At 30.0% G+C, this 54,438-nt stretch overlaps 5 protein-coding genes and 1 pseudogene across 5 annotated transcripts; 1 reads left to right on the forward strand and 5 right to left on the reverse strand.

The window, feature by feature from the left end:
- Positions 1–18,176: 18,176 nt before the first annotated feature.
- LOC114370655 (serine/threonine-protein kinase D6PK-like) lies at positions 18,177–21,377 on the forward strand. Its single transcript, XM_028328045.1, has 2 exons — positions 18,177–18,779; positions 20,232–21,377. The coding sequence occupies exons 1-2, from the start codon at positions 18,319–18,321 to the stop codon at positions 21,013–21,015; spliced, it is 1,245 nt and encodes a 414-aa protein (XP_028183846.1). The 5' UTR covers positions 18,177–18,318; the 3' UTR covers positions 21,016–21,377.
- Positions 21,378–22,906: 1,529 nt separating this feature from the next.
- Positions 22,907–25,451, reverse strand: LOC114369256 (copper transport protein ATX1-like). The gene is made up of 3 exons (XM_028326447.1): positions 25,301–25,451; positions 24,408–24,483; positions 22,907–23,374 (listed from the first exon to the last, which is right to left on the reverse strand). Exons 1-3 carry the CDS (start codon positions 25,307–25,309, stop codon positions 23,214–23,216), a joined length of 246 nt encoding a protein of 81 aa, XP_028182248.1. The 5' UTR covers positions 25,310–25,451; the 3' UTR covers positions 22,907–23,213.
- Positions 25,452–30,045: 4,594 nt separating this feature from the next.
- On the reverse strand, positions 30,046–34,040 carry LOC114370585 (GDSL esterase/lipase At5g03610-like). The gene is made up of 5 exons (XM_028327982.1): positions 32,102–34,040; positions 31,825–31,998; positions 31,271–31,539; positions 30,712–31,021; positions 30,046–30,303 (listed from the first exon to the last, which is right to left on the reverse strand). Exons 1-5 carry the CDS (start codon positions 32,160–32,162, stop codon positions 30,095–30,097), a joined length of 1,023 nt encoding a protein of 340 aa, XP_028183783.1. The 5' UTR covers positions 32,163–34,040; the 3' UTR covers positions 30,046–30,094.
- Positions 34,041–34,237: 197 nt separating this feature from the next.
- On the reverse strand, positions 34,238–37,957 carry LOC114370584 (GDSL esterase/lipase At5g03610-like). Its single transcript, XM_028327981.1, has 5 exons — positions 37,803–37,957; positions 37,501–37,692; positions 36,159–36,421; positions 35,340–35,652; positions 34,238–34,555 (listed from the first exon to the last, which is right to left on the reverse strand). Exons 1-5 carry the CDS (start codon positions 37,855–37,857, stop codon positions 34,341–34,343), a joined length of 1,038 nt encoding a protein of 345 aa, XP_028183782.1. The 5' UTR covers positions 37,858–37,957; the 3' UTR covers positions 34,238–34,340.
- Positions 37,958–40,514: 2,557 nt separating this feature from the next.
- LOC114370528 (geraniol 8-hydroxylase-like) lies at positions 40,515–42,481 on the reverse strand. The gene is made up of 2 exons (XM_028327906.1): positions 41,535–42,481; positions 40,515–41,224 (listed from the first exon to the last, which is right to left on the reverse strand). Exons 1-2 carry the CDS (start codon positions 42,414–42,416, stop codon positions 40,613–40,615), a joined length of 1,494 nt encoding a protein of 497 aa, XP_028183707.1. The 5' UTR covers positions 42,417–42,481; the 3' UTR covers positions 40,515–40,612.
- Positions 42,482–46,918: 4,437 nt separating this feature from the next.
- LOC114369178 lies at positions 46,919–52,759 on the reverse strand (annotated as a pseudogene).
- Positions 52,760–54,438: the final 1,679 nt, after the last annotated feature.

Genomic DNA, 54,438 nt, shown 5'->3' on the forward strand with positions numbered 1-54,438 from the left:
AATAAAAAAATAAAAAGTTTTCTACTTATATGGTGGCGTTGTCTCATTGTGTGCATTAATTTGGCGGGCCGAGAACAATGTCAAAATTTATTAATGTAGGGTGTCATATAGGGAATGGTAGAGCATCATAAAAGTCATAGACTACGATTTAATTGATTGATTAGATTTTAACCTAAATTGGTCAAAATTCTCTTTTAAAACCTTAAATTGGTCAAAATATTTTTTTTTTCTTAATCATGTATGTCTATTATAAGACACATAATATTGCTAGGTGCAATCAAGTTGTTTCAAGTATTTGACGTAAATTATATATTTATGACTTAAATTAAAAATCATTAATTAAGGATTTGTTTAGGATGGTGAAATTTTTTTAATTTTTTATTTTTAAATACAATTTAAAAAATGTATTTTTGCAAATTGAGTTAAAATAATTTTAGTTCATTGTCAAGATATAAGATTCAGCAAAAAATAATGTCAAGATATTAGCATCACAAAAATGCTTTTTTTTTTATAAAATATAAGATAAAACATAAAAAAATCAATATATCTATCCTAAAACTTAAATCCTAAATAATTTATATAAAAATTGTAAATATTCAAATATTAAAGAAAAAAAGTCAATATATACTAATTATAATCAAGCAGTAACTTGGTACCACTGAATATAATATCTTGTTTGTCTTAAAAAAAACAGTAACTATCCAATAAACAACCCGTCAAACATGACCATTGCTCAAGTCCATATTCCAAGGCTCAGCCGATCCCAGTAGGTTTCGTTTCACTTCCATTTCTATGCCAATAAATGTTTCCTTAATCAAATAATAAAACCTAATTGGTTGGCAAGCGTTATATCAATATCACTGCTGGTCCCATCTTACATGAGCCACAAACAACGTGAGTTTAGGTTTAATTTCTTTGGTAAATACTAGTACTAACAGTAGTACAACTCACGTTATCAAACTATTAATAAAATTTAAACAAATACCCTTTTCATTTTAATGCATAATACCAATTATCAACTCAGTCAAAGATACTAAGATGATGATAGTGTTAAATTACTAAACCAGTAGTTTAGTTGACCCACATGAACCCATACAAATAACACAAAAAATATAAGTATATATATTATTAATGTCATTAGTTTACTAATTAATAAAGGTTTAGTGATAAGTTAAAAAAGGAATGTAAGTCTAGAAAATCTTTGTAAGTGAAGAATAAAGGAGAAAAAAAATATTAAGTTGATCAATTCACTTATATTTATCTATTTACCAATCATTATATTAGAAGAATATAAAAGATAATTTTTTTCACTTTTCTTTTAATTAGAAGAAAAATAAAAAATGTATTACTTTTATTTAAGCAACAAAATAAAACTTTTTTTTATTCTACTTTGTCTTTAATTGCTTTCCTCTAATTTACTCGGCAAATTCCTATTAAAAAAATAATTTTGAGACACTATCGGGCTGCTGGTATTGTGGAAATTCTAGCAGGACTTGGTAATATATTGCTTTGGAACGTTTTAGGGGATGATTATTGTAGGTTGTAGCTGGTCATTCGAATTTTGGGAGGCTTATACAAGGGAAATTGATAGGACCAATCTAACTATGAATGAAGTTTAAAAGAGTTTTTATTATTTTAAATGATTTTTTATATTAGACTCTTTTTCAAAATGCGATGCTTTTTTGTTTTACAAAATTCAATAGAATTTTTTTTATGAATAAAAAATTTAAACTTTAATTATTGTACCTTTGAGTCGATCTTTCGGGGATGCTTATAAATATAATTCACTAGTATCCTCTCTTGAGTATTTGGACGAACACCTTGTGGGCCAAATCTGCTTTAATAAAAATTGACCTTTAAAAAAAAAAAAAAAAGTTGCTCCTTTTCGTTTTGAACTACAGTTTTATTCTTTTTGTTCCACTGAAAAAATAAGCCAACCTTGTTGAAAGTTAATCCACTAGGTCGGCACAGTGACGGAGAGTTCTGGTAAATCTACATAAAATTTTAGGCTATATTAAAATTAAAATTTTGAAAATACCTTTACGAATTCAAATGTATAATAATGAATTCTAATATATTAAGGAAAAAATATTTATTTACGATATAAAAAATTTTACACAGTTGTCTAATTATAATTTATTATAAATGATAAATTTATTAATTTTTAAATTAATTATCTTAAAATAACTCAAATAATGATTTATAATTAAATGACAATATTAATACATGGACATTAAACTTTATATTAAAGTGAAAAAAAGTTTTTATTTTGAAAGTAAAAATATTTTAAATTATCTTAATTTAAATTAGATTTAATGTGATTTTAAAAAAAATATTCTAAGTTAGAGAATAAACTACCTAATCATGGCACATGCTGAATTTTCAGTTTTTTTTTTTACCAAAGAGGTGTAATTTTTTTTCGCTATTTTTCAAATGGAAGAATTATTTAAATTATTTTCTAAAATGAACAGGAGATATGATCTCTTTGAGTTAGAAGTTGTATTACCTTTTATTATTTTAATTTTTTAAATTGAAGTCGTAAAATTATAAATAATTATATAATTTTAGTGTAATTTTTTTTTACCAATTTAAAGTCATACCACCTACTACTATTTCAAAAAAAATTAGAACTTGAAAGTCATAATCTATTAAAAATAATATGTTACGACTTTAAAGTTATAAAAAAAAAACTTAAATAGTTTAAAGTTGTAAAAAAAAAAAGAAATTACACTAAAGTCGTAAACGACTTTAATTAAAAGAAATAGAGTGATACGGATGTTACAACTTATCAAAATAATTTAAATAAGACACCATTTAGAAAATAGCAGAAAAAATTTCATCGCATGGGTAAAAAAGCCTGAATTTTCAGCAAAAGGAAAACCGTACACGCAAATTATTACTACAACTCTACAAGTATAAAGGATACCTCAGCGTTCAGCACATATGTTAATATCAATATCACACACTGGTGCGCATTTAATTTAGTCTTTGTTCTCTCTTTGAACTTTCTATACCGATAAGAACAGGCTCTTGTCAATGCTATTATAATATTGGTTAAGAATTTAAAGAAAAAATATTTATTATAAAATTTTTAGAAAAGTATAAAAAATTATGAATAATTTTTTAATCAATATTAAAAAACACTAATCAACATTTATCATAAAAATATCATAGCATTGGGACTTATTACAATAAATACATCAATTAAAGTGTTGTGTTATATTTAGGATGAGCTATGCTAAGATCTTAAAAGCTAATGTATGTGTATTAAAACAATTTATTCCATATTTCTTACACAACAGTTATAATAATGAGACAGAGAAAATATGAATTGAAATTAAATTAGTATGTGTATTAATTTGAATTCTTTCTGTCTAATCATAATTGTCATATAAGAAAAGAAATTGTCTTAATATAATTGTCATTTTAATTATTTAATGTAATTTTTTTACTTACATTCTTTATATATTTATGGTGTGCAAAATTTATAAATAAATTAATAATGATATAAGATTAATTTTAAAAAATTACTAATCTTTTTTTATCTATTTATTGTTATTTCTTGGTGTATAATGATAACTATTGTTTTGGAAAAAAAATATTAATTTATAAGTATTTAATTTAATTTAAAAGAAATGACATTTTTTTGCTACTTTATAAAAATAACTTCAATTTCTGAATTGTTTTGTGAATTAAAGGTATACTTATATAATCCCAATCGTACAATAAATAATGTGTTAAGTCTTGTAATTTGTAAAACTTATCATGTTTTTATACTCATTAACTGTTACGAGATCATATATTTAACAATCCGTAAAAAAATATTTAACAATAAATAAATAACTAAACCCCAATAAAGAAATCTCATAACAATTTAATGTTAGATTATTTTTATTAATTTAGACTTTATCTTTATGTAGTATAAAAGCCAAACTATTAGTATAAATAATATTATAGTGGGAATACGCTAATAGAATAATATATTATTCTAATAATAAATAATATTAATATAGAATATATAGAGAGAGATGTATCAGGAGAGTTCTTTTTTTTTTTGACAAAAAGAGAGATTTTTTTAATAGTGAGAAATATTAACTATAAACTTGGAATATATATATATACATATAAATGAATGATCAATATTAAAAAAAATTAGTAGTTAAATAACTACTTAAAAAAGTTAGTAGTAGGAGAAACTCTATTAAAAATGTTTAGCTAAATTTTTCAGCATAAATTAATTATAACAAAACCAGTTTGCACTTATGATATGGTAAAAAAAAATATTAAGCCGTTACTTAAAACCCATCTACCTATTAGGATCCTATATATTATTCTTAATAGTAGTTCAAAATATACACTAAAAAATATTACACAATTTTCACACCTTTAAAAAAATGAAAAAAGTCTTAGAAAATGCATTTAACCTTTCCTATAAAAAAACACTATAAGAACTACATAGAAATAATACTATCCTTAGCAGTTGTTTCATAGTTTTGAACATGAGCAACAGGCTGTAGGCATAAATTTCCTTACCAACTCACCAGCAACAAAAACGAGTTTGTATAGATAATAATTTATTTATTTAAATTAAGGGTCTTTCATTTCCTGACATACTTAGTTATTTCCAAGGACTCGTACGTGGTTTCTTGGTTAACTAAGTCAGAAAGAGAAAATATGAAGCAAGGTCACTTTGCTTCCCAACCTACTTACTAAAGAGCTCTGGAATTATGTCATGTCATGTCACTTCTTCCAAGTCCATTAAAATAATTGGTTTCTCTGTCTTATGGGTCACATGCCCGTACTATTGAACACATGAGTTACACTAAAAAAATAATTTCACAGTTTAAATTTCTTAACAAATTTTGAATACTTTTCTTAATTATTAACTACGTTTATTTGTTTAGTTTTTTCTTTTACTAATTTTAAAAAAAATATTAACTATGGAAAAAGCTAATGCCTTAAATTTTATCAATCTTAGTCGAAGTCCTTTGGTTAAAACTTAAGTCAAGTACTAGCTTCTATTTTAAGGATATATATTAGTTAAGATATTAAAAGTACAAAGTATTGTTAAAAAAATTACAAGAATATATTTTGTTATTTTTAATAAGTTTTTCTATTGTTGATTCTCTATCTGTTTTATTAACAAAATCCAAAACTTAAAAAGGCATTGCATATTTGCATTGCCAACAATGTATCGTACTTGCAGGCTCCAGGTTCATAAATATGAATAATTTTCAAAAGTTATAATCTTAACAAATCAGATACAGTGGTGAAACTCGACGGCAAAAGCATCAATTTGGGATTTTTTTAAAAATTATTTATTAAAAGGGGTTAATTTGAAATTATTTACCAAATGATCTATTTTTATTTGTATTGCACCGAAGATAGGAACGCAACTCAACCGAGAGCTGACAAGTGACATGAATTTGTTGTGCCAAAAACTTTACACAATAAATTGTTATATATGTAGTGGCGCAACCACTTTTAGACATGCTATGACAATATTGATTGCTTTGAACAACACGCGACCAGTTGAGAAGGTGTTTGCGTCATTACTATCGACGCAATACATACCTATATAAATCAGACATACTTTTTGTTACATTTCTGCATCTCTCCAGTTTTCTTTCCCTGATATTTTATAGATTATTTTAAACTTTTTATCTCTTTTGATCTATTTTTTATCTTTATTTCTAAATTTAATTTCAATAGTTTTTTTAAATATCAATAGTTATAAATAACCTTATCTTAATATAAATTATTTATCATAAATTTAAAATATAATTTACAAATTTAAAATATTTATTTATTATGAAATTTAATAATAATATAATTTTTATATTCAAAAATATTTATTTATTATAAATTTTAATTATATAAAATAAATAATTATTTTATATATTGGACAAACTAAAACATTAATTATCTATCTCTAAATAACTAGCATTTAAGGTCAATTAATTATCCGTCCATATGTAATAATACATTTGTGTGAAAGCTCATTTTCTTTTGTATCTATAACAATATATAATAAGGATAATTTAATTTGGTCTCCACACTTTGTCACGATTATTTTACTCCCATTAATTATTCTGAACACTATCCACTACTCTCTTTTTATCACTTTTTTTCTTCTCATTTTCTATTTATCTTTCTCTTTTATTGTATTTTATTTTATAAAAAATATAGAGACACAAACGTAATTTTCCCTAGCCTCTATAGAAATGAAATAAAATTAAAAATAAAGTAAAAACGTGTTATGGGAAATCATGCATATACAAGGTAAAATTATATTTAACTTTTAATTTTATAACGTTAGTATTATATCTAACAATAAAAAAACAAATTGAAAAAATTGAGGGGGGCTAATGTGCCCCCTAAACATGCCGTACTCATTAAATATTTTAAATATACACATAATATCACCTATTTTAATATATGTAAGTGTCATTAGTAATAATAAAAAATATGAGCTAAAATTATTATGAGAGACATATCAAACTACAAGAGAGAGCAAGTTTGGGATGGAAGGGAGTAAAAATTACTTACCGGGAAAAAGGAAGAAGGAAGTTGTTGAAAGAGTGTTTGCTGCAAGTGAAGAAGTGGACAAACGATATACATTCTCACTTTATAAATGGGGAAGGAGTAAGGAGTATTGCCCTAGGAGATTTGGCGCAACACACCCCTCACATGCGTACTTGCATCCTGTGCAGCACTTGCGCCCTACCCTGTGCCTATGCTCACAAAAAATGGTTGCGCCACTGCATGCGTAGCAACCCATTACGCAAATTTTTTGACACAACAAATTCATGTCACTTATTAGCTCCCGGTTGAGTTGCGCCCCTGCCTTTGGCGTAATACAAATAAAAACAGATCCACCAGGAAATAGTTTCAAAACAGCCCCTTTTAATAAATAGTTTTTAAAAAGACCCCAAAGGATGCTTTTGCCCAAACTCGACATGTGTACATCTCATGCATTCATTTCAGAAGATGTCCAATTCCGGTATATACGCAGGGGGCAATGAGATTTGTATTATGTAAGTTAATTGCTTGCATTTATAGGAGATCTTATGGAAATTAATGCAATTGATTTAAAAGAGGTACAATGGTTTTATGGTAGCTGTAATATTCTGGTTGTGTTTGCTTTAGGATTTCATGATACCTAGTGGTTGGGTGGTGTATGTTTGAGCTAAAGATGGTTAGTGATGAAGGAAAAATTTCCAAGTTGCGATTGGGTGGGGGACGGGGGTTGTTGATCTTGGTACTTTGATTCAAGGTTAAGTTGTGTAATAAAAAAATCAAAACGCTAAATTAAACTATAATTTTTAAAAACAAGTTATTTAAAATAGTTGTAAAACTAAATTTACTTATCGTTTGAATTTAAATAGTGTACTATTTCCTCTAATTTAGTTTGGTGCACCAAAAAATAATCTAGATTATTTTTAAAATTTAAAAATAAAAATATTTAACGTGTAATTTAAATGATACTACTATATACTATTTACGGGAGTAATTTTATATTTGCAACACTGCGTTTCAAGCATCAATGCATCATCATTCATCGTGACCAGCCAACCAACCAACCAATTACGTACTTTTCCATTGCTTTTAACCTTGTTCCAGACACTCAAACTAAATTTGAATCACAAACTAATTACAAATTTTAGTTTGAAACAAATTAGTTATAATTAAAAAGGCAAGTAGAAATCTTCCCCATATTCATGTTATTGTGCAAGTAGTATTTGTTTGTTATATGGACTTACAAGTCACAACTTCTTTAATTATTTTCTCTTGCTTTAATTAGTTTCAATAAAACAATAATATCTACAAGTTAGAACAGCAATGTTATATTTACACTGTTTCAAAGAACGTGAATACTATGGTTTATATTGATTGTGACGGGGAAGGGAAATTTGTTCAATAATTAATGGAGAAGAAGAAAGGAGGTACATAGGTTATGCAGTCGATGGGCTTCAGATCACTCAGTTTTGGGTTTGGTGGATATTCTTTGCTCGTCCTTACATCATAGGTTTAAAGCATTCTATATATGATTAAATTTGCAAATCAAAATCTAGGTTTTTGGTGTGCATTGACAGGAACAAGGTTACAACTTACAACTCATGCATGCTATCGAAATTTCCTACAACTAGGACGACCCTGGTTGGTTAATTATCAAAGTCTAGGCCTTTAAGTTTTAACCAAACTCTCAAGTACATTACATAAACGATAGAAACAACGTACTCAATGACACATGAATCTTAGTTGAGATGTTCCTGTGTTAACTGCAAGCTGTTCACAATTTAAAAAAAAAGCAAAAATTTAGAAATTCATAAGCAAGATTAACTAAATATTGAATAAATAAAAAATTAAAGCTCTTATCTATTTTCCCACTTTATCAATGTTTTATAGTGAAAAGCTAGTTTCTTTTAAGTGATATATTTTTACTAATAATTACAATATCACTTTATTTTTTTTTGTTTTCAACTTTCCTATTAAAAAAGTTGTGAAAGAAATAACCAAACAATCCTTAAGAATATGCTTCAATTTTTTTTATTTTCGTTTAATATATTTTTGCTAATAATTTAAAAACATCAATTTTTTTCATAATTTTTTATTTTAATAATTTTATGAAGAAAACTCGGAAAACAATATTCTTTTTTATTTTTCAACATTTTTCACAAAAGTATGTAAACAAAAATGGTAAATACTATTAATATTTTTATATTATTAATCAATAATATCAACTATATTTTTCATATTTTTCCTTTAGATGATGTTATAAGATGGTCATTTAGTGAATAGATGCAAAACAAAATTGCAACTTTATTAGTAAATTTTGAATGCATTACATGAATTTTTTAATTAAAGTAAAAAAATTAAAAGATAAAAATTTATAGTCAATTTAAATAATAAATAGAACAAAAATACATTACTTACGAAGAAAATATTAAATTAAAAAATAAAAAAATCAAAATATAATGAAAAAAATAATATAAAAAATTCAAAAAATAAAAAATTCTTGTATTTATAAATTTAAATATTTTCAATTCAATTTTAATAAAAATGATAATATCTATAAGTTTTTAACATTATTTTCTATATAAATATTTTTAATCGAATATTGTCTGCCTTTTTTAATCCAACAATTCATTTTCTTGGGGCGTGGACCAAAGCCCAATGACCGCCTACATGGCTATCTACAGCCATTTTCAAAGCAAATGATAATTATACATCCCCTAATTGATAAATATAGCCCATTTATTCTTTCTTTTTTCAATATTTTTTCCCTAAATGTTCTAATTTGTTTCTGAATTCTGTCATTAATATTTTTTCCTAAACGCCCTAATTTATTACCCAAGCTTGAAAATTTTATTTTTTTGAATGTTAGGCTTGAAATTAATTAATTAAATATTCTTTATTCATATTCATATTTTCTTTCATTTCTTAAATTTCTTCCCTACAAGTTAATCAACAAATCTATTGTAGAAAATCGGTAAGATCATCATTCTATGGCATGATATATACATACAAATAAAAAAAAATAGATATACACACAATTAAAGAGAAAACAAGAAATTATAATTAGCAATGGGAATATCTATACCCGTACGTAATTAGTGAAGGAGGTGCATGTGCATGTGCATGTAATGATTCTCTCTAGCTTGAGCAGCTTCAGAAATTCTAAATAACATCGTGGCCCTGAACACTGCCCTATCTGCTATCCAAGATACTGAGCCCTTTTGCGTTTTTGTATTGCAACTTCCTTCAATGAATTTGCATGAGTTGCTTCTTTAGAAGCTTCAATTTTTTTCTTCTCCCTCAAAGCTTCTTGTTCGGCTGCAATTGCTGTAAATGTATAGAAGAAATTATACACAAACTCAAAACAAAAGCATCCAATACACAATATTCAACGTGCCTAGCTAGCTAGCTATTGAAGACATTCATATGCATGAAATAATTAATAATATTTATATACCTTGCCAAGCACCACCATATCGACAAGGCCGTCTAAGTGACCTCCTCTTTCGTAGGAAAAGCGGAGGAATAAGTGAAGCTTTTGCTGGACAATTCTGACGCAAGAAATTAATTAAATCAACCACATTAAGTCATTGCACTCAGTTTAGTCACAATACCCCAACTTGGTTTATTACACCACGGCAATGAACATTCGCAAATTCACTCTCTTGGGACTAATGTGGCACTGTGTTACACTTTCAAAGATAAAAAATGATAGATTATTTTTTTATATTCATACAAGAATATTTAAAAGCTATATATGGTTTTAGTTAATCCTTACAATATGTTCGTTTTATTGTTTTTAGCTCCTATAATTTTTTTATAGTTTTGATTCGTATATTTTTATTTTACAATTTTAATCCTTTGTCATTATTCACTGATGACAAATGTTAGAGAACAAATCTGATATTTGTCAAATAATAAGATTAAATGAATATTTTTTTAATATAAAAGATACTTACATCAAAAGTTTTCAAATTTACATTAGAGACTAAAATGGTAAAACAAAATTTTATGAAGATCAAAGCTATCCAATTTATTTTATAAAGATTAAAAGCGTCTAAGTCATATTTAAAAACCCTATTACAATTAGTCCTAAATATTTTCCATTTTCTGGCTACAAAGAGATGGAAGTTACCTGGAAAACCCTAAGCAATGGCATGTTTTTGTTTCCGTTTTTTCATCCGATGTGTAGACACACCTTTCACAACTTCCTTGTTAGCAAGACCATGAGGAAACCGATCAGAAGCAGATTTTGCATTAGAATAAACATCTGGATAAAGATAAGAAGCCTTCTCCAAAGCATCAACAATCAACTCAAAATTTCCCTCAGAAACATGTTATTGAGACTCCTTATTCTTCTTATTAATATTATTGAACTTGCTGAGCCACTTTTCATCTTCAGAATCCATGTCATAGTTTGCACTACTCTTCCATGTGACAGCCCTAAAAAGCTGATCATCACCTTTTCGAGATATATAAACCTTTGGCCTATGAAAGGGAGCACTGTAAGTTTCTTCATAGTCAGAGGCATCTCTAACACCAGGTATAGATATAGCTTTGGCATCACGAACTGCGAAATTACGACCAAAACAATCCTTATAAAGGGCCTTAAAGGCCTTCCAATCTTTATTACTAGCAAATTCAAGCCTCCACCCATTGTCCAAGAAGAAAAATCTTCGATTATTGTACTTTTTTGAAGTGGAGGACATCATAGATTTTTCTGAATTGAAAGTGCACCATGTCAATGCATCTTTCTTCACTGCAAGAAGCCAGTTTCTAGAGGAAGGTTCTTGTTCAAGGGTAGCAATTGCTCCTCTTACCCTGTGATATCTGTTGTCTGATTCTGCAGGAACCAATATATTTGCACAACAGTGAGACTGGCACAAATTAATCTTCGTCTTTTGAAGAATACGCTTTTGAATTAGGGTTTGCTGCAGTGGCGAAACTGTTAGCCAAACTTGCAAGTTCCTCTGCAGATGCAGCAATGACAATTATAATTTTCTTTTGTCTACAACTGCTATTTAAACCAGAAGCCAATGCTCCATTTAAACCAGTAGTGATCTCTTGAATGCTTTTATAGTTCCTTTTTTTTATTTTTTTATATTGTCCATTTTGACCATGTAAACTGGAACTTCTGATAGATGCATCTTTGACTTCAATAGCCTCAACAGGCACATTTGCTGGAGTATACACCAGAAAAAGCTAACGTCGCCCCATCAATTTTTTTATATAATATTATAATTTGATAATGTTAATGTGAGCCTGAAAAATTGTTTATGTTCAGTCGAATGGTATGATAAAATCTAAAGAAGGATAAGTTATGAACATAAAAAGGAAATAATTACCTTTTCTAAAACATAATATTTGGCAAGAGTAATCCTGACATCAATTTTTTGTGTCCTGAGCAAACCAAATAAATTATCTATTCATAGTTATTGAAATGTTATTCATCTTAAATTTTTGTTGTTGTAAAACTCATTAATAATCTATTTATAATCAAAATTATTTAAAGTATAAATAACATAAATAATTAATATTATTCTAAAAATTATCAATGATACCATAAATAATTAATAATCCATGTAAAATCATTTACATTTATAGTAAAACAAAATTAATTAATCTACCTTGTGACATAATATATCACAAATAAAATTTTAACATTTTTAATTTTGATAAACTCTTTTAGAATAAGTGAAAAAGTTAAAATTCTATTTGTGATCTATTATGTCACAATGTGGATTAAATAAATTTGTTTTATTTTAAATGATTTTGTATGAATTATTAGCTATTCATATTATCATTAATAATAACTTATAGAATAATATTAATTATCAATGTTATTGTCGCTTTAAATAATATTGATTATGAATGAATCATTAATGAGTTTTGTAAAAAAAAAATTCAAAATAATTATGAGACAATTTTTTGGTTTGATCAAGACACCAAAAATTTCAGGAACCACTCTAATCTTATGTTATACAACATATATGGAGACACTTGAGAATTTTACATTGAGATGAGAAGAAACTTGAGAGAAGTTTCAATTTTATTATTTAGGAAAATATTCTTTTGTCTTTTAATAATTATAAAAAGATCACATTTTTGTTTTTAAATATTAGTGCATGAAAAGTAAAAAAAATTGTTATATGTTGATGGTTTATTTTATTTAACATTATATAACATAATGGAAGTAAAATATTTTTCATGAATGAGATTTTATTTATGAAAATGATACCTTTCATAATGGAATGGGACTATAATTTTCACCTTTAAACATTTAAGAATGTATCGAACACAACATCGACCTATCATGAATACATCCCAAAGTTATCATCTATCCTCTTAAAGCATAAAATGCAATGGTTTTTTTATTAGGCAACAAATTAATCAATAACAAATCTAGATAATAAGTCTCTATGCGACGTGAAGTTAGTTAAAAATTATTTTAACACTTAAGAGAAGAGAAATTAAAAATTAATTAAAAAATAAAAAATAAAACTTCGTATGTTAGAATTTAAAAAATATAGGTAGTTGCCAAAATTAAATTTAAGATGAGTAAAGACATGAAATGTGATAAAATGCTTGACATGTAAAGAAATATATATGTTTCTATGTTACTAATGTTATGTCGTGTTTAAAGCTTTATGTGTCTTATATTGATATGACATATTTAATGTTGTTTTGTGTGCACGAGACACTCACTCAGATATATTCTCATTAGTTTATTCTAAATTCTAAATGTTTTAAGCAGGCTTTGGGAGAAAAAAGAAAGAAAGAAAGGAAGCATAACCATGCATTTATTCCTTATTTGATGATTTAATTTGTATTAGGACATTTTTAGTGTTTACTTTAAGGATTTGAAATGTACCTTGGATACTAAGGATTGGGTTTGTTTTTATTTAAATGTATGAAGTTTATTTAAGTTCATTATGAATTTCTTTTATTTCACAAAGTATTGTTTATCCTCTAGCTAGCTAGGGTGTTACACTTCACCATCATGTGCTCTGGTTTCTACATTTTTCTCCTTACTTTGTAGCTTGAGTTTTATGCTCCTTCATCCTTTACGCATTACACACAATATACATTTTTCCATTATTTTTATTGACATTTGTATCCTAATGGCAAGTAAATCAAGCAAATAAATGCTAAGTTGTTAAAACTACGATATGTGATTTGTTGCCAATGGCAAGATGTGACAATGGTAAACAAGAAATGGTGATAAGTGAATTTGCATTGCATCCATTAACATGATCAATAATCATGTAAGAAGTTGTAGAAGGAGAGAAACATGCATGGTAATTAATTTGTCTGAGATGGACATGGTTGATGAGTCTGAGGTAAACTATTGGCATATGGATGATTGGAATTGAGTTGCAGTATGAAGAGTTTTAGACTTTGTGTGCTTAATGGGCTAAGATCCAAGTTCTCCTAAGGTTAGATTGTGCTAAAAAGTGCACTTGCAAAAAACATTTATAAGAGTTGACAATAATGTATATATTAAATGCATGCCCAATGCGATGGTGTTGATCGATGGTATTTATAAGAGTCAAGGTTGAGTTCGATTCCCTAATATGAGACATAAAAAAGCCTCTTAAGGGCAAGGATGCCCTATCTTGGTGTAGCCGCAGGATAACCTTGCTATATGACAATGTACAATCTACTATTCATGAGTGTATCTTAGGCATCTTGCATATGGACATTGGCTTTGGTCATGGATCATATCATAAGGGTGAGACGTTTTGGTTTGAAATATATAGCCCATAATACAAGTTAGACCTTAAGCTCAACCGTCCATTAACAATAATGATTAAGACTTTGATATTATTTTTTTTACAGTTTTTTTTACAAACAAATAGAAAAACATGAAACCCAATTACTTAAATTAAATCAAATTAACATAAATTTGATTCAGTTTAGGTTAAGTGCGTAATAAATTTTCACTTAAACTATTTAACTCATCTTATATTATTATTATTATATAATTGATTTAGCTTTCGTATTCCCCTGAATTTGACCTAATATTATAGTCTATGAATAATCTTATTTAATACCACATCATTACTATCTTCCAATTAAACATAAATTGAGATACACAACTATTTTGTATTCCTTAATAATATGGTAGTACAATTTTGTAGTAAATTTTGTGTTTACCCTTAATACCAATTTTGCCTTTAATTTGAACACTTCAGAAATGGGTCGTAGTGTGGGTTTTAGAATGCTTAAATTAAAGGGACTTAGGTATCGTTTTATTGACTTAATAAAGGCATGTTTGTATCAATCGCTATCCGTGAATTGTAGCCTATGAAATTACTTTTTAACAGTTAGAGATCATATTGTAGTTAATTGTTTTAGGTCTTTTAGGTAATTTAATGTTCAACTCTGGTCTAACAGAAATATATTAAGGGATTAAAATAAAACCTTTTAAACTTATATTACCAAATCGAAACAACAAAATATAGATTAAGAAAAAAAAATCTATTTTATCCTATTTTACATTTTGTGGAATTTTTTCATAAAATTATTTGAATAAAGAGTGTAATTTCCTATGTAATAATTTTTCTACTTAAAAGATTTTCATAAGATGCCATTCTCCTATTTTTAAATATAGTCAAGTTTCAAAGTATTAATTTTTATATTACAAATCTAAATTTTTTAAATTTAGTCAAGTTTTAAACATATTGACTTTTATTTATTAATTCTTATTCTTAGTCAAGTCTTAAACATATTGACTTTTAGGTAATTTCCTTTTGTATTTTGTGTGCGTGTGCGTGTTAAGTGGATTCGCTATTATTTAACACATTTGTTTTTATTTTATAAGAAAGTTAAATTAGAAAATCATTTTAAATTTTCTTTTTTAGTTAAGATTTTTTTCTCGAATTAAATGTCAACTTTAATTACTTTGATTTATTTTAAAATATTGAAAATTTCCTTTTTTGTCAAAGCTCAGTTATTTATACTTTCAAATTTGACTATTTTAATAATATCTTAGCTATTTATGTTTTTACTTCTTTAAAAATAAAATTTATACATGTTTCTTTAACTATATTAACATTTTTATGCTAATATCTTAAATTTATAATTTTTCACTTTAGTTATTTTAAATTATTTGCATGTTAAATTTTATCTCTAAATTTATTTAGTCAATAGTTTTTAAAATTTTATTAGTTTAATTTTGCACATATCTCTAGACTCTGGTATTAATAATTCAAATAACTTATAGTTGCTGAAAATCTTGGTCAAGGAAGAAAAAATTTAAAAATTAGTTTCTATAAAATTTTAAAATAATTAACTAGAATTATTGTGATTTTCAATGGATATGGAGAACTAGTTTAATAAACAATTGGTATTTGTTTATGGATTTGAACAAAAGTCAATTAATAGCAAATAAAACTATATTATAAGGAAAAAAGAGAAACATCTAAATAAAGATAAATGCTATCGACCTACCGGACATATACAACAACCGCAAAACCTGGCAAAATCCTGTCTGTTGATATTCTAGAGAGGTACTCCGGTTGGGATTTTAAAAAAATAAACTTTTACTACAACTTAACATAAAACTCATTTTAATTATTATTATAAGATTGATAAATTAAAATATACTATTCCCTACTTTAATTTAAGTAATTTTTATAACAAAATGTGTGTGTAATTAAGAAATTGTTAGTATTAATTTACCTCTTACTTCTTAACTGAAACTAAATTGTTTTCCTTAAGTGCTTTTTCTTTTGTATTCAATTTTTAGTTCGATTTTTGTAAGATATTTAGTTTTACTTAATCCTTTGAGTAGAAAAAGATAGAATATAAGTATTTAATAAGCGGAGAGTCTTTTTTTTTAAAAAAATTGTTATATCAAACTGAGACACCATTCAGTATTCTATTTTTTTTTTTTTGTTATAAAAACATTTAACTTGACTTTTAAAGTTTTCTTTATCTTAAAATTGTGTAAAAGAAAGAAGGAAGAAAATAAAATCAAACCACAATAATTATAGTAACGAATGTTTTTAATAAGTATAATATTATCTAAAAACGAATACAACTAAAAGATACAAGTATATAATTTTTATATGACCCTGTCTGATAATAGAATAACATATGCGATTGTAAAAAAGGATCAAGGCTGTCAAAGAGAGAGAAAATAATCAACAATTAGATTATTTACTCCATCAATTTAAATAAATAATGGAAATATAAAGTAATGATTTAAGCAGACTCTTTTAATTCTATAAAAAAAAGCAGACTCTTTTAATTGTGTCTTAGTCAATTTTATTTCCAATTTACATAGTATTATTGTTTTTTTTTGTTTTTTTCATATATTTTTAAAGGTTTTAAAACTTGCTACCATAAAAAACTTTTAAAACTTTTGGAAGGGTCATGGCCCCCTATCTGTCACAATAAAGATTCGCGTGTGTTTTGAATAAGATTTGTTTGTTTGAATTGCCATATGTTTTTTTTAAGTATAATGGATAAAGTGGAATTTCTGACTTTATATAAATTATTTATGAATTTAAAGTTCGGTATGACTCAAAGGGGATGCAATGATATAAGGGATCCGTGTTGTGTTTAGGTAAGTTAGAATAACTTATTTAATGAGAGAATTTATATTTAATTTACATATATAACTTTTAAAGTAGTTATATTAAATCAGTAAAAAACAAGTAATTATACTAAACACTTCCTTAATGACGGAATAGCTCGATTATTTTAAAACACACTGTCAAGTTAAATTCTAAATGGACATTACAATATATGAAAAAATACCAGTAAGAAAAAAATATATAAAATTTGATTTGCTGATTAAGTTTTAATTTCACCCGCTCATACATGCAGTGGAATATTTTTTATTTTAAATAAAATAAATATAAATATAATATCAAAACTTGTAATTTCTTTCAGTTTTTTTAAGCCTGTCACTATTTAAAAAAAATAATCATAAGTATCCTTTCTTATTTAAAATGATAACATTTATAACATAATGAAATTAATTTTTCTAATATTATTCATACATAAATTTGTTAACTCAAAATATTATTTAAGAAGACTAAAATACCTGTCATTTAAACCAAACCAATCAGGTGTTAGTACTAAATTACTAATGACCACTGTTTTTATTTATTTATTTAAGACTAATAACCATCGCTTAGTACCTTGCACCAAATTAGCTTTAAAAAATGGTAAGATATATACCGACATAAGAAACAACCTTTTAAAAGAAATTTGTGTAAAACAAGAAACAATACTTTATTACAAGTCCAATTTGGTTCATCACTGTAATTAAGGATTTGAAATGAATTCTCATAATTTTTTCATGGGCGTAGATTTAAATCTCTTTTTGAAATAATTCTTCTCAGGGAGATCTCCTGAGGCTAAGTCTAATATTTTGAGCAATAATTTCTAAGTGTATTTCACATGTTGCTCCAACATATCATTGATGTGCTGCTTGGTGGCAATCAGGGTGCCTTCAAAAGGCTACAACTTTTCTGAAAAGGAAAAAAATAAAAAGAACAAAACTTAGTTGATATGTCATTGAGAATTGAGGAATAATATAAAAAGACAAAAAAAAAATTGTAAGCAGATGGGCCCCTTGACCCAGTGGCCTATTTAGTATGAAGGCATGGCCCAATAATAAACTGCCGGCCCATTATGCCCCCACCCCCCTCTTTGATTCCCTTTTCAAAACTCTCCATTACCACACCACACACAGACCTTCCTCTCTCTTTCTCTCACAAATAAACTCCAATTCTATTTGTTATCATTATCCTCATCATCGTTATTGTTATCACTAACAAAACAATGCAGTCCTCCGCGGAGGAAGGCTCCGGCAACTCCGCCACCGCCGGCACGGAGTGGACGTTCTCCGCAAAGTCCCATGCGCCCTCCTCGGACCCCTCCTGGGACGCCATACAGCGCTGCGGTGGCGCCACCCTGGCACTCGGCGACCTCCGCTTTGTGCAGCGCGTGGGGAGCGGTGACATCGGAAGCGTCTACTTGGTGGAGCTCAAGGGCTCCAACGGTTGCCTCTTTGCGGCCAAGGTGATGGACAAGAAGGAACTCGTTGCCAGGAACAAAGACAGGAGAGCTAAGGTCGAGAGAGAGATATTACAAATGGTGGATCATCCTTTTTTGCCTACTCTTTATGCCTCTCTCGATTCGCCTCGCTGGTCTTACCTCCTCACCGAGTTCTGCCCCGGCGGCGACCTCCACGTCCTCCGCCAGCGCCAGCCCGATAAACGCTTCCACCACGCCGCCGTTAGGTTTGTATGCCTCCTTAATTTCATTACTTTTAACTCTCCTTGATCGATGTTAATGTGCATGTGAGCTTTATTAATTACACTTTGGCCTAAATGTCTACGTGTTGCGACAATTTCCACATGCATGATTGATTTTTTGCGTCAAGCTTAATTAGGATAATCTAATGATATGCATATTCTTTTTATCAACAAATATTAGTTTATGACAAATATATTGGTGGAAGATTCTTTTCTCACCCCTTTTCTTTCATTCTTAAATCTCCATTAGATTAACCTTTATAATTTCTTCAGATTATAGATATGTATATTGTTTCCCGTGTTTGATTTCTAGACTAGAGATTTTGAAATTTTAGATGATCAATGAATATGGTGCATGCAGAAAATATATAATTTCATAGAATGACTAATTTCTTACTAATACTTTGTTATGCTATATAATTAATTAAATACGTGAGGTTATAAATAGAAACAAACTTAATAGCTATGGTTGCTGTCTGAGATGTTGTTTTTTTGTGGTTGTAACTCAATTAACATTGGCATGTGTTGGAGGTTATTCTTTCCTCTAGTTGTGTTTCTTCCTAGCTATCACCGCTAATGTAACCAAAAGGACAATGTTTAATTAATACTTGGTGATGCAGTTTCGGATAGGTCCTTGGCTTTGAGTTGAATTGGCTTAGTCTGTTCATAATTTCATTGACTGTGGGCCATCAGATTCAATTCCTGTCTCCTCTGATGCCTTTGATTGTGAGCCCACGAAGTCTTTTGCTGTGTCCGTCGTGCACCAAATAATAATTTAGTGCCACCCCCACTTAACCAGTAACCATTATCTGAATGCTATAATAATATTAATAATAATTCCCTATCTCGTCGTTTCTGAATTTCTAGAGATTTAATTATTTTTCCCTTAACATGCACGCTTTTTTAATCTTGCCGAAACTTGGATTGGGACCTTCATACTAAACTATTGCATAAATTAACTAATGGAGCAAAAGGTTTAACTTCCACAAAACGACGAATCACAATTTAAAATTTTAATTTGTTGTGACTTGATTGCCTTGGTTTACATAGAAGATACTTGTAGATAAAAATAAAATAAAAAATGATTGCCTTGGAGTATATATTGAAATGCAACTTACGGGCTCTAAATAGGAATGGCCATAATGCAATGTAAGCTGTAAATTTATAAAGCAATATATAGTGGTTGCTTTCTTGTCAATATTTAAGGACACTATCATCCTTTTCATTTATTTTTTCTTCTGAAAAACAAAATTTTATGACGTTTTTTCCCTGGTCAAATTTTAAAAATAATGGCTATGATTATTCAAAACTGGACCCCACATAACCTAATTATTGAAGAAATATTGATTGTAATAAAATTATGATGCTGATATACCAAAAATAATATGATGCCGATAATATAACAATTTGACTATTTTGTTGACTTGGCTGTTAAAGGTTCTACGCATCTGAAGTAGTGGTTGCGTTGGAGTACCTACACATGATGGGGATAATATACCGTGATTTGAAGCCTGAAAACGTGCTCATAAGATCAGACGGTCACATAATGCTCACAGACTTTGACCTATCATTAAAAGGTAACGATACCACATCAACGGCTCAGATCGTGTTTGATGAAGATCGACCCAGCAACACCGGTAGTAACGAACATTCCAAGAACATGTCATCATGCATGTTGCCGAATTGCATGGTCCCATCGGTCCCATGCTTCCATCCAAAGCAAGGTGGTAGCAAGAGGTCCTCTCGCAGTGGGTCCCTTGAGATCATAGCAGAGCCAATAGAAGTTCGATCAACGTCGTTCGTTGGGACCCACGAGTACTTGGCGCCAGAAGTGATTTCGGGGGAAGGTCATGGGAACGGCGTTGATTGGTGGACATTGGGTGTGTTCATTTTTGAAATGTTCTATGGGATGACACCCTTCAAGGGACTTGAGCATGAGCTAACCCTAGCCAACATAGTGGCTCGAGCCCTTGAGTTTCCTAAGGAGCCGATGATCCCTGGAGCAGCCAGGGATTTGATCTCACAACTTTTGGTGAAGGACTCAAGAATGAGACTAGGGTCTAGAATGGGTGCCGTGGCAATTAAGCACCATCCATTTTTCAACGGGGTCAATTGGCCATTGTTGAGGTGTGCTACCCCTCCCTACATCCCTTCATCAGACAAGTGCAAGGAGTTGCTTCCTCTCTATAATTGCACAAACAACGCTCTAGACTTCTATTAGAAGCCAGAAGGGTATATATATATATACAACTCCACCTTCACAACTGACACGCTTCATATTCAAATTAAACAACTACCATATATGGGATTACTAAAATCTGAAAGATTATAAAAACATTGTGTGGATTTTGTGTAATTAATTAATTATAGCTGTGTAAAATAAATCTCTCCTATTGCAAAAAGCAAAGAAGCAGATCGATCAATGGGCATGTGTTAGGTGCTTATGATCTATATGTGCCCTCAACTGGAGTTGGCCTAGTTAACAAATTTATTTAATTTTTAGAAAGGGGTGAACAAATAATTTCAAATTATTCATTGGATACCGGTTTTTAATGTTATGAAAAGGAAAAGACGTGAAAATAACTATGACAACCCCTATCATCATTTATTTTAGATTTAGTTTGCTAATTTTACTTTTATATTTCTCTTTCTGATAATATGAAAGGGAACGTATAGGAAGATTCGAATATGAAATAAGGCAAATCTTGCTCACTTTCTACTGTTCCTGTTTCGCTTGTCCACACCAATTATTGTTTCTTAACAGATGTTGTTGTTGGTTGGTGGACCTACCATTTCAACTGCCAATTGCATCTAGTTTTTTGGTGTATAAAACAAGGTTTTTGCTCTCAGTGCTCTCATTTTGATTTTGATTCGCAGCTTTGGTGGTTGCAATTACCAACCATGTTAATTCTAGCAAGGAAAAAAAAGCCATATAACAGTTATGCGTTGAGATTTCCCCAATGATTATCTTTTCTAGGATTTGACTAGCCATGAATATACTAGTTACATAAATAAAATTTATACATAGTTAACTAGAATAATGGAACATTTATATGTAAGACATTTTATTATCTAAGAAATTTCTGTTTTTATATTGGACGGTTAAAAGAAATAACAGATAAGCGACATTTTTTTGTTTGTTTTTTGTTTTAAAGGAAAGTTACAGTTTATTTTATGTTGTTTGACTCAATCATTCTACTCTTGTGTGATGTCAAAGCAATATAAAAATTCTCATTTTATCTTTATATGCGTTGGCCCTTTGTTATCGAACTTCTCCACAATACTTTCATTTTTTAAAGTAGAAGACATTTGAGTCTGGTTCATTAATGTACTTGGACGTGAATGCATAAACTATTGCTGGGTCTTAAGCTTCAAGGACGTTTATCTTCCTGTAGCACCTAAACATCCAATTGGGTTTGAGTAAACTGAAGCAGCTTTGCCAAATGAGTTTAACGAAAGGATTTAAAGTAGATGGTTTGCTCATGGACATTGTGGACGAGTATTTTTCAATTATATTGACATAATAATTTCATTTAATCTAAATTATGTATGTGTATTTTTTTTTTCATGCATTTCAGGGTTTTATTTTATTGCTTGTACTTTCTCAATACATCACAAAGCACTATGCTGCGAACTAGTTTAACATACATTTAATACCTGTTTGGCTGTTGCTGACCTCGATTTTTAGAAAAGGTAATATACAAATAGAACTTTTTTTGGGCACGGCCAAATAGAACTTCTTTTTTCATTATCAAACCGGGCAAATAGAACTTCAATTGCTTATAAAAACAACTTAGTTAAAATAATGAACCCTTTTTTAGAAGAGAATGTCAAGGAGAAAGGAGAGGGAGGAGAAACATTGTTTCACAATTAAAGATGAGTTTGAAAATTATTGAAAAACACCCAACCCTCACACTTTAAGATATGTAGATATGTTTTGGGGTTGAGTTAAAGTAAAACTCATATTGTATGATGATATCAAAGTCTATTATAGATTTATTAAATGGGTCACTAATAGTTTAATCATGTACCAAACCCAAAAGTATTGGACGTAAGGAAGTATATTGAGAAAAATTCAAAATTTCACATCGGTTAAAGATAAAGTCAAGATATAATATATAAGTGGAGTAATTCTCGTCCTTTGAACTAACTCTTTTGGATTAAGTTGAACCCAAACACATATTCTAAGAGAAACATTTGATTAACCGAACAAAGAAAATAAACAAAGACAAAGGAAGTTAAACTCTCAATAAAAGCACATTAATACAGTATCACTGACGTGAAAAGCAGTAATATACATCAGTCTTTTTTTTGACACTAAAATACACCAGATAACAAAGTTTCATCATTATTTCAAGACCATCAAATAGTATTTGATTCACACAGCTACTTCTTCTGCACAGAATAGAGGCAAATGTTTTAGGCAGTTGCTGTGCTAGTTTCAGATGCTGCTGCTTCACCTTCCCAGAAGGTAGTCTTCTTCCCAGTTTTGGAAACGGTCTGCAGAACTGTGTCTGGCTGGACATTTCCTTTCACTACCACCTTTTGTTCCTTCAAATCAATGTCATATGATTCCACACCTGCGAATAAAGATCACCACTTATTATTCTTCAACATTGGAAGAGGAACTTTGGTTGGTATACAGTCATTGCAATGACTTTAATCCATATTAAGATTCCATCTCAACATGTTTACTTCTATCATATTCCTTTACCACGGGACTCTATAGAAACAAATTGGCTACGAAGCTTGGATTATTTTCTTATATATATAATAGATTATAGCAAAAGGCTGTCAGTTTCTATGTAGAAACCACATCAAATTCAGCGTTGCATTCTAATAACCAGCATTAACAGAGTCATTGACAACCTGAGCAGGGTATTTTTTATGATTACAAAGAATTAACCACAAACATGAAACACATACGATCAAACAATCACAATCCAACAGGAAAGAGAAATAACGTTAAGAGATAAAAGCGTTAAAAAGAACTTTGAGCTATTTAACATTACTAATGACCTCAAAATGTTCTACTACTTAAGTCATGTAAGGGCACATGAAACACTCATAGTCATAGATAGCACAGGAATACAGGATAGGGAAGGAAATAAAGTTCAGGAAGGAGCTTCAGAATCAAACAAACAGCTGACACATTTTTGCAACTGTTGAAGTTTCCGGGTTTTAGGAAAGAGAGGGAAACAGAGATATAAAAGATAATGAAACGTTGAATTGACATTTACTGAAATATAATGCAATGTATTTGTTGTGTTTGATATTAGAAGATAAGAAAGTACGGTAACCAATCCCAAGAGATAGTGAGGAAAGAGGAAAAGTAAACTTAGAGGATAACTTTAAGATATTCTTATATATGATATTTTCATATGTTCTATCAGAATTCAGAAACCAAAAACTTTTGAGAATTAAGATGTCATGCTGACAACATATCTGGACTGACAGAAATTGACCAAAGGCACAGAACTACAAAGTAAAGTGGTTGTGTGAGAACCATTTTCATGTTGATATTGGGTATTAGAGAGAGTTTGCACTAACAGTTAATCAAAATGTTGCTAAATACAATATAATGGCAATTTCAGTCCAAGGGATTTGACATACCATCCAATTTTCCTAGAACTCTCTTCACTGCTCCAACACATCCTTCACATGACATACCAACTTTGAGGACAACAGTCTGTAATCATAATGCATAAAATTTCATATTAAGAGGGAGAAAAAGGAATAAAAAATCATCTTAATTCTAAAACCCCAATAACCACACATAAACGAATACATTCAACTTTGAATTTAAGAAACACTATGATCAATTTAAGAAGAGGGAGGGAGGGGGAGTCTGCAAATACAAATTGAAAGCTACACCGACAAGCTTTAAAAGAAAAACAAAATAAACGTTTGAACACTAGTTCATCTGACCAAACTCTTTTAGATCCTTCAGACAGATCCTCTATACCTAGTAATAGTAACAAAAAAGAACAACACCACGCCATAATCTGAAAATTGTTAGCAAATAAGAAAGAACCAATCAATCATATCTAGTATTGGATTTGAACTTTGACCAACAATAACAGACAACATTCTAATTCAACTATTCCTGAGCAGAGGAAGCAATCACATCCCTTAATTGTTAGAGCATATAATCAGGAATAAAGTGTTGAAAACAGAGATCTAGCATGCGCGTTATACAAAAAAAAAAAAAAAAAAAAAACAATGGTAGCTGAACAAGTAAGAAATTCTGCAATAGTTGACAGAGAAACCGATGGTTAATGAAAATCAAATGCATTTAATTTTCGCCCAATCGTGTTATAATCCTTGCTCTAGTTTTAAGGGTTCCCAACCAAACACAGGAATTCCTAATTTTTTGAAAAGTCAAACAAATGATTCCAATAAATAATTGCAGATATAACAATTCAGAAATTGCTAGCTATGAAGTCCAGAACACCGAATCAGAAATTGAGGGAAAAACAAGAGAAAAATAAAAAGCAAAATTGCACCTGAGACATGGTTACGGGATGGACGACAAAGGAAGAAATGAAATGATATGATTGGGTTTTGGGGGACTTAGTTTTTATTTTTATAGGCAACGCAAAAGCAGACAATAACTTTGGGTGGCGTGAGGTGAGTTGGATTCATTTATGCGACGTCAAACCAACGCACTCGTATGCGATTACGTCAAATCACGCATAAAAAACATGGAGGCATTTTTTTAGTATAATTATTTTGGTTTTTTTATTTTATCTTATAGCATACTATGTTTGATTTTAGGAAGAGAGTAAAAAGCTAAATGATTTAAAAGTTGTTTGGGAGAAAAGAATAAAAAAATTATTTTTTTTAAAGTAAAAGAAAAATAATTCTCATTTATATAAAATTATATAAATATCCTTAATAAAAATAAGTATACAAAAATAATGATAAAAATGTAATTTTTTACCAGAAAGAATTTCTTGTTTCATGGATTTATCAAATTGATTAATAGATTTTGCTACCCTATTTGTTTTGACCAATTTAGTAAAATACTAGAGGATTATGCTAAAGCATTGTGAAAATAAAATATTTTTGTCTCGCAATTTTACAAAATTCAATTTGTTTCAATATTCTTTTTTATGCTTTGAGTCCATTTTTTTTTTTTACAATTGATCGAGGGGTTTAGGTTATCTCTCTCATGAGAGCAACACATTCAATAGTTTTAATTTTTGTTAATTTTTGCAAGAAGATTTTGTTAGAATATTTATTAATGAATTGATAAATGTACTATTATTTTAAAAATCATGTTAGAGTGTATTTAAATTATTTTTATTTATTACTTATTATTTTAATCTTTATATTTTGTATAAATATGTCCATGTCTATGTATTTTTTGGCCTTAGGTAAATTTTATATGCGAGTCTTATCTATTTTTGTTTTATTCTTTCACTTTTTTGTGTAAAAATTGTTAATTAAAATTTAAATTCAAGCAATATTTTTACATTTCATTCAATAGTAATTTATTCTACTCTATCTTACAATATAAACTATCTCAAATTGATTCTAGAAAAAATTAATTTTGAATATTTTTAACAAAGACAACAATTACAATTATTATTAATTATATTTTATAAATATTAGATGCATATAAAATGATTAATTTTTTAATGTACTTTTAATATTTTTAATAAGACATTAATTTTTCTCAGTATTTATTTTAATACCTTCAATTTAAGGAGAAAGGTTAAGACCAATAATATCAAATTAATGCTCACTAAAACTTAAATTTAGTTCAAGATAAATATTTTTTTTCAATTCACTTTCTTTTTTACAATTCTCAACTATTATAATTCAAATAAAAAGTAGAAAATAATTTTATATTTTACAATAACAAAAATGTGTAATGTCACCACTCTCATTTTCATCAAAATATACATCATTTTCTTTTTATAAAATTTAATCACTATATTCATTTTAATATGATTCTTTTAATATAAAGTAAATGGAAACTAATTTTTTTATAATTTTTAAATGAATTATAAACTTCTCAAGTGATTTATAATATATCTATGTGTATGCATATATTAAAATTTTATAATTTTACTAACAAAATAATAATAAACAATATAATAAAATATATTACCTAATAATTTTAATTTAAATTAATTTTTATAAATACATATAAAATTAAGAGCTTGATGGCCTATGGCAATGGTCTAATTCGCCTTACCATTACCACTGTACTGTGTATAAACAATCTATTTAAAAACATCTAATCCTAGAATTAACGAATCTATGCATTAAATGCGTCTTCGTACATTAGTTATTTCTTTAAATACTCCTTTTGATTTATTCTTTTGTCTGCTTTAGAAATGGTGATGGACTACATTGTACATGCGTTTTTTTTTTATGCTAAAAAAGTAAGGTAGCAAATTGAATTTTAGTGGAAAATTCAAATTGAGAACCTTTCTCTCCTCTTTTTCCTTTTTCCTTCTTCCTTTGTTACGAAATCAATTTTGTAATCCTGTAGTTTTGGTATCCCTAATTTACTCAATCCATAATTTTAGTTTCTTATAAAAAAAATAAAAATATGTGATTTTCATATTTTTTTAAATAATTGATTTTTGTTAACCTTCAATTTCAAGCCATTGATTATGAATTAAAAAAAAGTTGACTACTAAATCACTGATATGATATTATAATATTATATTTTTTTAATCATTAATTTGATTAGTAGAATATTTAATTTAATTAAAACTTATTGAAATCATCTAAGAATTTATAGTGATTTAGTCTTTTGTAAATGAATCTAACGGGTTATGTATTAATAATATAAAATAATTTTATACTATCATTTGATTATAAATTATTATTTGTATGACTTTTAAGGTAATTAATATAATAAATAAATAAATATATATTATACATGATGAATTATTATTAGATGATCGTGTAAAATTATTTTATAGCTATTTTTTTTGATAATTTTTTTAAATTATAGTGAACTGGCTCTTTTTTCCCAAACCTAATATTACAAGTAAATTTGGTTGCTTCCAAAAGAAGTGATTTTTATTGATGAAAAATGATTGTTATTATTCTCCCTTGTTTAAATATCTATCATTTTAAAAATATATATAATTGTAATTTATTCATTGCCTTCAAAATCAAGAAAGTATTATGTTTTTCTAATTACTTTCTTATTTCTTGGCCTTTTCTAGAATTAAAAGATATTTTTTTTACTATACATTAATCTTCTTATATAAATTTTTTTCTCACTAAATATATCTCTTATCTCTTATATAATGCATATGGAAGTATATCAAGCCAGAATTTCTTTTTATAAAAAAGGAGAATATTTAATTATAACCGATTAAATTAAAAATTAACAAATCAAATTTTGTCGTGCATTCTGCAGATACTTCTTTTCATCATTGATAAGTTTATTTCAGGCAACAAGGTTCATGGCTATGATCAACATTGGTTCTGGCTACTTGCGTGACAAGGAATATATTGAAGGCAGAAATTATGTGTCCTCCTTTGTTGGGATAAATTGAGATCATTGATGCATTATTCACTTAATTTTCTATGATGAAGATGAAAAGTAATAAAATTGTTGAAATACAAATGTGATGAGACTTTATCTTAGACTTGTACTCCAATAAAGATTAATATCATAAGAAGTCTTGGTCCAAAACTTAAAAGAACTAATTGAGCATGGTGCGTTGGAGATGCTCCCACATGCAATATTCATTTGACTTGACATATTTTCAACACACAACTCAATGGGAGGACCAGAAATAATAATTAATGTCAAGTTTGTATATACTTGATTGAATTCATGTAAGGAGGAACAATGTGAAAACATAAAGTTTTACACAAATTGATTTATGCTCATTTACTCAATAACTCAATTGAAATATTTTAAATACTAGTATTTAAGGTTTTACAGAGCTAAGGATAAGATAACATAATGATAATTGTTATGTGTACGTAATTTGAATATTTATATCACGTAACAATTATCTAATTTTTCTTTCTTTTATTGCTTCTTTTATGTTAAAATATTAGGAATTTAGCTTCTTATGAGTTTTTATCTAATAGATGCTAAAGTTAGTTAATTTATAGTGTTTTTTGATGTATTTTTTGTAGAGTTACACAAGAGGAGGCCTAGAAGAGGGTTGAAGAATTGGAGTAGTACACTCAGCGCGTCAACAATCGCTTAGCATAATGAGCTAACTTGGAAGCCAAGCTTAACACATCTTTGGAGGCTTAGCGCGCATCTATCGGCTTAGCCTGTATCTAGCGACTTAACCTACATCTGACGGCTTAGCGCAGTCACTTATGCTAGCTGGATTTTGCATGTGTGTTTAGCGCGTATGTGCAGACTTAGCGCATAATCAATGTCGAAAAACATGACTGTGCTACGTTTTAAAGGACAAAAAAGGGGAGAAACTAGGACAGTTCTTAGAAGGACCAAAATAAGGAGTTAGGACACGAGAGAAGAAGAAGAACCCACTCATTTGGGGATCCTTTCCTCCATTTTCTTCCACACCTCTTGTTTCCTTTTTATATTAGTAAACATCTCATGACAATAAGAGACTAAATCACCCATTGTTGAGAGCTCAACAATTAAACACTCTTGATGTAATGATTCGAATTATCTGTTTAATGTTATTTGGATATTATTATCTCTTTTTTGTGTTTTTATGGTTTGATCACCCATGCTCATATAGTTTTATAGGGTTTATGCATTGAAAAATGTTTATCTCCTAAGAACTAGATAAAAGCATCTAGGTAATTCATGTCTAGGAATAAAATGATATTATTTAGTCTTATTTATGCATCTTTATTTTTAAAGCAAATTATTTGATGTAGCTCTTAAGGGATTAAAAGTGAAATTAGATACTTTAGACTCTTTCACATGAGGGATCATGGTTAGAGTAGGTTAGTGAATGAAGGTAATGATAAGAATAACATTAAATAATGAAAAATCCTTAATGTTGTAGTTTCAGTAGGCTGAGTTTCAACATGTTTCATAATTCTACTTCAACCGACAATTCACCCTCCGAGTGTTTGTATTCGATCTCTTTAATGTGTTCTACTTAATTATCTTTGTTTATGTTGAATATCACATTTCGTATCATTATTAGATCAATATCAAATTTAATTCATTAATTGCTTAAAATTGGACATATATAAACTCTGAGTACAGTCAAAATTCCTATGCACTCGACTCGATCTTATCGTTTTAAAATAATAATTGGACGAATTGATATACTTGCTAAGGAGTTAACACATAATTCCTTAAAGATTAAAGTTTTTTCTCAAAGTTTGCTGAGAGAAGAATACAACATCATATAGACTGCATACCAACCATTTTGAGAAAGGTGAACTCCCTCCCAAAAAAATGAAAGCTCTGGTTTCTTACATAAACAATATTTCTTTTCTCCTTTCTCATCCACACTTCCACAAGAATATTCCATACTCACACCCTCACAACATGGTTGCAACGGATTCATCAATGTTGGGTTTTCTGCACGAGTGAAGGAGAAAAAACAAGTCATCATCAAGAGATTTTTTATTTTTCGTTTAAAAATGCAATCAGAAATAAAGGCATGGTCCCTATTATAACCATTTTGCTATGTCTTCTGTTTTCTATAAGAAAAAGAAGGTATTGCAAAACTAAATCATCTAATGCTATCTATAATGATTAATAAATAAATGTACATGCGTGTATACACAGATAGTAAAAAAGATTGTAAAATTAGACAAGCGATGGAGTTCGATCAAATTCTAAAATAACAAACTCGTAAGCATATATAAAGTTGACATTTGGCATTGTTTAATTGAAACTTGAAAAACCTTTTGAAATATAAAATATTTATGTTTTTCTTCAACAATTTGACCCATGAAAAAGAATAGTGAAAGCACAAGAACTTACCAGAATGCCTTTTCTGCATAGTTGAAATGACAGAGAGGAAAGAGTTGTAAAGGTCTAGTGTCACAAACACTGGTTTTCCCAATTCCTTGTTTAGTTCTTGCACAATTTGGAGTAGCATTTGGCTGTGATTTTGGGAGATCAAGTTGAAAGGCTCAAGGCATTTCTCATATGAAGATGCCACGGTTAACAAAGGCATACACCCTATAGGCTCTAATAACCCGACAGCTATTTTATTTATTCCCAAGCTGTGGATGCGTCTAAGATTTAAAGACATTTGCCTGATAAGGATTGTAGTGAAAACTGGCATATCCTGCCACACACAAAAATGTGAAAAAGATATATAGCAATGTGATATTCTATTAATTAAAAAGGATATACAGATTGAAGAAGATTTCTATTTTTGGTGGATATAGCGGAAGGGCTAAGAAATTTGGAAAACTGGTAAAAAATTTCTACATAATTCTAATTTAGTCAGTATCAGCGAACAAAATTAGAAGATTGGATCACCAAACCGTGCCAAAGATGTATGCAGACAAAATTAATTAGCTTAACCACTCACTTGTATGCTCCCATGTTGTCGTAGTAGAAATGTAGCATAGTCATTACCCGCAGCATTCACTAGAGCAACTGAGCTTTCAAGGTCAGCTTTAGTATAGACTTTTTCTTTGATTAGATTCTCAAATGAGTCAATTTGGACAGTCATGTTTGGTCCATCAACCGAAGTGTTGAAAATACCACTCCCTCCATGAGCAAAGTTCATACCATATTGTAGTTCCGAGGAATTTCTAAATATATAAGGTGTGGGGGATTTAATTTTCAAATATGAGGCTGCATGTACCATATCATGATATCAGTCGCATAAAAGAAATGACCAAATTAAAATTAGGACAAAACTTACATACAATTATATAAGTATTATTTCTATAGATGTTGTTTGTATTTGGAGTTTTACTTTGATAATATGTGAAATAAATGTTTCCATTAAAGGTTAAACATATTATCCTGGTGAAACTTCAATTCTAGTCAGAGAACAACACCTATAAAACTGTATGTAAGTTTTTTTTTTTTTTCTTAAAATAATTACACGATGCTCTAGAATCAGTAAGGTATTACCAATGTAATCGGTGAGGACACAACCATCAGAGAACCTTCCAGCAGGTTTACCGGGAAAAGTGTCTCCACTAGGAGGCTTATATGATGCTGAGTTCACCGAATTCCCTGTGTCAACATAAGAGTCTCCAAAAACAAATAGTTTTACCTCATGTGACCGTTTATCTCCTTCCACTTCTACAACAATGACATAGCTGTATATATTAATATCACGAACCAAAAAAAATGAAATCCAAAGCTATCTATGTAACTTGATTGTGATGTAGCTCATAATGTGTACCCCTTAGAATGAAGAGAAGAAGAAGCAGAGTGATTACTGATGATACAGTTTGCTTCACCATTGAGGATATGTGGGATGACACAATCGGGACAGGTATGAGTATGGGTTGCTTGTGTACAAGTATCTAGAGATTTATGAGAGACTAACTTCAATCAGATTATGCCACTGCCATCTCTAGATTTTTGGTGCGAAAAAGGAGCTTAAGGCCTATCTAGTCAATGTAATTGTACCCACAACTTGACATTTTCGTCACGGTGGAACATTCTTGAACAAGAAGTAATACACAAGGGAAAATTTCCTTAATCACTTTGAATACAAGTTCTTTTGCACAAAACTCTCAAAACTCAAAGAACCCTTTCACTCACACACTACCTTTACCAATGACTCCCAAATAAAATAAAGACTATTACTAATTAATTTACTATTGTTCAACAACTATCTGTTGAAACAAACTGATGGGTCATCTGTACTCAACAATCTTCACCATGCACACTAGACTAGATGCATGCATAAGGTTCTTTCATAATAAGTGGGATGCACTTTAATTATCAAAGTGCACTTCAATGTATATGACTCTCCCTAGGCCTTTTATTTTATACTTATAATTGTATCTTCTTCTGGTTAAATGGCTTGTTGAGTACAAGTGGCACACTAGTTTGGTAACAATTGTTCATCATGTGACAACGTGTACACCCATTCTCATCATACTCGCCCACATACATGCAAGCAAAGGACACTTTTTTTTTCTTTTTCATTTTCTGTTACTGAGATCTCTCAAACTCTAGCTCTTTCTTTCACTTATTTCACGTTGTGTCTCTCCTAACTCACAATTATCTCACACACACAATAACATAAAAATCTCTCACGTTCAGCTCTCTTGGACTTCAAGCACACTAATGTCGTGCACGCAAACTAGAGTCATGCACTGCACTTCACCAGAAAGAAAACAGAAAAAAAAAAAAAAAGACATCACACATGCACCCCCCGCCACTTCGTACGAGCACATATCTCATTTTTTTATGTCACATAGCTCAACATATATAAAAATTAATATTTCTCACTCTCCTTAATTACTGATAACTTTTTCTCATTGGACATTCTGTCGACACAATGATAATTATTTTGATTAGATATAAATTTACTATCTTATTTAAATTAAAATCTGTTATAAAAATGAGTTAGTAGTGATAGTAATTATTTTGAATCCATTTCCTTATTATTTATTACGAAAATCGTAGGTAGTTAATTAATGATAATAATTTTGGATAGGTTAATTTATTGTTTGATTATTACAAAGACTTTGTCTTAAATAAAATAACTCCAATAAAAAATACTAATAATATTCATTAACTCGTCCATTAAGATTTGAACATAAATTTTTATAATTTCAAAAAAGAATATATCTAATCCTTCCAGAATGCCTTGGTTTCGATCACTAACTTTGATTAATTCCAAACAATTCATAAGTATGGGGTCTATGTTTTTGAATTTTCTATGCAAATACGACATGGTGTAATGTTTTTTTTTTTTACTTCTTAATTAAATCATTTTTTTATTATACCTGATTTTATTTTTGTTTTGGCAGATATATATGTTTGTCATGAATTTAAGTTATTTTATTGGTTGCCAATTAATTTGTTAAGTGATGTTATTTGGCAAAAGCTTACAAATGTACAATTCAGAAGAAAAAGAAAAAAAAAGCTTACAAGTGTACATTACACCACTTCCAGTTATGAACAAATTATCACTTATTTTAATCACAAATTTCGAAACCTTAATGCTAGTTATTAGTATGCTCCCAAGAAAAGAAAAACAATTTATAATACTAATACCCCTCCATTCTTTTTTACAAGCAAACAAAGTTTATTTATTTATTTCTCAAATATAAATACAACTTAATTATTTTTATCTTATTTAATGAGACTATGTTAAAAATAGTACTCTTCATTTAATGTGGGGTTTGTATTTCATATCAAGTTCCAATAAAAAATAATTTAAAAATAAAAAATTTTATTTTTTGAATTAAAAATAACATATTTAATAAAATTAACTAATTTTTTAATAAGTATAAAATTAATTAATTTTTACTTATAAAAAAGAATAGAGGGTGTACGATGTTACTATAGGACGAGTTTGTGACCAAATGTTGGACCATATATGCAATAACTTTGAAGGATTAATAGATTATTTTTCATCATGGAACTAATCCAAATACACTAATATTGATTAGAAGTTTTTTTCATGTAATAAGTTGGCCAAGAGTAGATTGCAATATTGTGTAGACTGCAAACCAACCATTTTGAGAAGGGTGAAGTGTGTCCCAAAAGAAAGAAAGTTTCGGGTTCTCACATAAACTGTATTTCTTTGATCCTTCGTCATCCAGACTTCCACATGAATCTTCCAAATTGTTTCCCTCACAGCATGGTTGCAACGGATTCATCAGTGTAGACTTTTCTGCATAATGTAGAAAGAAAAAAAAACTGTCATCATCTAGAGGTTTTCTTATAATTATGCAATTAGATACTCAGTGCTTATCTTTGAAACTATCTATAGTCATAGTTTCTGATATTTCCATTATTCTATTATAATTTTTTTTAAGAAAAAGAAAGTAATTGCTTGCACAAAATCAACTAATTAATGCTATCTATGATGACTAGCTAGAGTAACGGGAAGAAGAAGAGAAAAAAAGATTGCATATATAATAACTAGAAAAGTTCAAAATAACAAATTATTGTATGCATATATTGTTGAAAGTTAGCATCATTGAGATTTTATTATTATTTGACGCATTCATTTCAACACACTGTTAGTCTTATTAATTAATTACGTAGGTCTAATCCTTGTTAGCATTTCCCACATAACCCAATAATATAGATTCTGTTTTAAAGCATATGTCATATAATAATGTCTTGTTAGCATTTCTCTTGCTGACATGATTTAGATATATAAAAAAAAGATATTGCTAACAAATGTGTCATAACAGTATTGATTAAGAAACCAAATCAAAAAAATATTTAATGTGAAAATATTAAGAGAAGACAAAAAAGATTATAAATAATATATATTTTTATTTTTCAATAAAAATATTTCTACTTCAATTTTTTTAATTAATGTTCTAAGAATCCTGATTAGCATTTTTCATAAAAATAATTCTTCAAAAAATAAATATTAAATGCTATCCTCTACAATTTTATCCGTAGCGTGTTGAAATTCTATTTAAAGCACAATGAGAACTAACCTGCACGCTTTTTCTGCATAGTTTCAATTGCAGAGAGGAAGGAGTTGTAGAGGTCCAGTGTTATGAAAACTGATTTGTCTGCTGCTTCCTTGTTGAGTTCTTGCACAGCTTTGAGCAACATTTTGTTGTGATCTTTGGAGATCACGTTCAAAAGGCCAATGCAGTTCGTACGGAAAGATATCACATTTAACACAGGCAAACACCCAATTGGCTGTAATAACCCAACTGCTACCTTTTTTATCCCTAAGCTGCGAATGCGTTTAAGATTTACAGACATTTGCTTCACAAGGGATTCCATGAAGCCTGGTAAATCCTACAAAAGAAAACCTAAAATACTATTCACATCTGTATTACTATGTTATGTTATATTCGTAATAATGAGCATAGCTACATTTGGAAATGGACTAGTCTAGTTTTAGAAAAAGTTTTTGGGATTTGGGATTTCTTATTTAATCCTCAATCAATTTCCCTCTTAAGGTCGGTTCATATAAGAGTAAACTGATATTTATAATTGCGACTTCATACCTTAGTTAAATACTAATCCTGTTTTTTTTTTTATAAAATTTTATCTTATTCTTACTTTTATTTCTTATTTCCAAATATTTGAGAAGGTTTTTATTATTGTTTTAATCAAATTAATAAAAATAATATGATTTTTTTTGTAATTATCTATAAAAAAAATAGAAGATAGTTCCTCCAACAAAAAAATCCTTAATAAAACTATTCTACAATTTGATTCAAATCACATAGCAAAATGAGACAATAGGAACACGAAACATAGTGCCAAATATAAACATAATTATTAGAATGACCACTTACAATAATGCGCCCAGTTTTTAATGCATTTGTATAATCATTACCACCGGCATTGACGAGAGCAATTGAGGATTCAAGATCATGTTTGGTATAGATATTTTGTTGGATTAGCTTCTCAAATGAGTCGATTTGGGCAGTCGCGTTTGGTCCATCAATCGAAGTACTGAAAATACCGGTCCCTCCATAGGCAAAGTTTATACCGTAGTGAAGATTAGATGAATTTCTAAAAGTATATGGTGTGGGGGATTCAATTTTCAGAAAGGAAGCTGCAAGCAATTAGCATGATATCAGTGAAAATAAATAAATACTGTCCAAAATTAAAGAATTAAAATCACTTTTTCTATTAGTTTTAATATATACTTAATGTCATTTCACCCCTTGCCGATTCCATCGCGGCTCTCTAATTACAACCTCAGTCATTTATCTTGAACAAGAATTGTAAAGTTTGTGTGGTGGAAGTGATAAAATGGACCACCTGATTCAATGCAAATTGCAAGCTACAGCGAGCCAGATCCAAAAAGTCCAAATTCAATTTAGGTCTCTAAAATAAAGTTCAAATTCTGTAAAAGTCTTTTTTTGGGAGATGGATTTGATGAGTTATAATTTGTGGATCAAATTCCTACGGAGTCCTAATTAGATTATACTAATAAGACTTATGTTTAATTTAGTATCAAAATTTTAAGTCACCTCTATTATTAGTCACATTAGTGTATAGATTATTGACTATATCTTAGCATAGCATGACAACTTATAATCAGAGTAACACGAAAAGGGATAGGAATGTGAGACAGGAATTTCAATCCATATACAAGATGCGGCTTTTATTCAAGGGGTTTTATTTTCTACATTCATTTAGTATATAGGATATAGGGCTAAGTGTTGGACTATATTCATAGTCAAAAGTACTAAATATATAAAAATACTCAACAAATGATTATTTAAATAAAAACTTAATCTAATCAACTTTAAGCTATAATTTCTTCCCATTGTTTCTTTTTAGATTTTCAATAACTTAATAGATACTATAGATATTTAAAAAATTTCATAGATATTCAAACTCACAAATACATAACTTGGTTACTGGTTTTTATGATGCTGATGGCACTGGTGATATTCAACAAGCTGAGATCATGGTTTGAATTTGGCATGGAAGAAAGGGTATGATGCCCCAATCGAAATATGGTTTAATTTGAATTTGGCATGGCTTCAGTTAGGTTGGTAGGTTTAAGTTCATAATGTATGATGCCGCGCCCCATTAATCCAAATATGTCTAGCCAATTTGGTTCTTTAAATTTAAAGTTGCATGCAGAGCAGAGAGAGTGAATTAAAGGAGTTAGTTAATTACCAACGTAATCAGTGATGATGCGACCGTCGCAGAATCTCCCTGCAGGGTTACCAGGAAAAGTGATTCCACTGGGAGGCTTGTATGATTCTGAATGCACGAAATTCCCAGTGTCAACATAGGAGTCCCCAAAAACAAACAGTTTTACAGGGTTGCTGTTGTATACCCCATAAGACCTTTTAGCCCCTTCCACTTCTACAAAAACACATGTAAATATATAGCTCTAATTACCAACCAATTATAAAATGAAAGGGGAATTCAATTTGATTGTGATGCTACCTAGGATTTCAGAATGCATAACATACCTGTGAAAATGAAGAGGAGAAGAGAGATTATGAAGGGAATTAATTGCTTTGCCATTGATGATCCCTGTCAGATTGGTGAGATTAACCTTCTTTGTGTTGGTTGACAAGGCAAGGGTAAGTTTATATACTCCAAAAGAGGCAGAAACTGAAGTATTTATGTTATGAATTGGGGGTCTTGGCCTTTCTAGTTTCTTCCTTTTCTCTGGATCTTGATAATGATGTTTAAGTGGCATATAGCTGGTTTAACTATAGTAAAACAATAAAATAAAATAAAACTAACATTATCTTAAATCTTAAACAATTTATATTTTTGGGTAACAAAATAATAATCTCTTAAATATTTTATATAACAAAATTTAAAATTTTATCTTTTAATGGAATTAAATATTTATTATAAGATATCAACTTCCTCATCAAAATTATTTTACTTTACATGCATTAATTATTGGCAATTAATAACTAAGAAACATTTAATGTGTTTTTGTTAGACATAAATTTTTACTCCCTCCCTTCTTTTTATCTGTCTTTTAACGTTTCTATGTAAAAATTTCAATATTCAATAATGTTTGTTGATCATAATAAAATAGTTACGATGCTTGCAATTTAATTTTTTTTTTCATTTTTACTCCACAATAAATCAATATGATTATGTGTAAATTAATTAAAGATTAGATGGAAAGTAAGAATATAATGGAAAAAAGAATAATTAATGTTATCTTAAACTTTAAAATTGACAAATAAATAGAAACAAAATATTTAAAAAAAATAGATGTAGTAATATTTAATAATAGAGAAGTTTAATAACTTATCCAAAGGTAGACACGAGGTGATGCAAAGGTTAAGTCTTCAATGAAATGTGATGGTGTGGCGTCAATGGTAATGTATGACAAGCGTCTCCTATTGTTAGCTTGTGAGTGAGAGAGAGAAGTTGGAGAATGAGTAGTGGTTATAATACCCGTTGAGAGACATCATATATATTAAAGTTTTTTGGTGGGTAAAGTCGTTAAGGTTATTTGAATGGTACGTGGGATTAGGGTTTTGAATTTTTCAGGTTCATGTTCATGTTCATGACATGAAGACCTCTACTCGTTGTAGATGAATTATGGTCAAGTGTCGATGTTTACACGCACGGTGTGGAGTGCTCAAAAGTGGTTGATGGAGGGGGAACCAGTGGCCTACATATACATATATTGTAATAAATTTGTTTATTAATTCTACGAGATCGTTGAGGGATATTATGAAGATGAATCTCTAAAACAAGAGTGTTAAGCGGTTTCAGCTATGTATTCACATAGATCTAGCGGTTGAAAAGTGGATCACAACAATCTTAGTGTACACTATATTTTTGTGTGTTATTTTTTTGTTTTAAATATAAATAAAAATAATAATAAATGATCCCAAAAGATAAAATAAATTTGAACTATTAATAATATACAAATAATAAACTCCTTAAAATTCCTGTTAAAATTGAGTGATTATTCATAAAAAAAAATGATAAATAATAAATCTTCACTCACTCTCACAATTCCCCACCAAATTCACAAGAGACAAAATTCATAGGTGTTCTCCCTCTCGTCACTCCACTCACTCACGTAAAATTATTTTCTTTTTGGGTTATATAGGAATCTCTTAAATTCTCTCTCACGACTCATATGTTGAGCACCACCATCATACACCTCCCATTCCTTTTCACTCATATTTCCCCTCTTTTTCAACGTGTCATGAACCCTCTCACAATTTCGGGCATCACAAAGAGCATACATGCAACGCCAACATCATAATATATATTCTCGCACCTCACACACTAAGTCCGTCATCGATCACTCTATATTTTTTATCATCTCCTTCGCTAATTCACGAGTTTTGCACACACAATAACATTCTCTTGTATAAACTATAAATCATACTCACGCTTAAGGATACGGTTTCGGATTGAAATCACACTAATCGAATCAAAATTAAATTGATTTTTTTCGGCGGCTTAGTTTAAGAAAAAAAAAAGAGTGTCTTTTTAAAAAATTAATTTGATTAACCAAATTGTGTTTACCAAACCAGTTCAATTTACTGAATTAATTTTCACTTCAATTCTTTTATTTAAAAATAATTCAAAATTGATTCGATTCTTAAAACTAATTAAAAATTAATTTATTTTAGAATCAATTTTTTAACATCAGTTCAATTTTAAACTAATTTTCAAATCGATTTAATTATTTAAATATAAAATTAAATTGATTAAAACAATTTAAAATCAATTCGATTTAATTTTTTTTATCAAAGTTTTTGCACACCCCTATTCAGCGGAACACATCATTGGAAAAAGTTCAAATAAAAAGGCACGCAAGAGGCTAGGGAAAACACTCTCACCCACTCACTATCACTTTCTTAAAGATGTACTAACATTTTGTGATTGTGTGAAGGTATATATATATTTACACTATATGTGCATGCTAATTAAATTAATGTTTAAATGTATTGGACTATTGGTCAATTAAGAATGTCAGAAAGTTTGCTTGCTTTCATCAATCAATACAATTTATATGTGGATACATTTATTTCCACTCCCACTTTAATTTTAAAGAAATAACAATGATGAAAACATATAACAGGCATGCACCTAATTGTCCATTAACATATGTGGAGATATTTATTATCACCTTGGAGAGATTTTCTTGCAGCCACACTACATCCAACAAAATAAGAAAAAGAGACAAATTAAAAGATAAGTGAATCAGGTCTCTTTTTTCTTTTCTGAAGAATGGGACAGTGAAATATGGAGGACCCAAGTGATCCTTGTCACCATGCATATATAATTAGTTGCTTATGTTAATAGGAACAACTCTAAGGGATTGAGCCTTTTGTAAGGTAATTCCAAATTTTTCTCCCATGTCCACATCTTGTGGTTTAATTTCATCTTCAAGCTTCCATTGAAAGGAGTTGATTAGAGAACCCAACATCAAAAGCAACATCCTAATAGCTAGCATCATTCCAGGGCATATGCGCCTTCCAGCACCAAAGGGTGCAAGCTCAAAATTTCGACCTTTGATGTCAACGTTTGACCCCAAGAACCTCTCAGGTGAGAACAAAGTTGGATTTTCCCACAAGGTTGGGTCCCTACCAATAGTCCACACATTAATTAAAACTTGTGCGTCCTTTGGGATGGTGAAGCCACACAAGTCCACGTCTCTTTCTGCCTTTCTAGGGAGTAAGAAAGGAACCGGGGGGTGCAAACGGAAAGTCTCTTTTATGATTGCTTGCAAGTAAGGGAGTTTACCAATATCAGATTCTTCAACTGGTTTACCTTTGCCTATCACTTCTTCCAGTTCTTTTTTTGCCCTTGACATGATCTCTGGGTTGAGTACTACCTCTGTCATTGCCCATTCAATTGTTGAAGATGTAGTATCCGTGCCCGCAACAAACAGATCCTATAATTCGTATATAGTTTCAAAGTGGGTGAGTCTCATAGCAATGGTAATAATTACAGAAAAAAAAGTGGACATCCTTTGAAGATACATGTGTTACCACCTTAGTCTTTCAAAAACATTAGTCACTAGATTATTTTTTAAAACTATAGTAATTTTTTTCCACTAAGGACATTTCCAAACTGATAATCAAATTCTATATGCATGATCAGGAATCAGATTCCTAACAACACGTTTAAGACTAATTTAGTCATCAATATTTTTAAAAGACTAATGATGCATAAAATAAGCAGGGAAAGGAAAAAAAATATACATGTGCCAGGTGTTCAATGATCGTTTTGTCCATCATCTCGTTCTCTTTAGAAATGTCGAGCAAGGCATCCAACATGTCATTGTGCGTGTTAGAACCTTTGCTTTCCCTCAGCTTCAACCGTTTCCTAATCAAGCCATCGAAGATGTCCAACACCTTGGCGACATTCTTAGTTTGTTGCCTTTTCGCGCCTTGCGGGTCAATCCTCTTCAGCACAGGGAAATAATCTGCCATGTTTGGTGATCCAACAAGCTTTGTGATATTTGTCACCAAGTCCTTAAACTCTCCCGCGGTACCTTTAGACAGAACCAAATCCTCGGAGAAAATGGTGTTTGACAATAAATTCAATGTGGTCTTGAATGCTTGTCTTCCAACATCCACTGCTTCACCAATTTGGCAGCTCTTGTGCACGTCACTAAGGAGTTGCTGCACTATCTTGCGCCTCACGTCTTGGCTTTCATCAAGAGTCTTGTGTGCAAATAGTTGGCCATTGCATATTTTTCTCATCTCTCTCCAAAGGGGTGAAACGGGTAAGAATGCTAGGCTATAGTGCTCGTGGTTCAGAACTGACACGGATTGTGGTATGGGACGGTTTGACAAAGATTCATCGTGTGTTACAAGAACTTCTTTTGCCATGTCTGCAGAGGAGATGACTATAGTGGTTACTGTTCCTAGCTTGAGGCTCATCACAGGGCCATGAATCTTGGCAAGTTTGGCCATTGATTGGTGTGGATTTTGCCCGAGTTCAAGAAGGTTTCCGATTATGGGAAGGCGTGAAGGCCCTGGTGGAAGATTGTGGTTTGGTTTTCTGGTTGTTTTTGCAAGGAATGAACCAATGGTGGCACATGCCAATAGAAGGAACAATGCACAAGTTACAAACTCCATGTTATTGGAGTGAATATTAATTGGTGACAAAATGGGGAGGGAAATTAAGGAGAAGGATAATGGATGTCGTTATTGCATGGGACTATATATACTTGGGAACTCATCTTATATATATATTTAATTTATCTCCACCAACAAAATAGAATAAAGCAATGCATGTTGTTATCAAAAGTCCAAGTCAAATAAATGTCTGGTTGAATGAATTAAATGTTGAATACTTACGTTTACGCCATCCAGAAGGATAAAGGAAAAGCTTGACTAAACATATGAGATTAAAAAATAAATTGTATAGATTAATAAATGGGTACTTATATTGAGCCTCTCCTCCTATAGAAAGAGACATCGAACCAATTCAAAACCTAAAATGATTCAGCTTAGCCCGATAATCAGTCTAAAAAAGTGGCATTAATTTGCTTCTGTTTAGTTTACACGTCATTGATCAATAGTAAAAGAGTAAATCATATTGACGCTAATTGATGTTTCATGAGACTGTATAAACTTTATCTGGTTTTTTAAGGTTTAAATAGGGTAGAAAAAATGAGGAAAATTTGTGTAATCTCACAAAATTTTAGACAGCGTCTATGTAATTTACTTTCATAAAATCCACGATGGTTGTTTCCTTGGTAGACTGGTAATAATAATATGAGAGCAGCTAGAGACCTTATTTTCCCATTGTGAAAAATAAAGACATCAATTAATATTATATTTATATAGTGTTTAGAATGATCGAAATATAGAGTTGATTTGATTTAGAAATTATTTTTTGAGGATCTGAATTGATGTAGAAACTGAATTTTCTCATGCATGTTTGGATTAATTAATGCCGTAAAAACGAACTATTACATAGAGTGGATTTTTAACACACTAGACTTTCTGTCAAAAAAAAAAAAAACAACACACACTTAACTTGTTTCAAAAGATTTTAGCGTAGTTCCACTGGGAACTTTCGTGCTATTTTCTTTTAATCAGGGACTGTAGACAAGCATTAGGAATTTTATTTTCCCAATTTCTATTTTTCATATTATTTTTTAATAGGGCCTTCCTATAATTTGAAAAGGACAGAGGGTAATAAAATCAAGTAAAATGCTATTTTCCCTCATATATAGAGAAAAAAAATTGATTAGACTTGTGAATATAAATTGGGCCATTAATTCAAAACCCAGACCGTTCAGATTAGCCCAATAATTAGTGCAAACATCTCTTAGAATAGTTATACTTGAAAATAATATTACAAAATAGCCTAATCTATGACAGGGATTCATTTGACTATGGAAAGAGAGGAATCCTTATAAGTTGCTAGAGTTGACTTTTGGCTATCAATTATTGACTGACTTACATTGAAGCTCGCAATAAGAAGTTATAACTCATAATGCATGTTTTTTTGGTCAAAACCCAAAATATGGTTTGTGAAAGAAGAGCATTTTTGCTGCATGTGAATGTGGTTTAACCGCTTAAGGCTTAAAGTCTTAAACATGCTACTCGATCGATGAACATAACAAGAAGACCGGGTCATGTCAGAACTTGAAGAACCAATTTAAGAATCAATATAGAGAGAATAGAGATGGAAAATTGCTTCTCAACGTGAAAAATTGAAAATGCGATGGAAATTAACTTTATTTTGTTCGAGTAATGAATTTGCATTGCCATTGACTTGGTCTCTAAGTGCATGTGACTTGAAAAGGGAATGCCTATCTGACATTGGAGCTTAAAATGAAGAAATTGAGATACAACTAAATCGATGACTTTGGAGCATCAATATCTTATTTGTAAACGAAGTCTTCTTTTTCTTTGAAATAAAATACACGGTTGATTAGAATGTATGAACCTGGTTAGACCAGATCAACAATTATTATTTTTATTGAGTTAGATGCGACCCCAAAGATACTCCAATGCCAACTCCACTCCACTCCATCTTCAAAGTCTTAAATATAAGCGGGGCAATTAATGAATCCACAAGACAAAATTGATCTTGGGGATTTTCCAGGGTAAATGACTGATTGAACCATGATAGCTATGTATACCCTCTTTTTGCTTCAAAAGCAAAATGTATGTATTGGAATAAAAAATGTTATTGGCTTCGTTTGTTTAAATTTTTTTATTTAAAAAATGTTTTTTAATAAAAATAATTTTTTTATTTTTCTGGTATTTTTATTCAAAGTATTTGTGCTAAAAAACAGATTATGTTTTTTTAATAAACAAATCTTATTTGCTTCTTAAGAAATCACTTTTTTACAAGAATATTTTTTAGAAGCACTTTGGACTAGCACATATGTATTGAGCTCAAGCAAAATAAAGCCCATTAGGTTAAGATAAATATAAAATAAGAAAAAAAAAAAGAATTTCACCCTTCTTTCTACTTATTTTTTTCAACGGTTATAGTAAGATTGAATTTAATAGTGGGTGTAAACTAGTTAAATCTTTGTAAAAAAAAAATAGTTAAATCTTCTGTTGTTTGGTCAACCCAAATAGATTATCATCCTTAAAAAAAAAACTATATAATGTCAGACATTTTTATATTATTATCAAATGGGAAACTATTATATATTGTAAGTGGTATATTTATTTACTTTTATAATAATTATTTAAAATTCATAATAATAATAATTTTTAATCAGATAAGAGAGTAAAATATTTTACATTTGTATAATTATTAAACTATTTATTTATAGAATTTGATAATTTATACCTAATTTTTTTTAGGAGTTAACAAGTTATAACTACAACTATCTTCCTTAAAAAAAACTACAATTATATTAAAATAAAGTAAAGTATAACTTACTAACATATTCCTTATGAAAAATTAAACAGGTGCAAGTTAGTAAATCTTTTATATATTTTTACAGGACTTAAATATATTTTTTATTCTTATAATTTAGTATTTTTTTATTTTTATCTCTATTAAAAGAAATCATTTTAGTCTGAAGAAAATATATTTATTTTGCTTTTCATCCTTAAAACATCCTGTATAATGATTTTTTTAATGTTGAAAATACTTTTTTAACTGTTTAAAGTGTTATCTAAAATGTTTTAAAGATAAAAAAATAAAACAAACATATTTTATAAGGATTAAAATGAAAAAAAAAATACTGTATGAAAATTGACAGAAAAAAAAATTGGGACTACAAATGTATTTAAGCTTTTCTAAATAATTAAATTAGTTTATGCAGGAACTATTTAGAGATATTTCTGAGTTTGGGAAACTAATTTCCCGAAAGGCAATTTGAAAGAAAATCACGATTTGTCGTCTTGGACATCTTCACTGGGAAGCGTCAGGATATGATGTTCACCGTCTAGGGCGAGCACTGGCGCAACGACAATAGCATTCAAAAACAGATCTTCTAATTACACTCTAGAATCGCTTCATTGAGGGTTTGGAACATAATGAGATGTCGCACAAGGAATAATAATAGGTGTATTTTTTCCTTGGCTTAAACTAAATTATATCCACTTTAATTTGCTGATGAATCCTCCTTGTTTCATTATTTTACTCACACATTGCTACTGTTTTACATATGAACTTTATTAGTATTCAATTAATAGTGTCTGCATAGATGACACCCAGAGAGAGAAGTATAGATATAATACGTTAAACTCATGATGTGATAGAAAGAAATAATAACGGAGTGTTTGATATACAATCCCTCCTTGACAATTAACATGTAGAGATATTTATTGCTACACTATTAGAAAAGAAAATAGACATAAGTGAATCATCATCTCTCTTTTTCTTTTCTGCAGAACTGTGGACTGGTGGAAAGGATACAAGTCTTATGCATATAATTAGCTGCTTATATTAATAGAGAACCCAACATCAAGAATAACATCCTAACATTAATGCAGGGCATATGCGCCCACCAAATGGAACAAAGTTGGATTGTCCCACAAGGTTGGGTCCCTACCAATAGTCCACGCATTAATTAAGACTTGTGCATCCTTTGGGATGGTGAGGCCACACAAGTCCACATCTCTTTCTGTCTTTCTAGGGAGTAAGAAAGGAACTGGGGGGTGCAAACGGAAAGTCTCTTTTATGATTGCTTGCAAGTAAGGGAGTTTACCAATATCAGATTCTTCAACTGGTTTATCTTTGCCTATCACTTCTTCCAAGTCATTTTCGCTTTATTTCTTGAATTCAAAGACTTGTACAAGCAAGATTGAAAACAACAAATAAGAAGGAAAAAAACTGAGAATAATGCTATTTTTGTAATCATTAATAAAAAAAATTGAAACAAGAAACATTTTCTTCAAACAGACCCTGTGGTTTCGCTTTTTGTTTTTCAGTCAATCCTTATTTCTTACCTCCTCCCATATATTTCAAATGAAAAACCAAATACTTTTTTTCCAATAATGACAACTGAGTTTTTGTTTTTCAGTCAATCCTTATTTCTTACCTCCTCCCATATATTTCAAATGAATAACCAAATACTTTTTTTCCAATAATGACAACTGAGTTTTACGATTCTCATGTATGCATCAATGTTAATTAATCGAAGAGAATATGGAAATTTAGTCCAAATAACTAAAGCTTCATTCCTCATTCAGAATTTATTAATGTTACAACTTCAACTACCATTTTCTTTAAACACTATCTCAACCAACAATATGTTAATTTCAAATGGACTCTTTAATGTCCAAAGACCTAACGATAAGAACCCAGATCCTAAATTTCACCATTCTTTTCAGTTCCTTAACAGGAAGCCAGATTCCTGTAGAGGCTACAATATTGCTAGTCAACTGCAGCATGCTTTAGTCTCACTCTCACACAATCTGTAAGAATCCTGGTCAACATAGAGGTTTATATTTTCACTCACATGGGCAAGTGTAATCATAACTGCCTAAACATATCAAGAGAATATGATTGAGTTGTTAGATACCTGCTTGCTTACCGAAGACAAGTCTGGAATCAGAATGGAGGCAGAGGAGAAGAATAAGCCATGAAGTAATAGAGAAGTAACTTGTTCAGCGATGTTACACATGCTGCTCATAGCATCTCCCTGCCAAGACTACTTGAATGAAGTATGCATTGCATTTATCTCCTATATCTGGAAGTTATGAAAAGATGCAAAGTTAACAGCACTGGCATGCCAGCACACTGAAAACAGAATGCACAGTGACAAATGCACTAAAAATAAGCTACATCCACAACCAAGGCGGCATTTTCTGCAGTTATTGCCAGTGGTGAGTGGAAGAAGTCTGGAAGAATAGACAAGCATTCCACAATCAAGAAAATTATATTAGATAAATGACAGAAAAATAGGAAAAAAAAACAAAAAGAAAAGAAAAGAAAAGAAAAGTTTATGAAGTATGACAACAAGCTAAGATAGAGGACTAATTGAATTAAAAATGGAATTAAGAAACAACTCCTAAGATAGAGGACTAATTGATCCTATAATATTTACGTGGTATTCAGTCTTGTTGTGGATATTCCAACATGAACATGAGTCAAGTTTACACTGTCATGCCTTGAAAGCATAAAGATTGACAAGCACAAGCTTTTCAAGGGAACTAAATTCATATAGCGGACCTTTTCTCTTTTGTCAACTTGATGATCCAGCACGATTCCTGTTGTATCTTGGTGGGTTAGGCTTGGCAGCATCTACCACTATCATCCAGACATTGATAATCTGCACGCAGAATAAAATCTTCAAAGACTGCCAAGCCTCTTCCATTTCTGAATTATTAAACCCATGTTCTTTTTCTTTCTCCATGACAGTCATGAAGCAGAACCTATTTTAAGCAAAACTACATTTTTCAAGCAAGAAAGATGAATCTACCTTGCCATTCATCTCTTTGAGTGCTGCACTTGCAGCCTCCTCTGTGGTGTATTCAACAAATGCATAACCCTTGGACCTTTTTGAAATTTTGTCCGTAATAACTTTAACTGCCAAGCATAACCATTTACTAGTAAAAGCTGGGATGAATTTGTTTCTGTTTTGAGACACTAAATTTTGATGAGCAAAGAAAATAATACATAAAGATGAAGCTACCTTCGACTAACTCGCCAAAGCCTTCAAATGCTGCACGCAAGGTTTTCTCAGATGTATAAAATGATAGCCCTGTTGAAGGGACAAACAATTGCCAAGAAGTATCATCTCTTGCAAGAACCAAAAATGCTCTCCCCAAGCAATAATTAAAGCTCCCACAAAGTAAGGAATTGGGAAATTAAACTAAACATGAAAAATAGAAACAAATACCATCTGACAACTGACAATTTCCTAATAAAATGATTAAATTTTTAAAAAAAATATTTTTAAAAAATGATTTTCTTTGACTACTTTTTCTTGTACCATGCTTAGTATTTTGTAAAGGAACGTACATACCAAATTACTTGTTCCTGACATATAATTCTTAGTTGAATAGCCATCTTATGAACAATGAGATAAACTATAATAAGTGTCGTGAGCATACCTGTCACAAAAAAATTTCTTTGTTTTCAAGGGAGCTTCCTGACTTGCTTCAGATGAGTTCGACACATACCAACTATTTTGTAAGTTACTACCTGAAGATATATAATTAGTAGAAAATCAGAGAGAGAATTGCCACAACACCAAAGAGTAGGAAACTATGAACAGGCATAGTTGAACATCAGTGGAAACCAGATCCTTATTGAAAGCAATTAAATAAGTTTATCGATTACAACTAGAATCTGAGTCTTACACCAATTTTTAACCCAGTTTTACTTAAACATGCACGAAACCAGCTTGATACAAGGACCATAATCAGACATAACTCTGAGCACTTTTATTGAGGCAAAATTTTAATATTGACAAGAAGTTCCCGAGGAAAATATTTGTGGGGGAATCTACGAAATGGAAAACCTGCATAATCCTTATTTTCAGACTCAAAATTGTTATCTGGCTGAACTGTTAAGACACCTAGCACACCTGCACCACAACAAGCAATTCATTTGATGGGGTAAATTTTAACTTTGACACTTGGGTAAAGGTTCTACAAGCCTACACAGAAATAAAATATGAATTGCACAATGGTATCAGCAAGTTTGCTTTCAGGAAGCAAGGGAAAAGTAAAGGAATGAATACAAGATAACTTACATATGCTATTGATGCCAGCAAGGCAGAGCAGAGTATAACTTTCTCTCCGACCAATAGATTGAGTAAATGAAGTAACAACACCTGGAAGCAAACTGAATGTAAGTACTTAAAATAATCAAAACTCATGCATAATCAACTTATCAAACACTCATAGAAGCCTGATTGAATATCACCAACTGTGTAAAAATATTTTACCTGAGAAAAGATTGAACCAATTCCCACTATCATCAAAAGTTCTGAGAACTGATTTTTGTCAAAATCAAAAACAGCTTTCAAATAGTACTGTACAGGAAATGTGAGACAGTCAAACTATGGAATCAGAAAAAAGAATTTTGTTAATTAAGTACAAACTCTAAAAATAAGAATAGAAATAATAGCAAGCATCATATTTAATCGTACATACAGACAAAAAACCAACTATCGATGAATATTTAAGCTAAAAGGAAAAGGCTCCTAAGTTATTAAAATCTCCAACACTGTCAATATAACCAGAGCCTCAGCATATGGCCTTCAAATAATAAATAAAATAGCAAGGCAAATTAGTTGAGGCTTCCTTTAAATCAATTGAAACATACCAGCAAAACACTGCTTTTGCCCGACATTCCCGTCTCATAAAAGAAGGAAACAAGAGCCATGCCCCTTAAAGTGGGACTGGAAAATGAAACATATCACAGTATTTAGGATTCATGCACATGTAATTTTTTACAAAAGAAAACTATACAAATAATTAAACGTAACAATAAAACAATAATGTTTAACATTCAAAAATGACGGGCAACCTGAAAAATACTATTTCTGCAGCCCTCTTCACAGACTTATATCTTTGCTGGAAAACATCAACAATTTTAGCCCCGCAACCTAACTTCGGATTATTTCTTGGAGCCAGTATAACCGTCTCAACAAGGAAGAATTTCATATAAACAAGACAAAAGATCAAAAGTGCTATCGAAACCTGAAATCATTGAACTGTAAATAAGATTCATTACCAAAGGGGAACTACGAAAAACTAGTGGCATAGTACTCTCAGCACAAACACACCACAAAAATGTACTTTTCAGGAAGAAACAAAGCCAGCACATCCCCCAGAACATGTGAAGCAGAAAGGAGACCAGTAATCCAACTAAATACTGCTGCCCTTTTGCTTTCATTGACAACATCTGCCTGACAAAGTATAAAAGGTGTATATAAAACCCTTCACTGTCTTTATGTTTATATTCAATTAGTTAAGAAAAAACCTCACCACATATGCAAGCGAAATGTAGAAAACACTCCCTTGACTGATTATATTTGAAATTGTGCGAAGCACATAGTAGGCATAGACAAAATCCTCAGACTGATTCCAGGCAAGTAAAGCTGCAACAGGAATACAGTGAAAAGAGCAAATAATAATCCACAAGTAAACAAACTGACATGGGACTAGAGAAAGTTATCACTAGTTTCTATCTATTTGCATATTCATTTAATCTGAAATCTTTCACCTTCTTGATTTTCTGGATCATTTCATGATTAATTAAAAGGGTGAAAATGGCATTAACTTTTCCTCTCAATTTAATTTTTCTGTTCATTACTGAAATTCTAATTTGAAGTAATCAATATTTTTATGGATAACTTAACATCACCAACACATTTTTATGAATATCTTTTTAATTTGAGAAGGTGGAAATTTACTTATATCATTTGTGACCAAATTATCTGTCAACACTAAGCTGAGAATAAACTACATGTAGTCTAGAAGAATACAATATGAAGAAATAATTTTCAGGAGTTCGACAGGCAAAACTTCATATCATATTATCTGTAATAAATGCATCTTCAGTTCAATGTAGTATCAATTTCATGAACAAACTACAAAAGGAAAAAGAAAACACAGCAGAATAAAATAAAAGGAGAATTACCAATGAAATTTAAAAGTTTTGTTGTGATTTTAGTCACTGAGATATTGAAGTGGTAAATTTTCACAAGTCTGAATGCATTTGATGTCAACGAGCATACCAAAGGGAAATATGGTCGTGGACATGGTAATAATGATAAAGGGTTTACGGCCGTGCTCATCTGAATAGTGGAAGTACCACCATCCTAAAAATTCCAACAATCTGCAGAAAAAAAATTACATTATTAAATCTAAAACTCCATTAAAAAAAAAAAATCAGATCTCCTCATTATATTCCAAACACACATCAAATATGCCAAAGAACGACATCATTTAGGCAAAATAAAGAGTCAGCCATATGAAGATGGACCAAATTATTAATGTAGCAAGAGAATAAATGGAGGAAGAGGAGGTATGGTGAATCTGCCACATATAGACAAAATGTGAAATTGTGAATTAGATGTCACAGTTTGGCACAGCAAAAATGTAAATAAATATAGGGTTGTGCAGAGCTAAGAAAATTATCTCTATTGTTCCCCTTCTTCAACTTTTTTTTTTTTTATATTTTTGGTAGGAAACTACAGTTATCTTCTACATGACGTGATAAATCTGTTTGAATTAGGTAGGACTACTTCCCTTTCTTCACATTGTATAACATCTTGGTTAATTCATCCATCAATTAGATCCTGCCTCTAGGATCAATAATTGATCGCAATTTCAATATACCTTCCCCACTAACTTGAAATAAAATACTTAAATGCTTCATCAGACATATTGCTACTCACTAACATGTCACCAAAACAATACTTGCAAACTTTAACAACAATAACAAAACCTCACCGCACGTGAGTTCGGCCACATGGATTACGCGACTTCATTCCATATGGTTAAAAATTAAAGTTTCAGATATATTATTAAGTCTAAGGTCTTCCTTGATGATTTCTTCCAATGTCCTCTGACATAACACCAATTTTCTTCAACAGCATAATCAAACAGCCAAAATAGAAAGCTTGATTCCAAGGCATCAGAACTCTTATGCTTTCATTTTCCAACCAACCCAAAAGAACATGGTAGAGAAAAAGCAGAAAGAGAAAGGGGTCATGAATGAGGATCATATTGGTACCGTTTGATGGATCCCATTGATATAAATAACTTTGGAGCAAGTTGACTCTCCAGGGCACAAAGCAGAGGTTGTGACATCAACGAGAACAAAAACTGTCATCTCACCAGCGACCCAATGGATGCTAAGTGGCAGCAACAAGTGAAGCAAAGGCTTCAGTTCTCTGAGGCCACTCAACCATGACATGTTTCTGCACCTTTGCAGCGTCAAACGTTGTAACTTGTCCTGGGACACCATACACGTAAGAAAGTGGTATTGTCAGAAACCAAGCATTGGGATTTGTATCTAAGTACAGAGGGAGAGCCTGCGGAGTGTGGTTCTGTCCATTGATAAGAGCTTGACAAAAAGAGTAATGATATTTTTTTTTGTCAAAAACTCAAAAAGAATAGACAAAATTGTATTTTTGGTCCCGTCTATTTTCAGTTTCGGATTTCTTAATTTAATTCAGTAATTTAGTCCCCTAATTCGTAGAATCGTACAATGTTGGTCCCCTGATCACAATTGAACATTGACGGTTAACAAGTGAATTGACTGCCACGTGTCACGTTCTTATTGGATGATGACTATCACGCTGTCAACGTCCAATTGTGGCCTGTGAAATTAACATTGCACGATTTTACACCAGGAGAATGTTATTGTCACCTATGTAAAAAAAATGTTTGATTGACACTCGCAAGTAATAATGCTATTCAACACCTACCAAAAAAAAATCCCACACCTATTGAAAAAACAGAGAAAAAGAAAAGAAAAATATAATGTGAAAGATTATGATATGATGGTAAAAAAGATAGAGAAAATGAAAAAGTATTAGTAAGGTTCTACTCTTTAAAAAATGTGTGATAGAATCATGAATAATTGTTGTTCCAAAAAAAATATTTAACAATAATTATTTTATTACCTAATAACAAACTAGGAAATAAATTTTCTTAATCCTATATTCCTGAAAATAAACAAATAATTCATGAAACAAATGTCTCTCATATACTAATATTTCATCAATACCTATTATTTATAATTATCTTTATCTTTTTATCACATTATATTATTATATTTACCTTTTTTTTTTCTTTCTCATTTATGTTAAATAACATTTGGCACCTACCAATCTTTTTCCATGCAAAAACAAGAGAGCAACACCAACAAGTGGCTGTCCAAATACTTACACCCGAGTTTTTTTGTTTTGTGAAAAGTAGGATTAACGGTATGTTTGATTGGAAGGAAAGAAAATATAAAGGAAAAAAAACGAAGTGATGGAAAAATAAAAACATATAGGATACATTAATTACATGTTGGGAAATTCGAGAGGAGTAAATATAGGTGGATCACGAATAAGTAACCAGATAAAGAACTTACACCACAATTTATCTCAAAACCTTAAACAAGTAATCAGATAAAAGAATATGATACCACATTTTATCTCAAAACCTTAACATTCAGATTTATGGGTCTTCTCCTCACATGCTTTTAACTTTTTCACTTTTATACGATGTGAGACTTCACCTCACACTAACTCAATATTACATGCCCCATAAAATAAAATAAGTGAAAATCTGACTAGGTTTCAAACAAAACATATGAATATTATTGAAAGTTAATCATTGAAAGAATTTGATTTACTATATGCATATTTGGTTTGCAGTTAAAAATGAATGGGTGGACAAAATTTCTCTTGTCTCAAACATAATTTTATAAGTATAAATCAAACATGCTAAAATTTATCAACGCAAGCTCCTTATAAATATCGCGTTTATGTAGCCAGCGTGAGGTCAAAAGCATAATTTGGTAGTTGGTTGGTATCACATTGAAATGGTGAACAAACATTCAACGGAAGGGAAAGTCATTGTTATGGGCTTATGGCCACTGGCACGGAAAGACCCGTTTATTATAAGATCTTTTAACTAATTTATTTTTTTTAAGAAAAATAATTATCATATTAAAATTTTCAATTATTTATATTATCATTTTATTCTTTTTATCCATTTA

This window comes from Glycine soja, chromosome 10 (genome assembly GCF_004193775.1).
Source record: "Glycine soja cultivar W05 chromosome 10, ASM419377v2, whole genome shotgun sequence".
Taxonomy (NCBI): domain Eukaryota; kingdom Viridiplantae; phylum Streptophyta; class Magnoliopsida; order Fabales; family Fabaceae; genus Glycine; species Glycine soja.

What these genes read in the sequence shown, in the direction of transcription:
- LOC114370655 (XM_028328045.1), top strand. Translation starts at nt 18,319, where the DNA reads ATGCAGTCCTCCGCGGAGGAAGGCTCCGGCAACTCCGCCACCGCCGGC. An exon ending in TTCCACCACGCCGCCGTTAG is followed by an intron (nt 18,780 to 20,231) that starts GTTTGTATGCCT and finishes TGGCTGTTAAAG; the next exon opens with GTTCTACGCATCTGAAGTAG.
- LOC114369256 (XM_028326447.1), bottom strand. An exon ending in AGTTCTAGGAAAATTGGATG is followed by an intron (nt 23,375 to 24,407) that starts GTATGTCAAATC and finishes CTTTATTCGCAG; the next exon opens with GTGTGGAATCATATGACATT.
- LOC114370585 (XM_028327982.1), bottom strand. Translation starts at nt 32,162, where the DNA reads ATGGTGAAGCAAACTGTATCATCAGTAATCACTCTGCTTCTTCTTCTC. An exon ending in TCTTCTCTTCATTCTAAGGG is followed by an intron (nt 31,999 to 32,101) that starts GTACACATTATG and finishes TCATTGTTGTAG; the next exon opens with AAGTGGAAGGAGATAAACGG. An exon ending in TATGCAGAAAAGGCATTCTG is followed by an intron (nt 30,304 to 30,711) that starts GTAAGTTCTTGT and finishes TCACTCGTGCAG; the next exon opens with AAAACCCAACATTGATGAAT.
- LOC114370584 (XM_028327981.1), bottom strand. Translation starts at nt 37,857, where the DNA reads ATGGCAAAGCAATTAATTCCCTTCATAATCTCTCTTCTCCTCTTCATT. An exon ending in CATCATCACTGATTACGTTG is followed by an intron (nt 36,422 to 37,500) that starts GTAATTAACTAA and finishes AATTGCTTGCAG; the next exon opens with CTTCCTTTCTGAAAATTGAA. An exon ending in TAAAAACTGGGCGCATTATT is followed by an intron (nt 35,653 to 36,158) that starts GTAAGTGGTCAT and finishes TTTCTTTTGTAG; the next exon opens with GATTTACCAGGCTTCATGGA.
- LOC114370528 (XM_028327906.1), bottom strand. Translation starts at nt 42,416, where the DNA reads ATGGAGTTTGTAACTTGTGCATTGTTCCTTCTATTGGCATGTGCCACC. An exon ending in TCATTGAACACCTGGCACAT is followed by an intron (nt 41,225 to 41,534) that starts GTATATTTTTTT and finishes TACGAATTATAG; the next exon opens with GATCTGTTTGTTGCGGGCAC.